General features: G+C 39.9%; 1 protein-coding gene across 1 annotated transcript; it reads right to left on the reverse strand.

Moving 5' to 3' along the window:
- Positions 1-14,055: 14,055 nt before the first annotated feature.
- On the reverse strand, positions 14,056-60,735 carry SLAMF7 (SLAM family member 7). Its single transcript, XM_037067130.1, has 13 exons — positions 60,395-60,735; positions 59,941-60,060; positions 59,311-59,343; positions 57,968-58,065; positions 56,971-57,027; positions 55,292-55,319; positions 28,094-28,156; positions 19,828-20,160; positions 18,258-18,530; positions 17,925-18,041; positions 17,362-17,468; positions 15,849-15,911; positions 14,056-15,015 (listed from the first exon to the last, which is right to left on the reverse strand). The coding sequence occupies exons 1-13, from the start codon at positions 60,663-60,665 to the stop codon at positions 14,947-14,949; spliced, it is 1,632 nt and encodes a 543-aa protein (XP_036923025.1). The 5' UTR covers positions 60,666-60,735; the 3' UTR covers positions 14,056-14,946.
- Between the last annotated feature and the right edge of the window lie 7,649 nt (positions 60,736-68,384).

Here is a 68,384-nt window from a genome sequence, read left to right on the forward strand (position 1 = left end):
ACTATTCTGTACGGTTACGTTAGGTCACTAAGCTTGTTAGGCCTGCCATGTAACCGCTGAGCTTGTCCAGTCTACCATGTAGCCCTTTTTTGTTCACACAAGGGAAATAGTACACTCCCCCAAAGGCCTACGCCACCACTGTGTATATTATTTTCAGCTAAAGACAAAAGAAGGATGTTGAGGAAGAGCCGATTATGGGAGGTTATCAGGAAAGGCACAGTAAAGGGTAAGATTGTTACCCAGATTTAAGAGAATTTTTCTTCTGTTTATAAAGTTCTCTTTAGTCATTTAGTGTTTTAGTCATGATTCTCATCCTGGTACCTCAAAACACCCTATAAGTGGAGATTTCCTTTATAAATGTAAATGTCTCTTGAAAAAGGATAACTTCTATTGGATTTTCAGAGTTTCTCTTGTATAAATATAAATAATTTGGGGGTGGCACATTCAACTAGCTTTCAATATTATAATATTTTCTAGTTTTATAATTTATGATTTCTAACGTATGTGTCCACTTAGTTTTCAGATTTTCATTACCACAAATAGCAAAATAATGTGTGTTTTTGTATGAAAATCTCACAGTGCCTTTTTGAAACAAGATAATTATAAATCTCATTATTGCATTATTTTAAAATTCTTTGAACACTTGGGAGGTGATAAATGTCCATTTCCTTTGATTTCTGATGTTTGTTAACCTAAAAATAAAATATTTAAGTGAGAGTCAACAAGTGTTTACCTGATATCCAAAAACTAGCTATTTGGGGAGCACAAATTTAGGCAAAAGCCCAAATAGCATTCCCATTAGGGGATGAAGGCAAAGATTTTTTATTATGTGAAAGGAAAGGGAAATAATTAAATGAATTAAAAGAAAAAATTTTATTGGTGTTAATAAGACAATGAAAAACTTTCTATATGTGAAAGTAAGGTAAGGTATTCTTTAGCACTACATGGTGGTGGGATTCTAAAGAACTTCTTCATTTTACAGTTGAATAGTGAGAATGTCTGCTTTCCTGTTCTATTAACAATTTGTTGTTTGGGATACAATATTGCTTTAGGCCCAAACCAAAGGTTATTCTAACATTCCAGTTTTAACATTCCAAAGCTTTGAGGAGTAACATATGCAAGACAGTTCCTCTAGGATGGTGACTTAGTCTCCATTTTGAAGCAGCTCTGTTTATATTATTTTTTACACACTATCCCAAGATAAAGCCACTTCTGCCTGAAATGCCATGTCAGCAAATGGAAATTTATATAACTTTTGCGTTTCTATAAAGGCTCTACATGACCAGAAACAGTTGATCCAATCAGTCTTCAAATACACACAAAACTGTGGGTCTTCCCACACCAAACAAGTTGGATTATGTGAACCCAGCCAATGAGATATTTTCTGTTTCTTTGTGTGGGTGTGGGTGTTTCCTACAAAACAGATTTTTCTTTTTAAAATTATTTTATTTAAATATCTCCAAAATATATAAAGAACTCACATGACTCTACACTAGGAAGACAAACAACCCAATTAAAGAATGGGCAAAGGACTTGAACAGACACTTCTCAAAGGAGGACATACAGAGGGTTCAGAGACACATGAAAATATGCTCAGTGTTGCTAGCTTTCATAGAGATGCAAATTAAAACCAAAATGAGATACCACTTTACACCAGTCAGAATGGCAATCATAAACAAAGCAACAAACAACAATTGTTGGAGAGGTTGTGGAGAAAAGGGGACACTAATACACTGTTGATGGGAATGCAGACTGGTATAGCCACTGTGGAAAACAATATGGAATTTTCTAAGAAAACTAAAAATGGATCTCCTTTTGACCCAGTAATTCCACTGCTAGGATTATATCCTAAGAACCCTGAAACACTAATCCAAAAGAACCTATGCACCCCAATGTTCATAGCAGCACAATTTACAATAGCCAAGTGTTGGAAGCAACCTAAGTGCACACCAGCAAATGATTGGGTCAAAAAACTATGGTACATTTACACAACGGAATTCTATGCAGCAGAAAGAAAGATGGAGCTCCTACCCTTTGAGGCAGCATAGATGGAACTGGAAAGCATTATGCTCAGCGAAATAAGCTAGTGATGAAAAACATATATCATATGGTCTCACCTTTAACAGGAACCTAATCAACAAAACAAAGAAGCAAGCAAAATATAACCAGAGACACTGAAATTGAGAACAGGCTGACAGTGACCAGAGTGGAGAGGGGAGGGAATTTCAGGAGAAAAGGGGAAGGGTTTGCAGGAACAAGTATAGAGGACACATGAACAATAACAATGGTGGGGGTGGAAATTGGAGGGAGGGGGAGAGCTGAGGGGTGAACTGGGATAGGGGTAAAAGGCAGAAAACTGTACTTGAACAAAAATTTAAATAAAAAAACCAAATAAATAATTTTATTGTTCAAGTACAGCTGTCTGCCTTTACCCTCCACCACTCCCCCCCAACCCCAGCCATATTCATCTCCCTACCCTTATTCCACCCCTCCTTTGTTTTGTAGATGTGTCCTCTATAGTTGTTCTTGAAAATCCTTCCCTGCTTTCCCATCATTTTTGGGTTTTGTTCTTTATTCTTTATACTATAAAAGGTCCATGCCTTCTGAATGTAAACTCTTTGCTCTATTAAGTGTTAAATAAAGTCTGTTGGTATCATCTAAATTGTTTTCTTTAATCATTTATTTATACCAAACAAATTTTAAGGGCCAATTCTCGATTTTAATTCTTCTGTACCTTATCCTAAGTTGAATTTTGGGAAATGTGAGGGAGGGAAAATTTCTTTCTCTTCCTCTTTGTTCTTATGATTGACGTTATTGAAGTTCAGTCATTAAGTTTTCCTGCCTGCATTCTTTGCCCAAAATATCCCTGAGCAGGGATTGTAGTAAAGACAGAAATTATTTCATTAGAATTGGTCAACCCAGAGACAGATGAGCTAGTGTTCCCAAAGACCTGATTCACTGATAGTATGCAGATTATCCATTATATTGGACAAAATCAAACACAATGTATTAGGTGTTCAGAGCCATGTTAGGAGCTGATTGGTAAGAGGTAAGATGAGGTAATAAATTATTTCTTCAGGTTTTTGAAAATATTTTTATTTTTTAATTGTTGTTCAAGTACAGTTGTTGCCATTTCCCCCCACTACTCTCTCCCACCAACCTACTCCTATATTCTACCCTCAATCCCACCTCCTTTTGGCTTTGTCTGTGAGTCCTTTATATATGTTTCTTAACTACCATTCCCCTTCTTTCCCCCAATTAACCCCTTCCACCTTCCCCTCTGGTTACTGCTAGTTTGTACTTTATTTCAGTGTCTCTGGTTATATTTTTACTTGCTTGTTTGTTTTGTTAATTAGGTTTCACTTACAGGTGAGATCATATGGTATTTGCCTTTCACCACCTGGCTTATTTCACTTAGCATAGTGTTCTCCAGTTCCATCCATGCTGTTTCAAATGGTAGGAGTTCATTCTTTCTGCTGCACAGTATTCCATTGTGTAAATATAGCACAGTTTTTTGATGCACTGACTTACTTAGGGCACTTAAGCTGCTTCCAGAGCTGGTCTATTGTAAATTGTGCTGCTATGAACGTTCGGGTGCATAGGTTCTTTTCAATTGGTGTTTTAGGATTCTTAGGGTATAATCCCAGCAGTGGAATTTCCAAGTCAAAAGGCAGTTTCCTTTTTAGTTTTTTGAGGAAATTCCATACTGTTGTTCACTATGACTGCACCACTCTACATCCCTACCAACAGTGCACTAGGGTTCCCTTTTCTCCACAACCTCAGCTGCACTTGTTTGCTGATTTGTTTATAATGGCCATTCTGACCAGTGTAAAGTGGTACCTCATTGTGTTTTTAATTTGCATTTCTGTGATGGCTAGTGATGCTGAGCATCCTTTTCATTTGTCTCTGGACCCTCTGTATGTCCCCCTTGGAGAAAGGTCTGTTCAGGTTCTTTGCCCCACCCCCACTTTTGTTTTTGGATTGTTTGTCTTCCTAGTGCAGAGTCATGTGAGTTCTTTATATATTTTGGAGATCAAACCCTTGTCTGAGGCTTTATTGGCAAATATATATTCCCATAAAGTAGATTTCCTTTTTATTTTGCTTATGTTTTCTTTAGCTATGCAAAAGATTTTTAATTTGAGGAGGTCTCATTTGTTTATTCTTTCCTTATTATTCTATGTTCTAGGGGACATATGGGTGAAAATATTGTCTCATGGAATATCTGAGATTTTGCTGCCTACGTTCTCTTTTAGGGCTTTCATGGTTTCGTGACTTATATTTAAGTATTTTGTCCATCTTGAGTTTATTTTTTGTATGGTGTAAGTTGCTGGTCAAGTTGCATTTTTTTTTTTTTGCATGCAGCTATCTAGATGTTCTAACACTATTTGTTGAAGAGGCTATTTTTGCTCCATTTTATGCTGCTGCTCCCTCTCTTGAATATTAATTGACCATAGACACATGAGTTTATTCCTAGGCTCTGTATTCTGTTCCCCTGATCTATGTATCTGTTCTTATGCCAGTACCAGACTGTTTTTTTACAGTGGCCTTGCAATATAGTTTGATATCAGGTATTGTGATCCATCCTACTTTGTTCTTCTTCTCAAAATTGCTGAGGGTCTACAGGGTCATTTATAGTTTCATATAAATGTTTGAAATGTTTGCTCTATATCTGTGAAATATGTCATTGGTATTTTAATAGGGATTCCATTGAATCTATAAATTTCTTTGGGTAGAACAGACATTTTGATGATTTCAAGTCTTCCAATCCATGATATGGTATATGCTGTCATTTGTTTGTGTCTTCCTTAATTTCTTTCTTCAGTGTTTTGTAGTTTTCTGAGTACACATCTTTTACCTTTTTGGCTAGGTTTATTACTAGCTACTTTATTTTTCCTGTGCTATAGCAAATGAGATTTCCCCCCAATTTCTATATCTGATATTTTTTGTGGGTGTACAAAAATTCCTTCAATTTCTTAACATTAACTTTGCATCCTGCTATTTGCCAAATTCACTTCTTAGGTTGAATAGGTTTTGGGTAGAAACTGTAGAGTTTTCTATGTATGCTATCATGTCATCTGCAAACAGAGACAACTTTACTTCTTCCTTTCCAATTTGGATGGCATTTATTTTTTTCTTTTTTTCAAAAAGTATTTTACTGTTGTTCTCACCAAGGTGGAGTCAAGGGTAGAGACCCTTCGCAAAATCATACTGCATGGGACTCCAAAAACAAATGAATTAAAGAAATTATCAACCTAAACAATCAGACCAGGAGGCAGTGGACCGAGTGGACCAACTAAGAAAAACTGCTGCAATGCAGCAGACCTTGGGGGAGGGGCTGGCTGGGCTGCATTAGAGGGGCTGATTTAAGAGGACCCAAAGGTGGCTGTGCAGTATGCAGTTGTGGCAGTAGGAGAAGCTCCTACTCCTCCAGCCTCACATGAGAGTCCACTGAAAAGTATGCTGGAGATGAGCAGGTGAGCCACACTGTTCCTTCTCTGGCCCCTTCCCCACAGGCAGCACTGCAGCAGGGAAGAGGGTTGCCCTGCCAGAATGAATGAATACCTAAGGCCCCACCTGGTTACAACCTATCAGCTGCACCAAGTCAAAGAAATATGGCCCAAGTGAAAGAACAAAGTGAAGCCTCAGAAAGAGAGCTAAGCAAGGAGAAGATCACCAACCTATCTGATGGAGAATTTAAAACCCTGGTAATCAAAATGCTCACAGATCTGATTGATCTTGGTCAAAAAATGAAAAAAAAAACCCCAACAAAACAAATGAAAGATACCCAAAGTGAAATAAAGCAGAATGTTCAGTGCACCAACAGTGACAGGAAGAAAAGCAGGACTCAAAGCAATGGTTTGGAACAAATGGAAAAATAAACATTCATCCAGAGCAAAATAAAAAAAATAGAATTTGAAAAAGTGAAGAGAGTCTTACAAACCTCTGGAACAACCTGAAACGTTCCAACATCCAAATTATAGGGGTGTCAGGAGAAAAGGAAGACCAAGAAATAAAAAAATTTGTTTGGAGAAATAATGAAGAGAGAGCACTGGGGGTGGGGGGGCCAGGATGGGAGTAAAAGACAGAAAACAGTATGTCAACAATAATTAAATAAAACAAAGAAAGAAATAATGAAGGAAAACTTCCCCTTTCTTCTGGTGAAGAAAATAGACTTCCAGGAAGTCTAGGAAGCCCATAGGGTCCCAAAGAAGTGGAATCGAAAGAGGAACACACCAAGCCACATCAAAATTAAGTTACCCAAGATTAAATATAAAGAAATAATCCTAAAAGAAGCAAGAGGAAAGAAGAGAATTACCTACAAAGGAGTGCCTATTAAACTGTCATCTGATTTCTCAAAAGAAACCTTGCAGGCAAGAAGGGACTGAAAAGAAGTATTTGAAGTCATGAAAGGCAAGGACCTATATCCAAGATTACTCTATTCACCAAAGCTATCATTTAAAATGGAAGGGCAGATAAAGTGCTTCCCAGATAAGGTCAAGTTAAAGGAGTTCACCATCACCAAGCCACTATTATATAGCAATTTAAAGGGACTTCTAAGGAAAAGAAGATAAAAGATATGGATAGTAAAATGACAACAAACTCACAACTATCAACAAATGAACCTAAAAGAAAAGAAAAACAATGAAAACAAAAACGAAGCAAACAACCAGAACAGGAACAGAATCAGAAAAATAAACATCACACAGAAGGATTTCAATAGGAAGGGGGAAGGGAGGAACAGTGGGGGGAAGGTACAGAGAAGAAGAAACATACTTAGTAGGCACAAGGTAGATGGGGAGAGATAAAAATGGTATGGGAAACAGAGGACTCAAAGAACTTATATGTACAACCCATGGACATGACCTAAGAAAGAGGGGAATACTGGAGGGTTTGGGGGGCAGGGTAGAGTGGGGATACAGGGGGAAAATTGGGGAAACTGTAATAACATAATCAATAAAAATATATTCAAAATTATTTTATTGTTGTTTAATTACAGTTGCCTATACATAGCCTCACTACTGCCCTCACACCAGCCTTCCTCATCACCCTCCCTTGCTTCAATCCCCCCCTTGGTTTTGTCCATGTCTCCTTTATAGTTGTTCCTGAAAACCCTTCCCCCCTTCCCACCATAATCCCTTCCCTCCTCACCTCTGGGTATTGTCAGTTGGTTCTTAATTTTAATGTCTCTGGTTATATTTTGCTTGCTTGTTTCTTTGTAAAGTAGGTTCCAGTTAAAGGTGAGATCATATGGTATTTGTTTTCCACCACCTGATTATTTCACTTAGCATAATGCTCTCCAGTTCCATTCATGCTGTCACAAAGGGTAGAAGCTCCTTCTTTTTTTCTGCTGTGTAGTATTTCATTGTCAAAATGTACCATAGTAGAATAACAAGAAACAAAAACATGCAAGTTCTGAAAGATAGCAAAATGAAATTTGCCTCAGCTGTTGGTATTTCCCTTCTGACTTCTTTCTGGATGCATTTCCAGTCTTCTCACAGCTCCAGGTCATATTGTCGTAGTCTTGCCAAAAAAAGGAAAAGAAAAGAAAAGAAAAAGAAAAAGAGAACAAAAATAGCCTCCTTCTGATTTTAAACCTGCAAAACTGTTTTTGCAGGAATTCCCCAGATCCTGCAGGTAGAGGGGGGTTGGCCTTGGTTTTTTTCCCCTTTTTTGTGGTCTGGGCTATAATAATCACAGGCTCCCAGTTTTCAGCACACACCCTCAGAACACTGTGCAGCCTGCACTGTCTACTCTTTGTATTTGCTCCAGGCCAGTGTTGATAATCCACCTCATTTTGCAACCCTTTGATCAGTCTGTGAGGTACACTGAATGGGAGCAAATCACAGGCCTGCCTTTGTTGGCCTGGCTGCAGCTCGTACTGATCCCTGCACTTAGCCTTACTTCCCCTATTAAAAGAAGCCTCTCTGGGCATCCTGCTGCCCTGCTTTGATGAGTCTGTGAAATGCCAGTGAATGGGAACTAATTTTCCCCCCACTCCTCCCTCTTGGCTGCTGCTCATGTGAGGTCCCTGCACAATGCAAGGTCCCTGCAAGGCAGCTATTTCTGATAGGGGACTCAAGAGTTGGCATTTTAGTTTAAGGTAAATAGTTAATAAGCCTAGTAGGTAATGCATAGGTTAAATATATTATTTCAAAAACTGCATATAAGGCCCATCCTGGCTCCCGGAGAGACAGCCAACCTCCTGGGGCACTGCTAAAGATTACTGTCTGGGCAACAGGTGGAGGCATCCTGGCCATTGTGTTCCAGGGAGAGACAAATGACCAGCTGCCCCTGGGAATAGCTAACTGCCCAGGGTGAGAATACTGCAGGCTTTTATTCAATCTGATTTTCCCTGAGTTTTAAAACCCCTCACTGCACTTAGTTTTCTGTTATAAAAAGGCTGGCTTGGAAGAAAATGTAAGATGGTCTGTTAGGGTATGAACCTGCTGTCTTCTCAGATCTCCAGCCATCTGAATAAAGTGCCCATAAAGTTCAATCCCTGTCTCTGCTTACTGGGTTTGGTGTGACAGGCAACATGAATGTTGGTCTTTTCTGGTTTCAGGTCCACTTTTAAGAAAAGTCCCCTTGGGTGTCACCTGTCACTCTTAATGAGCTTCCGGCTTTCCACACAGTCCAACTCCCTGACCAGTCCAGAGTCTAGCTGGGTCATGGCCAGTCACACCCATCTCTTCTCCCAGTTCCAGGTGTCACCCAGCTCCCCAATTTCTCTGGTCCTGTTGTTACAGACAAATGAAGCAACCAGACACCAAGGGTTCAGGAGCATGATCTTTATTTACATACACGGGCCCAGAGGAGGGTGATCTCCAAATTCTGAACCCCAAACAAAGGGCTCCTGGGGTTTTTATAACCTGTAGGACCTTCCTGTCTACATAGCGGAAGCAGATTACAGAAGCGGAATGTGGAAGTTAGGTCTACTTCCTTATTTGGGGATATCTGAGGTGCTGTGGCTCTCATTGGCTGCGCAGCAGAAGCAGGTTACAGAAGCGGAATGTGGAAATTAGACTCTCCTATGGGGTGTTCTTAGGCTAGCGGAAAAGGGGTTTTCTCTATCACTGTCCCAGCTGGTAACCGCCACCCCAGCCTTGGTGTACTGCCAGGTGCATGTCACTGTCTTTTTATCCCCCCAGCGACTTTATGTGTTCAGGTCTCTGCTGGTGTAGGTCTGAGAATTCCCAGCTCAGAGAGGGGAGGGAGCCATTAGGTTTCTATCACTGACCCAGATCTCCTTGGATGCTGCTGTGGCTGCCACAACTTCTAGCACAAGACCTGGGGACTTTCTTGTTGACTTACAAAATCTCCTTACTGCCCCCTTTTAAGTGTCCTCTGCACACTCTGGCTTCCAAAGTTCATTATCACCTGGGATTCAGTCAGCTGTTCACTCTGTTCTTCAGAATCAGCTAGGTGTGCTGATTCTGAGCATAAGTGGGCTCAGCTCCCACTTATGTGGCCACCATCTTTACCCTCTACATTTTTCTATAACCAATTTCTTCAGGTTTTGAGGACAACTATGAGGTTAGCTCCAGAGGAGAGATAGCCAAGGGGGTCATTCCACCTTCAGGCTCAAATGCTAAAACACAATTTAGATTAAAATGTTATCTTTAAGATATTAAAGATGGTAGCAGAATAGGTGAAAGTTACACTCACCTCCTTCTAGGAAAAAAATTGGAATTACAACTAAATTATAGAAGAAATCATCTTGGATAACCAACTAAACACTAGCTGAATGGAAGTCTTATAACCAAGAGTATACTTGTACAAAAGAACCCACATAGAGACTGATAGGAAGGGTGGAGATACAAAAATGGCTGGCCCTGCACCCACATGTAGCAGTTGAGAATCCAGAGGGACATCTCAGCTGCAAAGTATCCTGTGAGGAGCTAGCAGTTTCCACCCCATGCTGTGTTCCCCGGCCCCAGAGCACCAATGCCAGGAAAAAGAGACCACATAATAGCTGGCTGTGAATGCCAGCATCGATTCCAACTGTCAGGGTGAGGTGAGAGACTGCGAGAAACCCTCTAAAAGGGCTGGTACAATAATATCTTATTTTCAGGATTATGTGTGGAATCTAATGGAACAAACTGAACTAATAAGCAAAATAGAGACAGACTCAGGTATAGAGTCAACTGACAGCTCAGGGGGGTGGGGTTCGTGGGGGCTTGGAGGGATCAAGTAAAGAAGAAAAAGAAAAGAAAGAATTCATGGACACAGACAACAGTGTGGTGATCATGAGGTGAGAGGGGTGGGTAGAAGTGAAAGAGGGTATAAGGGGGATAAATGGTAATGGAAAAATACAATTAAAAAATAACAAAGTCTGGATCTGTTGACCACAGAGATGGAGTTTTAGTCAAAAACTGAATGACATCATGCAGTTGTGACAAAATGGCTGACATCACAACTAGCTGCAATGACTAGAGATCATGACCCTAAAAGAACATGTGTAAAACTGATGAATATTCTATTGAGATCCTCTGTTGGGAACTGTCCTGCCTAGTTTCAGAAGCTGTAACCCTGCCAACAGGTGAAAAGGCCCCATGGCTAGGGGACCTTGGGACCATAAGCCACAAAAAAGACAAAACTTATCCTCCCAGCAGGAGTGCAGCCTCTGCTCCTTTTACTTCACCCTGCTTGGCCCCTGAAGGATGGCTGGATAGTCAAAGATGGGTAAGATTCCTCAAGGAAGAAACAACCCAAGACAGGCACAGTCGTGAAGGGGCCATCAGGGAAGGACTTAGAGAATTGTGGAGGAGAGACAAAAGACCCTTGCCCCTCAGCTTTATCATAGCCAGAGTCTCCATTCTATCTGTAAAAGGTCTCCTAATCTCTTGGCTGCCTTTCTTTCCTTGTCTGATTCAGGCCTGAATCAGATGCTGAAGCAGAGTGCAGCCCTATGTTGGAATTGGCAGTTCTCAGCAAGGGATGATCAGGCCTAAGAAAGAATGCATAAAGTCCTGTGAAATCTGCTTTGCTAAGAATGTCCTCAATTTAAATGTTAAGGGTCCAAGCACAAAATAAGTTTGTTTCCCAAGGTTTTGCAGCCGATTGGCATCACCCTGTCTACCAGACCCTGACTCCAAAGGACCCCTGTGGTCCCAGAAATGTTATCTGTAAACCATACCTCCTTTCTTTGATATGCATCCCTATGCAAGATAAACTCAATAGAAGCCCACTGAGAGGGGCTTGATACCTTTCTCCTCTGAGAGACTGGTCAGCCTTTCCTCCCCAAGCAGATCATGTCCTGGTAGACTTATTCTCATCTGTGGTGGCTGGGTAAGCTATGTGACCAGAGCCCTTAAGATAAGGACCTGGGGTGTGCTTGCACATTCTCTCTCTCTGTCTCTTTCACATGCCCATGCCTTTTCCCAGCCCTTTTTTTCCTCAGGCATATTCTCTCTCTTTCTCTCTCTTTCATGCCCATACTTTTCCCTGCTTTCTTCCCATAAGGTGTGTACCTTTGCTTTCTTTCTCCTCAGCTCCAAGGGCCTTTCCTTTGCCTCTGTAGCTTGTTTCCTGAGTCCACACAGCCCAGTTGGCTCACTTCTGTTTCTGAAGACTTTCTAAATAAACTTTTGCTTATATTTAAATTCTGAATTCTTTTCTAGGCAAACTCAAGGATCAGAGTTTAACAATGGAGCCATTTCATCATTAATAGTATCAATGTGGGACACATACTCAGTGTCAAACAAGTTTAGAGCCCTGGCTTCCACTGCTGGCTTCATTACAAATTATTCTCCAAGTGCTATTACAGGCATGTCCCAACCCCTGCTACCTTTGTGAGAATTAGAAAAAAAGCACACCTCTTTAAAGACATCTGACTTTATCTTTTAAAAAGACTCTTGATTTCCCCCCTAAATAATAAATGCAGGCAGTTATATATTTATTATGTGAACAGCACTTCCTCAGATGCAGTACCTCAGGCAGAGCACATATGTGATGAGGCACAGAATGTGTCACCCCAAAATATGCCACTTTGGCATAAGAATTATTTGAACTGATTATTTTTTTAAAAATAGACAAAGAAAATCTCTGAAAGTAGGCAGAAGTTACCCTTTTGTAGGAGACATTAACATTTGTGTGTAAGATCTTCATTCATAAGAGGGGGCTCCTTCTCTGGACCAGTAAGAGCAGGATGAATAAATCCTTATAAACTTCCTATCAGTGGAGAAGGAGATGACTTAAATCTGCATAACAACATTACCCTCAGTTACTGTGCTTTGCTGTTAACCTCCCATAACTTCCCACCAACCCAAGCATCTTATTTTGTCTTTAGCTGTAGATGATATTTAAACTGATGGCCATTTTGAGGAATTACTCAGTTTTCCTGGTTATCTTCCATGTACACATTATTAAACATGTTTTTTTACTCTTGTTAATGTATCTTTTTATTACAGGGGTGTCTCAGCAAAGAACCTGATGGTTAGAGGGAAAATTATTTTTCTTTCCTACACCTGCACAGCTTTATGTGGGGACCAGACAAGCCCTCCTCCAGGTTTCTTAGAATTAATGAACTACCTCTTCTTACATTCATTTCCTCTCAAATCAGCAGCCTCAGACTGTTTTTTTTTTTGTCCCTTTCTTCTTAGTTTTTTCTTGAAGGTCTATTATTACTTATATTATAAGTAATTATAATATAATTGTAATGTATTGGACTGTATTATATATGAACATTTTTTTAATCAAATACTTTCTCTTTTCAAAAGTTTTAACACACATTTCTGCACCTTAGTTCAGATAAGTTAACTGGCATTCGAGACCCACAAAATGGAGGTTGCTCCAGTGATCCAACCCAAATCTAAACTTAATCTAAACCTAAGTCAGCCTGAATATAACAGGAAATGCCTGTCAAGGAAATTGAATGTACACCAATCACAATCCTTTAACTAAGCTCTAGCCACATCACTTTGCCCTAGAACACTGGACCTGCTGGCCTCATGAGGAATTGTCAACTTCCTAGCCAGCCTACCTTGTTTTCTCATCCCTTCTTCTAATGCTCTATAAAACTCTTTCTTGTCCAAAATTCCTGGAGAAGAGTGCTCCACTATTTGTGAGGCACAGTACTGCCCCAATCCATGGATAGTTTTCCCTTGTATGAATGACATCAAATCTAATTTTTTTTGTTATTATTTGACATTTCACACCCCCAGACCTGGGACATCACATTTCTTCCCAACATTTTCATTTAAGATATGTATCCAGAAACACATCAAAACCAACACTCCTCTACCCCAGGCTTTTCATTTCATTCAAAAGAAAGTAAACTCTTCTTTTGATGTCTACCTTTCTTTGCCAGACTGACTCAGAGGATCTCAATTGTGGGGGTGACTTTCCTCGAAAGTCCCCCCAGGTGCCATGGATGAGAGTAAACATGACTGAGACACGATCTGCTTGGGGAGGAGAGGTGGCCAGTTTCCCAGAAGAAAAAGGCCTTGAGCAGTGGCCAGTTTCTCAGGGGAAAAAGGCATTGAGTTCCTTCCTCCAAGGGTTTTTATTGGGTTGTAATACATAGAAATACAGGGCAGCGAGGATCAAACAGTAGATAACATTTCAAAGAAATCTGAGGGCTTAGTCTGAGTCAGAGTCTGTCAGGAAGAGAGTTTTCGAGTTTCCTGCTTGAACCCTTAACATATGAATGAAAGCACTCTTAGCAGAGCAGATTTCACAGGTTTATCAGGAAGTCTTTGTGATGCCAGATTTTTCCCTGGGACACACTCTAGCAAGGAGCTGCACCCCTCCCCATCAGGTATTCAGGCTTAAGGGGATTAGAGCCAGAAAGCACTTCTCCCAGGGGACATGGGGACTTTGTCAAAGCTGGGAGGGTGAGAGTCCATTGCTCTTTGTTGAAGCCCCCCAAGTCCTTCCATGCTGGCCTCCCAAGTGATTGTGTCTGGCCTAGGTTGCCCCTCCTCTGAGGGGTCTTACCTGTCAAGGACTTCCAACCATGCTTTGGGGGCAAGGAGGAAACTGAAGCAGCATTTGCTACCAGAGAGAAGCTTAGTCTCCTAAGTGGCTCGCATTCCAGAGGTCGTCGATCCCTCATCCTCAGCAACAGGGGGTAGAGTTACAATTCCTGAAACCAGGCAGAGCAGTCCACAACACTCAATAGATATTGGTTAAATTAATTTACCAACTTTAAAGGTTTCCAAGTGACCACACCGTGACTCTAAGTCTACCATAATGAATTTGTAATGTGTCTCCAGGCTCAGTTTCTCCAATGAAATAGGTTCCTATACAGGCCTAAGGCCTGGGCTTCTCACTTGCAGCATAGAATATAAATGAAACTGGAACAGTGGTCCGAGTCCTTGGGTCAGGCACACTTCTGCATTTCCAAATCTAGTCTTCAACCTGGCTTCTCTGCTCTTCGAGCCCTAAGTCCTGTGGATTCACACCTGACTCCCTGAGTGCTGGGAATCTGTGGTCAGGCTTGCTGTGACTGCCTGAATAGTCGATGAGGGACAAATTTCACCAAAGCAGAGAGCATGACTGACTAAAATCTGTCTGAGCTCAGCACAGTGTCAGGCACATACTTAATGAATTGATGAATAAATCTATTTCTGGCTATTCTGTCTGCTGACAACATCTGCTTGTTTTGACATTTTTGCCCTCTTAACAATCAGACCCTTGGAATATTCCTGACTTCCAAGCCCTGGGATGAAGCCATCATTCATTTGTTTGATACTGCATTGACATTTCAAAAGAGACACTTCTAAGTTCCTTGCCTGAGGTTGGCTGATAAATTAACAATCACATATCTAGGAAGACATAGTTACATATTCTGAGTTTGAGGAGAGTTCACAGCAGTGTAGCAGAAACAACAGTTATCCTGGAAGGAAGTCAATGTTCTTCAATCTTCCTCAATGTTTCTTGTCATATCAGTGAATTCTTTTAACTATTTTCTTTGGGGTGAGATAAGAGGGAGTACACTACTGTTTAGATGACATTCTTATAGATAAATTGCCTTGGTGTTTCTGGTGCAGGCAATGAGTGGATTTTCTCCATCTGTTAAGAAGACACAAGAATGCAGAGTGGTGAAAGGGGGCAGGGCTCTGGATCCCCAACAAGTGACTCTTCCATTCCAGATACTCTTCACTGCCATGATTACTCAACCCAAGCCTCCCACTGTGCTTGCTCCTGCTGTTTAATCACTTTGACTTTAGAGAAACTATTCCATAAGGTTAACCCATATTTATCTTGTTGATTACTTACTGAACTGAACCTTGCTTCTAATAATCTATCAGAACCAACCTTTCCTGTTAGCAAACTGCTTTACCCATTCTCATCTTTTCTGATCTGGCTGGGAGGGGAGACAGGAGGTATCACTACTTCTGCCAAGTGTGATCTATGAAGAAATAAGAAATAAGTGTGATCTATGAAGAAATAAAATAAGGCTTATTACCTTAGTAGTTAGACTCCAGGGAGTATGCAAACCAGGTATAACATAGAATGTGGAAAAGCAAAGGAAATTTCTTCTGCTTCCAGTTTACTGGTGTGGCTTAGAAGCAAGCTAGAATCTCCTTTACAACTGTCCTTCCTTCACAGTCACAGCCTAACCATGGCCCTTTACCCCATTCATGCCCTCAGGATCCTGCTGATGTTCCTATTATTCCTACCTAGAAACTGTCTCCTATTTGTTCCACATTACCCCCATTTGACCCCTAAAACAAAATTCTCTTCTATTCTCTCCAAGCAAAATGAGTGGGGAGATCCTGGGGATCTATTATTTCCAAGCCAGGGTATATGAGGTCCCTGGGGCCCAAGACATTTTAAGCTAAGATTGAACTACAAAAAGTGATGGAACAACTAAGATAAAACTAAGTTCTAACGTGTCTTACCTTTTGGGGTAATTGTATCACAGAATAAACCGTATTTACAGAATTTTCTTTTGGAATTCTTTTCTATTAAAAACAAAAAGAAAACAAAAAAAGAGAAATCATCATCTACCCCTGCATCACATAAACAAGGCCAAATAGATGTCTAGAATCCAGAGAAAGGAAAGCAGAGATAGAGAAAGAAGGCAAGAGGGATAGAGGATTCTGGAAGAGAAATGAGTAGTGGGAAGTGCTCTTGTAGATGATTGTTATAATTATGAATAACTTGTTTAAAGAAATAATTACAGTATTTTAAAAGTGTTTTGTGTTTAAATGAATTTAAAAATATATAAGTCACATGAGCTATGAGCCTCTAAGGTAACTAAAGGATAATTTGAAGTAGTATTGCTAATGTTGCAAATAAACTTTTCCATCAGTCAAAAGAGCCTTTGGAACAAATCACCAAGGATGACTGATAGTACTAAACAAAACAATATAACAATAATAGCAATAATAAAAGCTCCTTTCGGGACAGAGAAAAATATCCTGAGAAAATGAACTATATTCCTGAACATCCAGTATATCCAGTTGTGTGTTCTCCTGGGAATGTGTCTTGAATGAAGTGGGGGTGGGGCATGAACCTAAAGTGATCAGCTTGGACAGAGGCCAGGCTGAGTGGAGCACAGAGCATTCTCCCTACAGGAAAAAAAAAAGCACTCTTGTACACTAACTTTGAAGAAAAAATGTAGTGTCTGCTTTTGGAAAAGTTGCAGGTAACAGTAGGAAGGTGCAACCCGATTGAGAGACCCAATTGAGAAATCCCTCTGATTGATGGAACCCAAGGGCAGGAGTAAAACTAGGATTTTGAGGCTCCAAAATGTTCTTTTCTTCTTTTTAAATTAAGTGGGCCTATGCATAAAAGTGCTCTCATTATGACCTCTAAGAAGCTATTCCAGCCTGGACTACAATGATTGTTCCTGGGGAGACTTTTGAAGTTGTCTACATAGTTCATGCCTCCAGATTGCCTCTGTCTATTTGGCTATTTTTAAACTTTATTTTTATTCTTTTCAGAGTTTCCTTTGGATTAACCTTGTGTTTATTTACTTCAGCTTGATAACAGACACTTGGGAAACTCTGAGTGTAGGCCCAGAGCCACTGTGGGCCATTTGAGTCCTTCCCTGATGGCTTTTTGAGTTGCCTCATAGAAAAAGGCATCCATAAATCCAATCTACTGACCCCATATGCTAAAGGGATCAGGCCTGCTGAGTAGCTGTTATGAACTGTGGAGGAAAAAGGTGATTCCATAGGCCACAGTGTGAGCATTATTGGTTGGGTCAGAACCAGGTGACCCACAGGTCACCGGCTTCTGCATGAGAGAGAATCCATAAAGACCCAGGGGAAACACAAATGTATTGGGTTTCAAAGGCTATACATCCTCATCTCTCATGTTGTCCAAATACATGGAAAAATCTCAAGTAAAACAAGAAGGGCTTCAGATAGAATGATAAGACTCCAGGAAAGGTGGGAATGGACTCACATTAAGGTTAGAGATTGTATCATACTCTGAGGTCTCTCCAGATGGGGGATAGTAGTTAAGAATTTCCTGATGAGTGTCCATTTTCTTCTCTTCAATAGACTCTGTAACTAAGTTGGTAGAGAATCAGAGCTGGCCCTTCATTCCACTCACTATCCCCATTGGCCCTCTACCCCATCTGACAACCTACTTAGGGCGATCAATTACCCTGGTGTCTCTGTAATAAAAGGATTTTCCAGGGCATGAGACTTTTAGTACTAACCCCAGGAAAATCCCAGGATAAACTAGTTACCCTCATTACTTTACTTTCCAATCTCTGAAAGGGGTGGGGACTAGAGATGGAACTAGAAGGATCTTGGCCTTAGTTAAGGACTCAAACACCCTCTCTGCTCCAGGACTGAGAATTCAGGCTGAGGTTGTTCTCCTTGAGGCAGAGACTATGGCCCCTTCATTTCTGAATCCTTATGCCTAGTACTAAGTCTGGCACACAGTTAGCATATGTTTGCTGAATAAATGAGGTGGAAAAGGCATGAATGAGGATAAGACAAAAATGGTACATGCTCTACCTTTTCTGTTTTGTCTCCATGTAATGAAAATAATTGTCACCAGTACAAGGACACTGAGAAGTAAGAAAATCCACAGGAATTTCAGGGCCATGGTGGAATATAGGTCACCAGCAACACCTTTAAAGAGAAAATGAGTGGAGGCACAGGGAAAGAAAAACAGCCAGCTAGGAGAAATGACCCAACTTTTGGAGCAACTTCCACTTTTCTCCCAGTCTGTTGACTTCCCAGGGGTCTCCTGTTTTTACACAGGACCCATTCCCATGGGAACCAGTAGCTAAAGAGGTTATAGGTCCTGAGACTACAGGCTTTTGGAGAAAGAGGAGAGATGGTCACCTTCACAGAGCTCCTTGGCAAAGATGGGGTTTGAAGAGTTGCTGCTAATAGGGTTCCTGGCCATGCAGATGAAGGTAACATCATTTTCCCCTAGCCTCCAGGATATGGGGAGGATGGAACCATGGTGGGACTCATTGGTTGTCTGCCCCAAAGACTTCCAGATATAAGTTACATCCTCTCCTCCTTGTTCCATGGAACATGTCAGATTGGTCACACAGGTGCCATTCGTATTGTTCTGCAGATCCATGGTGATTTTGGGTTTTGATAGGTGCTCTGTAAAGGAGAACGGATAACCAAGGGTGGAAACTATGCCTATAGCTGTCCTTTTTCTGAATTATTCTTTTGACCCTGGACCTGAATCTCTCTGAGGTGCTACAAAGTAGAGAGGAAGCTACAATTCAGAGCAGAATTCTCATTCTCACCTGGGAAACAGAACTACCTAGGTCTGCTTTCCTACAGCTGTATAGCAACAACAACAACAATAGAAATAATAGCAACCTAACATGAATGCAGCTGCCATTTACTAAGCACAGCCATATGGCAAGCACTGTGTTAAATGTATTCTAGATGTTAGCTAATGTTATCTTTTTTACAGGCTCCCTATTTCCCTGCCCTTAGGCTACCTAGAGGAGACTCACTTTACTCTTCTGGTGGAATAACACTTTTGGTCCCCTCCCTCCTTGGTGTTCATTTTTCTCCCTCCAAAAATGAACAATTGGTTCATTGCTGAGATGATAAGAGGTTGACATCTATCATCTACATTTCTCTATTTGTGGGTTTGAACTGATAATATTGCTACTAACTGTGGTTTGCCTCCCCCTCAGCTCCCAGCTAGTTGGTTTTTCTGCAGGATGCATGTCTTCTGTTCCCTTCAACAGAAAGGAACACACACACACACACACACACACACACCACCTGGATCAATGTGAATGGCCTACTTCTTATATGCAAACTTGGAGGTCTATCTCTTGGTATCTGTGGTATTACATCTCAGTGAATGAGGCAGCTATTCTTGTAGCTGGTTGAATAATTGTTTTATAAATTCATCTTCCATGAACGGGCTCCAAGCTCTAGACTTAGGGTAAAATATTTCTCCTAGCTTGCTTTAAGAGAAAAAAAAAACAAAGCTATTTTTATCTTTCTTGCAATCTTGTGTCTATTTCTCAATAGACTGGAAACTGTAGGGGAAGAAGTGTGATCGATGTTTATACCTGATAATTTTTCTAAGATAGATATCACTTTCTTCTCTTTTATGGACGTGGGAAATGAGTTTCAAAGATACTAAGTAACTTGGCTAAGACCATGCAACTAGTAAATAGAGAAGCCAACATTAGACCTGTGTGATTTCCACTTCTCATTCCACCCATCTGTTGTACCACACTACCTCTTATAGAATCTTGGAGTAGGAGGGGATCTCAGGGGTCAGCAACATCTACTTCATTCATGTAGGAGTTCTTTCTTTCACATTCTTGCCAAGTGTTTATCCTGCTTTTGCTTAAACATCTTCAATATCAGGGAATTTACTATTTTATCAAGGCAGTCATTCACTTTTGGAACTGGTTCCACTCACCATAGACATGCAGCTCATACTCCTGGGTGAAGGGATGCTGGAGGGATGAACTGTATATCTGTACATGATAGGCACCTGAGTCATTCTTATTCAGTTTGCTGAGCTTCAGGGAGTAGTTTCCATGTGGGAACTCCACCCTTTTCTTGTTATGATTTTGAGTCACTATGACAGTGTCTTGATTGTTTGCTGTTTTTGGCTGTATGGTGATGAGAGTAGTTGTGTTAAAGGTCCAGACAATGCTGTCAATCGAATTTACTGAGTGTGTCAGAGGGAAAGTCACAGACCCACCAAGGGCACCAACCAGCTCCTTTGGGGCTCTAGAGGCTGCTGACCCTGCAGACACATAATCATAAAATAAAGGTGAGTTCCTACCCTTTCCACCAATTATTCACTCACTTTGGGTTCTAGGAAGGTTCCAAGAAACCCTCAGAGTCCAACCCAAACAGTCCCTGGGAATCCCTTTGGAACCCCATTCCCTTGAAAGCATTGAGGTCAGAACCTTTTTCTGAAAGGGGTGACACCCCCATGAATCCACCCTCCTCCCAGAGACCTCTGGCTGAAGCTCTGAGGTAGACCACAAGAACCAGCTCTATCCTTGACAAATTCCTGCAGGAGGACAACTGTGAGTTACTGTCCAAGCTCCACTTAAGGCACCATCCTCCTATCCCCATTGTTCCTGGGAGAGCTAATTCAGATGCAGGTAAAGAAGGAATAGCCTGCCTAATATGGGGTAGTGGTTTCCAAGCACAGCACAGAACATTGGTAGGTAGGTTATAAGTTCTTAATGATAGTGATAGCTTAGAAATTTGGGGATAATTTATTTTTCTATTTTATGGCAGAGAGGACCTGAGAATCCCAATTTCCCTTTTATGTCCTTTAGTGACCTTCCTGCAAGAATAAGCTGCTCTCCCAGTATTTCAGAGTAAGAGAATCTGATGCTTCCAAATGTTCACCTAGTCCCTTGATTACAGGTTCTTGATCTTGGCCAACTTAATTTTTAAATTTATTTTCAAAAGTACTGTCCTCGAAGCTGATTCTTTTGATCAAATATCACGCTCATAATTTATCAGTCAGTGAATATATTTTTTGAGTCCCTCAGGCCCTTATCAAGTCATTCTGTTAAGGAATATGATTTTTTTTTAAAAAAACTGTTCTCCCTGCTTCCTCAATACTCAGGCAGAATGGTTTTTCCGTTGCTTTTTGATAATCTCAAGGGGTATCAAAGTAGTCCCAGTAAATGTCACAAATGAAATCAATTAAATTTTTTTTTGATGGATCAGTTAATGCATGTATTCTTTCACTTTAACAACAGAGATGGAAGAAGTTAATACAGGGAATACAAGTTAATACATGGAAGAAGTTAATAAGTTAATAGCACAAATAATGCTCCCCTTTTTATTACAAAATCATATGCATGTGATTCTGTAACATAATAATATCCCACTCCAGCACACCATATGACATTTTAGGTAAAATTTTCAAATTGCTGTCCATTTCATGAGAGATATTCGTGTACCCTACCAACCACACTCAAGCAGGTGTTACTTTTGCTGGACCCTGTAGTTTGCAGTCAAACAAAGATTAGATATCACTTGCCTTCAAGTAGGTGTAATCCTTGGATTTAGGGCAACTGAGTAATTTTGTCTACACATAAGGTTTTGGGGAGATACACCTACTTGGAGGTGTCAAGGAGGTGACAAAATTTTAAGGATGTGGCTTTAGTGCTTTACCATGTGTACACACATTTAAGCTCTGAACCGTTATTTTTTCACTTCACACATGTGGTGCTACATCCTCAGGGTAAAAGTAAAAAAAAAAATGTGAACTGTGTGGTGACATAAAGACATATCTTCAAATTTATAGGCTTTTGTTAGAGTCAAACTGAAGAATGATAATGCAAATTGCCAGGGCGGGAAGAGGGGTCATGAAAGAAGAAAGTAGCTCCATGCCAGCTCCTAAATGTGAGTTCAGAGGATAGGGGCAAGGTTAGTGAGTTCCAACAAGTTTTGTTTTTTCTTTCCAGTTGACTGTGAAAAGGGATGCAGAAACAAGAAACTTCTCTTCTCAGCTGCCCAAGACTGAACTGCATTTTCCCTTTTTGTGCTGGCTTCTTGCCTAAAGCTGTGACTTTCTGGAGTTCTAACATGTCTGAGTAGGTCATGTTTTTTTCATTCAGTCCTTTCTTCCTTTCACAAAAATGTATTTGGTTCCATATTTGTTCCAGGCACTGTTTAGGAGCCGAGTGTATAACTGGGGACAAGCTAGTCATGATCCTTGCATTCATGGGGTTGGAAGATTGTCATCAAATAAGTAACTACATGTGTGATAAAAGGGGGAGTAACAGGTACTTGGGGAAAGTACAATGGCTGTACTTAACATGACCTGTGGGATGAGCTGACTCTGGAGAATGAGTGACTACTAATGCCTACCTACAAAACCAGGGAGGATTTGGTCCTGTGAGACTCATCTACCCTCCCACCTAGATCAATGCAGTGAGTGGTGTAACTTGCCTCCTTGGCATCCATTTACATCCTTCCTCATTTTGTTATTTCCAGTTGATTTGGGTACAAACGATGGGCACCCAGCAGAGGTAGTGGTAGCCTTCCTCTGGAGTGGTAATTAATTCAGAGGTATCATATGACCTGGGTTGACTGTATATGAGAGAATCCCAGTACTTTTGCTCTAAGGCCAGAATGATGGTATGAGGCTGTGGAAAGATAGGAAGCCCAGGACAGCCACCCACTTCCTGCCATCAGGCAAGCAGCCACTCCTCCCTCCTCACCTGGTCTCATTTACTATCTACCTCACAAACTTTTGTTTTGTGCTTTACATTCTCCCTGCTTATCTAACTTTATTCAAGACCCATAAAGCCTGGTTCAAAGCCCTTCCCTGAGGAAGTCTCCAACTGTTTCTCACATGCACCTTGTGACAATCCACCAACAATTTATTTTTTACTTTAAATTCTTCAGAAGGAGATAGTCCCCTAAGTAGTGATTGGACATACAATTTTGCTATGAGTTAGCCAATGTCTACAGGCATTTTCCTCCAGATCACCTGGTGATGGGTCTCACACAAGGAGGGGTAAAGATGGCTTCTCCTCCAAGATGTATGGAGTGGTGTAAAAGATTCAGAGCTCTGGCCTAACTGGTATTCAGAAAAGCTGGGTTTCATTCTGGCTCATTCATAATAATAACTACAACAACAAACACTTGATGTCACATTGTAGTTCATAAACTAGTTTAATGGGCATTATTTTCCTTGATTCTCAAAGCAATTCTGTGAGATAAGGGTGAAGCTCCACTTTTTAGATGAGGACACTGGGGCTCCAAGATACTAAGTGAATTTCCCAATTTCCCAAACTGGAAAATAACAGAGAAAATTATTAGTTCCTCTGTCTCAAAGGCCTACGTTCCTTCCACTATTGCCTCACCTCTTAACACTTTGAGTTTCAGTGTTCTCAACTTTCATAGGGAAAAATAACCTTTGTTTGCCAGGACTTAGGGGAAAATGAGGTGAATATGGATCTGAAAGCATTTTGAGAAGTATACAGGGCAGTCTGTGACATGGTAGGAGGCAGGAGGGAGGGCAGAGAGTAGTGCTATGAGGAGCAGACCTTGAGAAAGCTTCCCATTATTTGTTTCATTTTCACGAGGATGGCTAAAAAATGAGAAGCAGAGATTTCCCAAAACTTCTTTGGGTGGCTTCTTGGCAAGGTGAGCTTCTCAAAAAGTGGTTCGGAACCTAATGCCTTTAGACCAGTCACTCACACCACACAGGGAATATTCAGCAAATATTCTCTGCCAACCTGCCTTTGGAGATTAAGGGAGCTGGGCAGGAGATAATTTGCCTTCTTCTTTAGCCAAAATGCAGTTATTTTTGGTGTCAGGGAAGTCAGCTTTAAAATGTCCTCCATAACAGAAAGGGACAATAGCTCCTCCTCTTTGCTACTTCCCTTTACTTTGAGTTATTACCTCTGCCCTTTAACCTGTTTTCTCTAAGGCTCAAAAGCTGAGTGGAGGGAGGGAGCCAAATTAGGAGGAAGGGACATCATCAGTACAGCTAGAATCAAGGGATGGTGACTTAGGAGAAAGACTTCAGGCTAGGGGAGTGTATAAAGCCCACCCCCCACTTCCTAGCCCGGTCCCTGAGCACCTCTCCCAGTACTCTGTGCCTCCATCAGAATGCACCACCATGTCATGGCACCTTCCGTATGGAAACCAAGGATTAGAGCATTATGGAGCTGGGAGGACTCTTAGGGACTACTTGGTTCAGTCTCACTTTATAAGTGAGGAGACAGATGCTCTGAGGATTTTATAGTGGCATATTTCAAGCTAGTGGAAGACCAAGATTAAGAATCAGGGCTCCTAAGGCAGAATTTCCCAAGCAGTGCCTCCTGCCACCCTTGAGTTCTGTGGCAGTCCCTCAGTGTTCTGCTGAGGAGCTTAGAGGAAGGTGTAGGAGTTGGGGAATGGAGATAGGGATAATTGGCCCTTACCCTCCATCAGAGAGATTTCAGCTCCCTTCACTAGAGTCATTTACTTGTTTGTTTCTCTGCAAGATTTCATTTCAGAAAAAGGAAACCACTGCTTAAAAAAGAAAAAGATTTTGGAAACTACTTCTTTTTACCCAACTTCTCCTTTACAAATGTACCCTGTAAAGAGCATTTTAAATCAGTGCCATGTACAGATGACCCTTGACTTATAATGGGGTTAGCCTGATAAAACTATCATAAGTTGAAAAATCATGAAGTCAAAAATGCACTTAATACACTAATTTACCTAACACTGGATCTTAGCCTTGCATACATTAAGTGTGCACAGAACACTAACATTAGCCTACAGTTGGGCAATTATCTTGAGTTTCATTTTCACATATTTCATCTCAAGAGTAATTGTCTTCTTCCTTTTCTCACCAGAAGCAAGAGACACCGATAAGCATTTTGTAGACATGATGGGGTGCAAAAATGCAAAACTCAAAATCCAATAAACACTGGCAACACAGTACACTGTAGAGTATAGGCTGTAGACCTTTAAAGTCCCGTGGCTGACGGGGAGCTGTGGGTGGCTGTCACTGCCCAGCTTAATGAGAGAGCATTTTATTGCATATTGCTATCCTGGGAAAGCATCAAAATGATAAAATTGAAGTTCAATTTCTACTGATACACACCATCATAAAGTTGAAAAATAGCATGTTGAGACACAAAAATCAGGAATTATCTGTACATGAAAAAGAGGCTTACAAACCTCCCAGTTTGTCCTACAAGTTTACCACTCCTCCCATCCTAGCACATAATGTTCACATTCACACTCTCTACTACTGCTCTGATCCTTGCTCATCTCCTGTCTTCTCTTTCTCATCTCTTCCGGTCCTTTCCAACACTTTCCTGATTCCCCCTTACCCACTTTTTTTTTACTTGTCTTATCAGCACTCCTGTATCATTTAATCATCACAACGTTTTTGTGAGGGGACAAGTTATTGTGCCCATTTTCCAGATGAGAATACTGAGGCAACAGAGCTGCTCTTTAGCTCCTCTTAACTTGGCCAGTGTGGGCCCCTGTTGGTGCATTCATATTTTGGAAACAAGAGTTACTTGCTCTTCATGGGCATTTCTAGTCCCTACTTTGGACTCACATACCTGGGAGGAGGGTGGAGAAGGAATCACAACAAGCTCTTCTGGAAAGAGTCGGGTTGAATATGCATTTATGGAGCACCTCCCTGGTGTTAGCTAATGTTAGGCAGGTTGGTGTGATAAAAAGAACACCAGCTTTGGAAACTCAGTCTCTGATCTCCCTCTTATTAGCTGTGTAATTTTTTCCAAGATACTTTGACCTCTCTAAGCCTAAGTTTTCTCACCTATAAATCAGGGATAATAATATCTACCTTATAGACTTGTGAGAAGATTGTATAGAAAATGCCTTAGAAATAGGAGGAACTTAATAAATAATGATTATTATTATCATTGTTTTGTCTTTGATATTTTATTTAAAATACTACAATACTTCAAGTTCAGCTTTATTTTCCATTATATACTTGTAAAGACCAAGGTTCAGAGGCTGAGTTCGGAATGGGAACAGAATATAGCTACCAAGTCAAACCCAGGAGTCCTTGTCTAGGGCCAGCCCTGTTCCCACTGTCCTGCCCACTGGAGGCTCTATGACAATCCTGTATGCCTTTTCACAATGGGAAGTGTACCACACAGGCTGCCCATAGCCTCCTGAAGCACTTGTGCCTTGATGCCCACAGTTCAGGTTTTGGGCGTGTACCTGCTGTCTTCCCCCACCTCAGCTTCCCAAGTTGCACTTCAATCACCACTTCCGTTCAGGGAAATGGCTTTCGAAATGAGAGCCTATTTTAGGACCAACTGCTTAGAATCATGTGCTTTCTAAAAATACAGACTTCTAATGAACTCAAGGAGAGTGAGAATCTGTTGATGCTAAACATGATGCGGTAATAAAAACTGGGAGTGCTGACTGACTGTGTGGTCTTGAACAGATCACTATAAGCAGGCCTGGGGCACACATAAACAAATTAGCTATGCCAGGTCCTCAAACAGAGACCTCATGGAAGTACCCCATGAGTTTGATTACTGGAAATGTATTCCTAATTTATGGAGCTCCTGGTCTGTTCTGAGATTCCTCAGGTTAGTAAAACGTCCAAAGACTAGATAGAGTTCCTGTGACAGGTGGAAGAAGTCTCCAGTTCTTCAGAACACTAAACATAAAGTACCTACAATACGAGTTGGCTTTCTACATAGAGGCTGATCAAATTGCTTAGGTTAAGAGATAAAATGCAAATGTTTCCTTTCACTGATATCATTGTTTTGCATAATCATTTAAAATATATTTCTAAGTATAAAATACTTAGATATTTTATAAATGTATTTAAAGAAGTTATTTTAAGTATGTATTTGTAAAAAAATAAAGATACACCTGTATGATATCATTTTGCTTTTAAAGGTGTCCTCAAAGGGAGGGATGGCTAAGGTCCAGGGAAAATTACATTCTTTATCTAATCTGTGGCAGAACTTGTAATTAGGACATAGGTTTTTCTGATACACCACTTTTTCAGCCCTTTCTTCCCTAGAATGGGCAGAAAGAGAGTTGGTCCCGGAGTCATTCCTTCTCTTCTTTCTTCAATCTCCTTCTGCTCTCAGTGATTCAGAGATCATAGTGTGACAGATTAGTAAAAAGCTAGGGAAATTCCTGAGTAACTGTAATAGGGAAACTGAGACAAAGAAATAAAATAAGGCCAAACAGTTTGCCCAATTTACAGCCAGCTTGTGAATTGCAAGATCTTATCTCCTCTAACCAAGGACACTTGAGAGCAATGGTTTATACCTCTCCTCCCTAAGCAGAGAATATGCAGCCTAAAACTCCCTGGTCTGGAAGCTAGACAATAGAAATCCAATTAATGTCATTTGTGTCAGCCAAACCCAAGGACGGATAAAGTAAAGGGAACAAATAACAAAAACCCCATTACAAGTCAGACAGACCCAAGAAAGTAAAACAGTAAAGCAGACCAAAGAATAGCCACCCATATGATCATTTTTGATGCATCACCATCTTAAAAACACACCTATAAAGCTGATAAATGTACTGCTGTAATCCTTCCTTAAGATTCTCACCTGCAGAAGAGGGATAAAAACCCTCAAGACGAAGACTGGGTATGGGCTCACTCTAGAGCATGCCTATCTCCATCGCCCAGACATGAACTTTTTACTTCCTCTGAAATTCTAAGGGGAGGGAGCAATGAGAAGACAGCTTGCCCTGAACTTACCCTCTGGTCCTGTCTCCAAGGCCCCCTTTTTCGGACTTCCCAGTGAGCTAAAAGCAGATCTGCTTTGTCTCACTTCTGTCACTGGGACCTTCACTTCTTAGTGACCTTAGAGAAGCCCCACCTTGGCTCACTCCTTTTATATAATATTTCTAGGGAGCCAAAGCAGAACATTACCTAAGCTCTCTCCTGTTACTTCTTCTACCATAAGTTCTTCCTTCGTTTCACTGTCCCCAGTACTACCAAAGTCACCTGTACTCAGGCTGTGAAATCTTTCTTACACAGTCAAGAACCCACACACATACTGTAGGTACAGGCTGACCTGAGGCAGACATGCTCCAGCCTATTCCCTGTACAGTAACAATGTGATGTAAAAAGAAGCATTGGATAGAGAAGCAGAGCCTGCTGAGTTGAGCCAGAGCCCCAGAGTGGATCCAGGATCCTCAAAATAAAGAAGGTAGTCAAGAGAGCAGGAGGATCTGGCTGGACTCACCTGTGAGCTGGTAGAGTAGAAAGATGAAGCTGAAATGAACTGGGGAAATAGGCATATCGTTCTCTGGAGGTCAGTCGTTAAAATGAAACCACTTCTCTCACATAGCACTCAGGTTCCTTTCCAAACTGAGATTTTAAGTAGGAGGGGCCATGAGATTAGCAAGTAAGAATGAATCATATCTAATCTTCTTCTTTCTTTTTATAAATATTTATTTATTTATTATTGTAATTTTTCCATTGCCATTTATCTGCCCTATATCCTTTTCTATCCCCATCTCCCTCCCACACCCCCTTCCTGCAATCACTGTTGTCTGTGTCCATGAGTTCTTTCTCTGTTTTTTTCCTCAATCCCTCCATTTCCCAACCTCCTCCCAGAGCAGTCAGCCTGCCTCTATGAGTCTGTCTCTATTTTGCTTGTCAGTTCAGTTTGTTCACTAGATTCCATATAGGAGTGAAATAATTTGATATTTGTCTTTCTCTGACTGGCTTATATAATTTAGTATAATGTTCTCCAGGTCCATCCATACCGTCGCAAAGAATAACATTTTCTTCTTTTTACGACTGAGTAGTGTAAACATACCATAGCTGTTTAGTCCACTCCTCTACTGATGGGCATTTGGACTGCTTCCAAATCTTGGCAATTGTAAATAATGCTACAATGAACATAAGGCTGCATATATTCTTTCAAATTAGTGTTTCTGATTTCTTCGGACAGAAATCCAGATGGGGCTCCTGGCCCTACTAAGGCAATGCTTTTAACTGAGCCAAATGGGACCCTAGGGAGAATGACCTTCCTCTCTTAGAGCATTATAAGAGGTGCATATTTGAGGGACTGAAGAAAGGAGTCCCTAAAAAGTCTGGATATAGTACAGAAAGTACAAAAAAGGCTCACAGAGGACTCCTCTGAGTTTCTTGAAAAATTTTACTGTGCCTATAAAAAATACACTGAATTGGATCCACCAGCCCCTGAAAGTATTGGAGTGGTGAATATGACCTTTATCTCTCAAAGTGCACCTGACACCAGACAGAAACTTGAGAAATTAAGGGAGGAATAGAAATGAATCTTTCCCAACTAGTAGGCATTGCCATCAAAGTTTATAATGACAGGGAACAGAAAAAGGCCCAAGAAGCCATTAGTTTCTTGGAACAGGTTTCAGGGTAATTCTGTCAGTGGGCAAGGGGCACCAACCCCTATCTAAAACACTTGCCACTGATCAATGCATGCGTTACAAAGGAAAGGGGCACTGGAAAAATGAGTGTCCTACGTGAGGGAAAAGGAGGTCAGGCTGAGAATTTGAGTTATGCTGGAAAAAGCATTAGTTCTGAAGATGAGTGATGGGGCCCAGAGGTTCAATTATTATAACAACCCATTAAAGTCACTCCCCCTCCAGGAATCTCAGATAAAACTAACAGTGGGGGGGGGGCACAAATTGTAGATTTTTCAATTGATACCAAAGTGACATATTCCATGGTCAATAGACCTCTGAGTCCTTGTAGTGGGCTGTAACTCTAACCGAAATTTCTGGAAGTCCTGAAAGCCAGTGTTACTTAAAACCACTGGAATGTGCCGTGGGAGATAAGGTTTTTACTTATAAACTTTTATAAGTTCCTAAGTATCCAATTTCTTTTTTGGGAAGAAACTTGCTGTCAAACTTCATGCTCAGATCGTTTCTCTCCAGAAGAACAATAGCTCCACCTACAGGTCCCTTCAAAATATGCTTGCCAGCTCCTTAATGAAAATATGGGAGGAAGAAGAAAAATAAGCCCCTCCAGAAGAACTTGAGAATGGGGTAAACCCTATTGTGTGGGCTACTGGAAAGTCAGGGAGAGCTAATGAGCCTTCCCTGTTAAAGTGGATCTCAAACCAGGGGCTGGGACTCCCCAAAAGAGGCAGTATCCCTGTGGAAAGAGGGCCCAGAAGGAATATGACCAATAATTCAGAAGTTTCAGGAATATGGACTTATTCAGCCCCGATACTCCCCATTAAATACACCCATATTGCCTGTTAAGAAACCCCACTCAAATGAGTATCAAGCTGTACAAGATTTAAGAGCCATAAATAACATTCACAGGACATTCACCCCACTGTCTTGAATCTTCATATTTTGGCGAACATTATACTAGAGGGGATAGCCTCTGTTATTCATTACTGAACTTAAAAGATGTTCATATTTTTGTTTTTGTTTTTGTTTTGCATTTCAGTTGTACAAGATTTTTAACCATTGTTTGATTTTTGAATGGCAGGACCTGGAATCTCAGGTCAAAATTCAGTACTACTGGAATGTCTTACCACCAGGGACCAAGAATTCTCCCATAGTTTTTGGGGAGACACTGATCCAAGGCTTAAAGGATCTAAGACTAGAAGGAGATACCCTGTTACAATATGTAGATGACCTCTTAATTACTGGGACATCATTTTAGTAATGTTTAGCTAATATTATAGCTATCTTGAGTCACCTGGCAACTTGTGACCATAAAGTGTCAGCACAGAAGTCCCAGACAACAAGCAGTAAAGTGTTGTGGGTTCCTGCATGAACATGGTAAAAGGAGTCTTATTTGGAAACAGAAATGAAACCATAATTTGGGTGAGAGTTCCCAATACCAAGAAACAGTTAAGAGGATTCCTGGTTATGGCAAGCTATTGCCACTTTTGGATTCCAAACTTTGGGCTCATTCCTAAACCACTTTATATGAAGTTCTGAAAGGGCCACAATATAGCCCTTTAGAGTGGATGAAGGAGTGCACTCAGGCCTTTGGGTCCCTGATGGAGCACCTGCCTTCTGTACTGGCCTTGGGGCTTCCAAACCTACTAAAGCCCTTTCAATTATAGGTTTGTGATAGGCAGGTCATTGCCCTAGGAGTCCTCACCCAAGTGCTTAGTGACATTCTGCAACCCATCACATACTTGTCAAGGAAACTAAATTACACTGTCCAGGGATGAGCTTTTACAGGAAGCTGTAAACTTTTCCTTGCCTATCACTATTCATGCACCTCACCAAGTGTCAAACCTAATGGAGCAAAAAGGAAATTTATGGCTCACTGTTGGAAGAAGGGGCAGGTACCAACCAATTCTTCTGGACAATCCCAGCACCTCTCTCAAAATTGCAAGTAAGTTAAATTCTGCCTCTATTCTTCTGGAGGCGGACTCAGCTGTGCTATTGCGTGATTACTGAAATAATTGATGAAGTTTATTCTAGCAGAATTGATTTACAGGACTATCCTCTAGAAGAGGCAGATTGGACTCTGTATGCCTATGGAAGCAGTTATATGAACAAGGAAACAAAAGGCTGAATATGCATTTGCAAATCTTAAAGGAATAATAGAGGAGATCAAGGCCTTACTGCTGGGAACCTCTGCTCAGAAAACTGAACTGATTGTGTTGATAAGGGCACTGGATTGTCATACAAAGAGGGGGTGAATGTGTATACCAACTTGACATATGCTCACCTAATTTTGCAGGCACATGGTTCAATCTGGAAGGAAAGAGGACTATTAACCTACAATAAAAAGGAAATTAAGCGTGCAGCAGAAATTTTAAAATTATTACAAGCTGTCTGGTTACCTTTATAGGTGGAAGTTATGCACTGCCCTGGGGCATCAGAAAGAGGACACTGAAATGACTAAAGGAAATAACCTGGCTGATGGAGCAGTGAAAGAGGCTGCTAAAGGAACATTTGTAATGCCTTTGGGATCTGTTTTAGACTTGTCACAATTTGAATTGATGTTTTGATGAAGTAGGTCCTAACAGCAGATGGAGAAAGAATAAAAAAAAGAGTTATACTGCTTCCTGAACATTTAGTAGAACCAGTCATGAAGCATTTGCATGAGGCCCTTCACTATGGAAGGTACTCATTAACCATATATATTAAACTATGGTTTATAGGTCCCGGAATTTCTAAAGCCATACAAAATTTATTGCTTGATGTGTTGTGTGCCAGAGAAACAACCCCAAGTTAGATCCCCATCAAAAGAAAGAAGGGAAACAATACCAAGGACGGCATCCATTTGAGGGCTGGCAAGATGCCAAGGGTCCAAGGGTGTGAATAGTTGCTAGTTTTGTTGATACCCTTTCAGGCTCGATAGAAGCCTATCCTACTGAACTGGGAAATCCTCAGAGGTAGTAAAAGCCTTATTGATGGAAGTAATTCTTTGCTTTGTACTACCCAGAAGCATCAGAGCAATAATGGACCTGCTTTTGTTTCAGAAATTACACAGAAGTTTAGCAAATTTTTAGGAATCAAGTGGAGACTCCACATGGCATGGAGAACTCAGGCTTCTGAGAAGGTAGAGAAGATGACTTACACCTTGAAGAAAAATATACCCAAATTGTGTCAAGAAACTCTTCTCCATTGGGATTTTTACCTCTTGCTCTGCTTAGGATAAGGATGGCTCCTTGAAATAGGATTCAATTGGTTCCTTAAGAAATTGTGTACAAGTGACCATTTCAGGCTATGATTGGGGTGGGAGGTAAGTACGTAAATCAAGAAGTGAAGGTTGGGACTTCCAGCCAAGATGGAGGCATCTAGATAGACTTTGCTTCTTTGCACAACCAAAAGGACAACCAATTAAAAAAAAACAACCAGAACTGTCAGAAAATCAAATTGTATGGATGTCAGAAAACCAAGGAATTAAAGAAGAAACTTGTCTAGCCTGGTAGGATGAGTAGAGCCAGGTAGGATGGGTGGAGCCGGGGAGCCAGGGTGGAGGCAGTTGGTGGAACAGGCAGGTGAGGTGGCAACTAGCAGACTGGGAAGTTCCACATTTGCGTGTGGATAAACTAGGAGGAACAACTGGGGAGGGAGACAAACCATGCAACCCAGGGTTCTAGCATGGGGAAACAAAGCCTCAAAACCTCTGGTGGTAAAAATCTGTGGTGATTGTGGTAGTGGGAGAAATTTCCAGTCTCACAGGAGAGTCTGTTGGAGGGATCTAAGTGGTCCTAGAAATACGCAAACCTACCCACTGAAGGATCGGCACCAGAAGGGCCCAACTGTGGGTAGTGGAGCAAGTGACTGGAAGTAGGGTGAAAGCCGAGCAAGTGATTATGTTCCCTCTCTGACCCCTCCCTCCAAAACAGTACCACAACACAGTGAAGTGGTTTTCCCCATGGTAGTGAATACCTGTTACCCTTACAGTGTAATAGGTGCACTGAGACAAAGAAATATAACCCAAATGAAAGAGCAGATCAAAACTCCAGAAAATCAACTAAGTGATGAGGAGATAGTCGACTTACCAGATGCAGCGTTCAAAACAGTGGTAATCAGAATGATCGCAGAAATGATTGGTGACAGATGCGAAATAAAGAAAGAAGTGAAGGCTATGAAAAGCAAAATAAAGGAAATATACAGGGAACCAGCAGTGAAAGGAAGGAAACCAGGACTCATATCAATGATTTGGAGCAGAAGGAAGAAATAAACATTCAACCAGGACAGAATGAAGAAATAAGAGTTGAATTCAAAAAAACGAGGTGAAGCTTAGGAACTTCTGGGGCAAGTTTACACATTCGAACATGTGAATCATAGGGGTGCCAGAAGGAGAAGAGGAAGAGCAACAAATTTAAAACTTATTTAAAAAAATAATGAAGGAAAATTTCCCCAATCTGGCAAAGGAAATAGACGTGCAAGTCCAAGAAGCTCAGAGAGTCCCAAAGAAGTTAGACCCAAGGAGAAACAGATGAAGGCACAACATAATTACATTACCCAAGATAAGGGTAGAATCTTAAAAGAAGCAGGAGAAAAGGTGAGTTATCTACAAAGGAATTCTCATAAGGCTATCAGCCGACTTCTCACAAGAAACCTTGCAGGCCAGAAGGACATGAAAAAGTATTCAGAGTCATGAAAGCAAGGACCTACTACCAAGATTGCTCTATTGAGCAAAGCTATAATTTAGAATGGAGGGGCAGATAAACTACTTTGCAGATAAGGTAAAATTAAAGGAGGTCATCATCACCAAGCCATTATTGTATAAAATGTTAAAGAAACTTATCCAAGAAAAGGAAGATCAAAACTATGAACAGTAAAGTGACAACAAACTCATAACTATCAATAACTGAACCTAGAAAAGAAAAACAAATGAAGCAAAGAACTAGAAGAGGAACAGAATCACAGAAATGGAGATCACATGGAGGGTTATCAGTGGGGAGGTGTAGGGGGAGAATAGGGGAAAAAGTACAGGGAATAAGAAGCATAATTGGCAGGCACAAAATAGACAGGGGGAGGTTAAGAATAGTATAAAAATGGGGAAGCCAAAGAACTTATATGTATGACCCATGGACATAAACTAAGGTGGAGGGGAATACTAGAAGGAGGGGGGGAAGGGGAGAAAAAATGAGACAACTGTAATAGCATAATCAATAGAATATACTTACAAAAGATTTTTTAAAAAATAAATGAAGGTAAAGAACTATGTACGATGTTTAAGTCAGGCTTTAGTTGTGATTAATGACCTTGGCTATATTACAGATCTCTCCCCCAGAGGTTTGTTACATTCCTTTGAGCCTACAGATAAGGAAAACCTTTGAAATTATATTTTGTTTCAGTATATCAATAAAGACCATAACATATTCTGATATGTATAACTGGGTGTCTGTGGTAAATATGAAGGACAAGGGAATGTTTTCTTCAAAACTCACTAGTGTAGCCTAAGCTGGAGGCTGTACAACTTTTGTCAAATGTACTAAAAATTGTTTTGTGTTTGCAACAGATGTGTGGAGATGAACTGCACATCACAACTAATGTATCTTATGCCTTTGCTCATATGAAATTGCCTGAAGGATGGTTTCTAATATGTGGAAGGACAGTTTAGTCCTATGTTCTAGTGGAAGGACTATTTATTTCCATGTTCAGAAACCCCAGGCTCAAGGGGAACTCTCCCTTGCACATGACTGTAATGGTGATTTGCAGATTTTTAGAGCTCTGCTTAACATATATACCTTTGACTATAATGTCAGTACAAGTTATGATAACCTCTTCAAATATAGAAATTAGTACATTAGCCTATACTATGGTAAAAGCTTTGAATGCTACCTCTCAAGTCTTTAGTGCCATCAGCCAAGAACTAGGACAAGTTAGAGAAGTGGTATTAGAAAGTCAGTCAACTGTAGACCACCTTCTTTTAAGTCAGTCAGGGATGTGAAGAATTTAAAGAAATCTATTTCAATCGGATTGATAATTCACCACTCATAGAGCATAATGCAAAGCAAGTAAATGAAATAGTGTCCAAGATAAAACAAATAGAGGGATTCTTTGGTACTGATTTGTCTAAACTAACCTTCTAGCTGCCTAGTGTTATTGGTCTTACAGAAGCATTTGTTGCTTTTATTTTTTTAAATCTTCTCTTGGTATCATAGCTTGTTATTGCATAAAATGTGCCATCTCATGTGTATCTGCAATTAAGTGTTTTCCTAAACCCTATATAAGACTTTCTAATACTAAGATATCTGTTCAACAGCAAAATGATTATTTCCCTATGAAACTAGTCTTAGGTATGATAGTTTAGACTAACAGTGGAATACGATGGGGGAACTCAAGAGTTGAAAAATGTTTTAGCTTTAAGTTATAGTTAACAAATTTAGTAATTAATGCATGTAGAAAGCATGCATTTACAGAAAATAGCATAGATGGTAGGTAGAAAATAGGGGGGAGGAGGAGAAGAGTGGGGGAAAAATAGAATCTAAAGAACTTGAGACACGTGGTTATAAACTAAGGGGAGGAGAATGGTGGGGGAGGGAGTGTGAGGGTGGAGGGGAATGAAGGGGGGGGAATAGAACAACTGTAATGGTATAATCAATAAAATATATTTTAAAAAAGAAAGCATGCATTAATTCCTGTCTAGGAACTGGAATTTATGACCAGACCTACCCTGACTTCAGGAGACCCACAGGCAATTCGAACTTTGTGCCCCAGAAAAACTGCAAGCTATCAAGATGGTATCTGAGCCATTGTGCTCCAGGAAGAGAGCGCCCACCACCCAGATGCAGATAAAGAATCACTGGTCAGCAGATGAAGGAATGTTAGGAAAATTGCTGGAGTGCAGTGTTTATCTGATTAGCCTTTCCCCTGCATTAAGAACCCCTTACCTTCACTTTTCTTCTTACAATAAAGGTCAGATTGAGAAGAGGTATAAGATGGCCTTTTATGGTACAGAATCCACAGTATTCTCAGATCTCCACCACCTGAATAAAGCACCCATAAATATTCCTTCTTATTGGTTCTAGTAGTGACAGGCAGCACAGACTCCAACATTTCCACTTTCAATAAGGCAGCTGTATTTGTGATTTTTTTGTAACTCATTATACTGCATTTCTAATGGGAACTCTCTGTTGCACCTAATTGTAACAATGGCTGTACCACTCTGCATTCCCACCAATAGTGCACAGGGGTTCTCCTTTCTCCACATCCTTGACAATACTCACTGTTTTTCGATTTATTGATGGTAGCCATTCTGACAGGTGTGAGGTGATATCCCTTTGTGGTTTTAATTTGCATTTCCCTGATGATTAGTGATGTTGAGCATCATTACAAATGTCTATTGGCCATCCATATGTCCTCCTTGAAAAGTGTCTATTCAGGTCCTTTGCCAAAATTTAATTGGATTGGGGGAATCCTGGGTTAAGATGGTGACAGAGTAGCACTAAGGGAACCCAGCTCTCGTGTATCTGGTGGAAAATCTGGGCGGATCTACCGAAGCATAATCAACCAACAGCTCCCCAACATTTATGAAAATAGGAGACCAGAGAGTGTGACAGAGGAACCTAACAGCGGCAGGTCGGCAAGTATGCCAGAAGGTGAGTGAGGACAAAAGCTGCAGTGCGCCCACCGCCTCTCAGGCTGCAGGCTGCACCACAGTGCGCCCAGGGCAGGCGAACTCTGGCGGAGCGTGAGTACCTACCACAAGAATTGGCGTGCAATGGGGGCTGGCACCATCAGGGGGAAACAGGAGCCCCGTCTGAATTCAGGGCCGGGGCACTGGTGACCGACGGAGTGAACGCTGGAGAACCGGCATCCGGTGAGCCGGCAACAGACTCCGTGGGAGAGAACTGACTCCCCCCCTCCCCATCTAGGCAGGCAGGTTAATACTGGGCAGAGACCTGTGGGCTTAAGTTAACGTAAAGGGTGGCAACTGTGGACGCTGCGGTCGCCAGCCCGCCAGCTCCAGGGATTTAAGAAGGACACTGTCATTGCTGGTCTTTTGGGATTGGGCTGGGCTGAGAGACAGGCTTTGTGGAGAAGTCTCTATTGGGAACGCCTGGGTCCTGCACTGGACGGAGAAGGACAGTGCCAGATACCTCGGGACACAGGCAGCCTCAAGGGGCTGTGCGCGACCACAGACCAATCAGCAGCCTACTTGCAAGCGCCTGCAAACCTGCCCTCAGAGACATGGCAACCAGAAAAACCGGTTTGGACAGTTTGAAACTAACAAAGGAAGGGTGCTTCCTTTTTTATTTTTTCTCCCTCCTCTAGTGTGTGTGTGTGTGGGTGGGTGGGTGTTTTCCCTCCCCCCCCTTTTTCTTCTCTTTCTTTTTTTTTCCTTTTTTTCTCTCAACTTCTTTTGTAATTAATCTTGTATCTTGTAAACTATATTGTTGCTCTATTTTTCAATACTCTGTCCTTCATTCCTTTTCCTTTTTGTTCGGTTTTAGTCCTTCTGTTCTTCCCAAATTTTCCGCTTATTCCCCTTTTCTCCTGACTTTTGCGCGTGCGCGCGCGTGTGTGTGTGTGTGTTGGATTGCTTTTTTGTGCGTTGCTTAGTTTTCTTTTGAGGTGTATTATTATTTTTTTTGCATTATTCTTACTCCTTTTTTCATTTCTTTTTTTTTTCCTTTTTCATTTCAAGAATATCTTTGTATCCCACCTCTTTCTGTACAGGTTTTTTAGTCCTGGCTGGGTATACTATACTACCTGACAGGTTCCCACTGCTCTTTCCTCCACAGTGTATTGCTAATTTTCTATACTTCACGTGCTTTCCTTTGCTATACTACCCAAGTTCTATAACCCCCATTTAGACAGATGGCATAGAATCTATCACGTGAGTGTTGCTCTAATATTAGTGTAAATAAGAGCTGTTCTGAACAAGAGTAATACTTCATAACACATCTCTCAGACCTTAGACCACCTTACAGGTGCCTGAATTCTATTACTCTATTTACTCACATGCTATACGCAGTTACTAACCTGTACTCTCACCTTACCTCAAATCTGACCACCTGCAACCACACTGCTTTCTAGATACAACTCACAAGCCCCCCCTTTCCAACAAGAGACTTAACTTATGCCCACCCTTTCCTAAAAGTGGCAAGCTCGGTCGAAGAACACGGTTAACTCTATACATAGCCTAAAGATTATCTATTTCTTCTCTGCCAACTGTGTCTGTAAGTAACATAAAATAATCTTCTGCTATCATAAACCATTTTGCCTCCCCCTCCAACTGACCACACATGCACAATAAAGAAAGGAGTAGGTGGAAGCGGAGAACTCCAAGATACTTGCAGGAGACTGCACCACTGAATTTAACAGGTATCCTACCACAGAAGTTCACACAATAAACCCAGGGAACCAGAACAGATCAATTTAAGAAGCGGAGAACAACAAGAAGAGTATCACAAACAATGGAAAGACAAATAAACAATCCCCAAATGAAAGAAAAGGAGGAAGTCTCAGAAAGAATGTTCGATGAAATAGAGGCAAGTCAACTATCAGATGTGGAAATCAAAGCACTGGTTATTAGGAAATTCAAAGAGCTTACAACGAGCGACCAGAAACCACAGTGGAGCTACAATGAACTCTCTGGAAACTATACCAACATGAAAAAGGAAATAGAAAGCATCAGTAAAGGCCAAGAGGAAATGAAGAATACAATTTCTGAACTGAAGAACACAGTAGAAGGTATGAAGAATAGAATTGATATGGTGGAAGATCGCATAAGTGAGATTGAAGACAGGATAGAAAAATCTCCCAGACAGACCAAGTAAGGGAAAAGAGAATCAGAAAAAATGAGGAGAATTTAAGAGAAATGCAAAACAACATGAAACGTAATAATATCCGAATAATAGGTATACCAGAAGGAGAGGAAGACGAACAAGGGATAGAAAACCTACTTGAAAGAGTAATAAAGGAAAATTTTCCTAAGTTGAGGAGGGATAAAGTCTCACACGGATCCAGGAATCACAGAGAGTCCCCAGCAGGTGGAACCCAAAGAGGCCTACTGCAAGACACATCATCATTAAAATGGCAAACCTCCAAGACAAAGAGAAAATCCTAAAGGCAGCAAGGGAGAAAAAAGAAGTGACGTACAAGGGGGTCCCAATAAGGCTGGCTACTGACTTCTCAATGGAAACATTCCAAGCAAGACGAGGATGGCAAGAAATATTCCAAGTAATGAGAAACAGAGGCCTACAACCATGGCTACTGTACCCAGCAAGGCTCTCAATCAAGATAGAAGGCCAAATAAAGAGTTTCCAAGACAAAAGAAGTCTAAAAGAATACGCTTCCACCAAACCAGCTCTACAAGAATTACTAAAAGGGCTGCTTTAAGGAAAGGAAGGAAATGAGAGAGATGGAGAGGAACACAGGTACATAAATGGCAATGAATAAGTACCTTTCAATAATAATCTTAAATATAAATGGATTAAATGCACCAATTAGAAGACACAGAATAGCTGAATGGATAAGAAAGCATGACCCACACATATGCTGCCTGCAAGAGACCCACCTCAGGTCAAAAGACCACCACAGACTAAAAGTGAAAGGATGGAAACAAATTTTCCAAGCAAATGGACAAGAAAAAAAGCCAGGGTAGCAATTCTCATGTCAGACAAAATAGAGTTCAAAAACAGGGCCATAAAGAGAGACCCAGAAGGTCACTTCATATTGCTCAAGGGAAGAATTCACCAAGAAGACATAAACATAGTAAATACATATGCACCCAACTCAGGAGCACCCAAATATACAAAGAAAATCCTAGAGGACCTCCAGAAAGATATTGAAAGCAACACAATTATAGTAGGGGATTTTAGCACCCCACTGTCAAAAATGGACAGATCTTCCAAACAAAATATCAACAAACATATTGCAGCATTAAATGACACTCTAGATGAAATGGACCTAATTGATATATATAGAGCCCTTCACCCTAAAGAAGCTAAATACACATTCTTTTCAAATGCACACGGAACATTTTCCAAGATAGACCACATGATAGGACACAAAACGAGACTCAACAAATTTAGGAAAACAGAAATCATACCAAGCATTTTCTCTGATCACAAGGGACTGAAATTGGAAACTAACCCCACAAGAAAAAAACAAAAACACCCAAAATCATGGAGGCCAAATGGTATGCTATTAAACAATGAATGGGTCAAGACTGAAATTAGGGAAGAAATCAAAAAGTTCCTGGAAACAAATGAAAATGAACTCACAACAACCCAAAACTTATGGGACACGATGAAGGCAGTCCTGAGAGGGAAGTTCATAGCAATACAGGCTTACCTAAAGAAATCAGAAACATTTTAAACAAATAACCTCACCCAACGCCTCCAAGAACTTGAGGAACAACAACAGAGACAGCCCAGAGCAAGTAGAAGGAAGGAAATAACCAAGATCAGACCAGAATTAAATGACATAGAGACTAAAAGCACAATTCTAAGGATCAATGAATCAAGGAGTTGGTTTTTTGAAAAGATAAACAAAATAGATAAACCTTTCAGTAGGCTCATCAAGAAAAAAAGAGAGAGGACTCAAATAAAAATAATCAGAAATGAAAGAGTAGAGATTACAACTGATACCACAGAAATAGAAGGGATTGTAAGGAATTATTATGCAGAGCTGTATGCCAAGATATTTGAAAACCTAGGTGAAATGGACAAATTTATAGAAAAATATAATCTTCCAAAGCTCAATGAAAAAGAAGCAGCAAACCTGAATAGGCCAATAACAGNGGGATACAAAGTCAATATCCAGAAATCAAAGGCATTTTTGTATACCAACAATGAAACAGCAGAAGCAGAAATCAAGAAAAAAATCCCATTCGATATAGCAAAAAGAAAAATAAAATATCTGGGAATAAACCTAACCAAGCAGGTTAAAGACCTGTATGCAGAAAACTACACAACACTGAAGACAGAAATCAAGGAAGACACAAAGAAATGGAAACATATACCATGTTCATGGATTGGAAGAATTAATATCATCAAAATGTCCATACTACCCAAAGCAATTTACAGATTCAATGCAATACCTATTAAAGTTCCAATGGCATATTTCACAGACATACAACAAACACTTCAAAAATTTATATGGAACCATAAAAGACCCCGAATAGCAGCTGCAATTTTGAGAAAGAAGAACAAAGTAGGAGGGATCACAATACCTGATATCAAACTGTATTACAAGGCCACTGTAATCAAAACAGCCTGGTACTGGCATAAAAACAGGCACATAGACCAATGGAATAGAACAGAGAGCCCAGAAATAAATCCAAATCTCTACAGTTGATTAATATTCGACAAAGGGGGCAGTAACATAAAATGGAGTAAAGATAACCTCTTCAACAAATGGTGTTGGGAGAACTGGACAGCTACATGCAAAAAAATGACACTCGAGCACCAACTTACACCATACACCAAAATAAATTCAAGGTGGATAAAAGACTTAAATATAAGCCAGGAAACCATTAAAGTCCTAGAGGAGAGCATTGACAGGAAAATCTCAGATATTCCACGCAGCAATATTTTTACTGATACGTCCCCTAGAGCAAGGGACATAAAGGAAAGAATAAACAAATGGGATCTCATGAAAATTAAAAGCTTCTGCATGGCCAAGGAAAACAGTATCAAGATAAAAAGAGAAGCAACAGTTTGGGAAAACATATTTGCCAATGACACCTCAGACAAAGGTTTAATCTCCAAAATATACAAAGAACTCACATGACTCCACTCAAAGAAGATGAGCAACCCAATTAACAAATGGGCAAAGGACTTGAACAGACATTTCTCCAAGGACGACATACAGAGGATCCAGAGACACATGAAAAAATGCTCGATATTACTAGCTATCAGAGAGATGCAAATTAAAACCACAATGAGATACCACTTAACACCAGTCAGAATGGCTACCGTAAACAAAGAAACAAACAACACGTGCTGGAGAGGTTGTGGGGAAAAGGGGACTCTAGCTCACTGCTGGTGGGATTGCAGACTGGTACAACCACTATGGAAAGCAGTATGGAATTTTCCAAGAAAACTAAAAATGGATGTGCCTTTTGACCCAGCAATTCTACTGTTAGGAGTATATCCTAAGACCCCTGAAACACCAATCCAAAAGAACCTATGCACCCTGATGTTCATAGCAGCACAATTTACGATAGCCAAGAGGTGGAAGCAACCTAGATGCCCATCAGTCAATGACTAGATCAAAAAACTATGGTACATTTACACAATGGAATTCTATGCTGTAGAAAGGAAGAAGGAGCTCCTACCTTTGCAACATCATGGATGGAACTGGAAAGCATTATGCTGAGCGAAACAAGCCAGGCGGTGAAAGACAAATACCATATGATATCACCTTTAACAGGAATCTAAACAACAAAGCAAACAAGCAAGCAAAATGTAACCAAAGACACTGAAATACAGAATGTGCTGTCAGGGTTTAGAGGAGAGAGGGGAGAGAATCACAGAGGAAAAGGGGAAGGACTCACATGAACAAGTATAAAGGACATATGGACAATAACTAAGGTGGGGGGCGGAGATGGGAGGGAGGTGGGGAGCAGTGGGGGGGGCTGGGCTGGGAATACAAGAAAGAAAACTGTGCTTGAACAAGAGTTAAATAAAAAAAATAAGTGAATTTAAAATTTCTAACAATACCAATTTTTAAAAAGAAAGGAAAGGAGAAATGGTGAGACCAAAAAGAGAGTGAGCAAGTGGAAAATATAATAAATATTAAGCTTAAGTCCAACTACAGTCATGCACTGCTTAACAATAGGTTTATGTTTTAAGAAATATGTCATTAGGTAATTTTGTCATCATTCAAACATCATGTAATACATGTGCACAAGCCTAAATAGTATAGGTTACCACACACCAAGGCTGTATGTTATAGCTTGTTGTTCTTAGGCTATAAGCGTATGCATTATATTACTGTACTGAATATTACAGGCAATTGTCACACAGTGGCAAGTATTTGTACATCTAATACCTCAACATAGAAAAGCTAGAGTAAAAATGTGGTATAAAAGACAAAAAAAAAGGTACATCTGTATAGAGCACTTACCATGAATGAAGTTTGCGGGACTAGAACTTGCTGTAGGTGAGTCAGTGAGAGGTGAGTGAATGCAAAGGACTAGAACATTAATGTACACTTTAGACTTTATAAATACTTTACACTTTAGACCTTATAAATACTAAATTTATCAAATAAACATGAGATTAAATAAAGCACAAGAGAAAATGATGCAATCAAGACACATGGTAAAAATGATGTATGAGGCTGATGCTGGATTAACATGACACTGTTTTATGGCAAACTTTTTTTTTGCAAAAGTATAAAGGGTATACTCTACAATAACAAAGTATAATAAGGACTATAAAAACAATTAAATTTAATGAATTCATAAACTAATAATACTTATTTATTATTAAGTATTACATATAGTTGTACATATTATACTTTTATAGAAGTAAAATTTCAGTATGTTTGTTTACACCAGCATTACCACAAACCCATAAGTAATGCATTGCACTATGATTTTACAATGGCTATGATGCCACTAGGAGATAAAAATTTTCAGCTGTAGAATATACATTCCATTGTTGACTGGAACATGTTTAAAAGGTGCATGACTCTATCTCAGTAATCACACTAAGTATAACTAGACTAAACACTCTAATTTAAAGGCAAAGTTCATTTATTTGTTTTTAAAATTATTTTATTGTTGTTTAATTACAGTTGTCTGCCTTTCCTCCCACCACTCCCCCTCACCCCAGCCAAACCCATTTCCCTCCCTTGCTTTCATCTCCCCTCTGGCTTTTGTCCAGGTGTCCTTTCCCCCATTATCCTCCTCCCACCTCCCCTCTGGTTACTGTCAGATTGTTCTTAATTTCAATGTCTCTGGTTATTTAAATAGATTTAAAAAACAAAACTATATACTCTCTACAAGAGGTGCACTTTAAAGATATAACTTGGCTGAAAGTAAATGGGTGGGCAAAGATATGTCATTCAGCCACTAGTTGTAAGAAGGATGGATTCACTCTATTATGAGGAACAGTGGACTTTAAGACAAAGTGATAATGAGGGGCATTTCATAATGATAAAGGAATTTATTAGGAAGACATAACAATAATAAATGTATATGACTAGTAATAACAGATCTTCAAAATACAAAAGTCAAAAAATATTTTTGAAATAAATACCAAGGACTATTTTTGCTGGGTCATATAGTAAATATATGTTTAGCTCTTTAAGAAACTGACAAACTTTTTCTGGACTGGCTGTAGCATTTTACATTCTTATTAGTAATTTATGAGAGATCCAATTCATCTCTACCTTCATCACCATTTGATAGCTTCATTATTTTTTATTTTAGCTATTCTAATAGATGTGTAGTGATATCTTATTGTGGTTTTAATTTGCATTTCTCTAAAAACAAAGGATGTTGAACACATTTTCATGTACTTATTTGCCATCCATCTAACCTCATGAAATGCCTATTTGTCTTTTATCCATTCTTTTGTCTAATCAGATTCTTTGATTTGTTACTGCTGAGGTTTTCAAGTTCTTTATATATTTTGTAGCTTGTCTTTTATCTTATTAATAGAATCTTCTGCAGAGCAAAACATTTAAATTTGATGAAGTCCAATTTATTAATATTTTTCTTTTATGAATCATGATTTTGGTGTCATGTCTAAACACTTTCACCTAGTCCTGTGTCCCAAAAGTTTTCTTTCTAAAAGTTTTATGGTTTTATGTTTTACATTTAAATCTCTGACCCATTTTGAGTTAATTTTAATATAAAGTGTGAACTTTAGGTTAAGGCTTATTTTTTATTTTTATAGTACTTTAATATTAGCATATCTATAAATTTCAAGTTAAGAGAGAACTTGTTCTCTTTCTAAAGAATTATTGGACCCATGACCAGTGTGGCTCAGTGGGTTGAGGGTTATCCCATGAAGTGAAAGATTGCTGGTTTGAGGCACACTATTATTACTTCATAAGTAAAACAAAAATTTAAATGAGCTTGGAAAAGTAGGAAACAAGATGAAAAAGGTTTGAAATAGAACACTCTGTACCTTGTTACCATCAAAGACATAATGACTACATACATGTGACACAGGAAGGCATCTTAACATCATATGTGAGTTAACAACTGTGCTTTTAATATCTTTCTAATCATTAACATAATTTACATTTTTAGGTTGATTTTGTTCCTTTTTGGGGCTGAATCATACTATATGACCTCAGTAGACTAATGATTTTTTAGGGGTCAATATATTATAATATAGAGAAAGAACTTCATTTAGTTTGTACAAGAAACAATTTTTAAACATTTTTAAAATTTTGAGAAATATAGTATGCCACAAAAGGGACTTCCGCCAAGATGGAGGCATAGGTGGAAACACTGTGCCTTCTCCCACAACCAAGTTTGAATACAACAAAGGTTTGGAGAACAAAGACACAGCCAAAGAACAGAAAATTGAATTATGCGGAAGTCCGACTACATCTAACCGTGCAACTGGGACAGTAAGAGGGGCGGAGCCAGCAGTGGAGCAGGGTCAGGCAGAAAAGATCCCCAGACCTAGGCGCACAGGTAGCCCAGACCCAGTCAGGGTGTGGGGCAGACTGACAGCGGTCGCACATTTGTGCACAGTAAGACGGACCACGCAGGCCCCAGGGGGCGAAACCAGTGGAGGGCTAACGGCAGTGGTGCACTCGAGTGCCGTGGGACGAAACACACGGGCCCAGGTGAAGGTGGCAGCTGCGGCACCGGCCACCTGTGGGGGCTGAGGCGGGAGGTGGCAGACGGGAGGCCATTGTTCCTCTTTGACCCCGCCCCCACATACAGCATCACAACCCAGCAACTGAGTTGCACTGCTCTGGTGAACACCTAGGGCTCTGATCCTGATATGTAACAGGCACGAAGAGCCCAAAAGATGGCGCAAGAAGAACTCAAAGTCCCAGAGCCGATTGCCACCGAGAGAGATTGCCAGAGAGATTGCCAGCGACCGAGAGATTGCCAGCCTCTCAGAAGTACAGTTCAAGACACTGTTTATCAGGATGCTCACAGAGCTGGTTGATTATAGTCACAAATTAGAGGATCATATGAAGGCTAAACTAATTGAAATGAAGGGAGATGTCCAGGAAACAAATAGTGATGGAAAGAAAACTGGGACTCGAATCAATGGAATGGACCAGAAGGAAGAAAGAAACATCCAACCAGAAAGGAATGAAGAAATGAGAATTCAAAAAAATGAGGAGAGGCTTAGGAACCTCCAGGACATCTTTAAACGTTCCAACATCCGGATTATAGGGGTACCAGAAGGGGGAAAGAAACAGCCACGAGTGGAAAACTTATTTGAACAAATAATAAAGGAGAACTTCCCCAGTCTGGCAAAGGAAATAGACTTCCAGGAAATCCAGGAAGCTCAGAGAGTGCCAAAGAAGTTGGACCCAAGAAGGAACACACCAAGGCACATCATAATTACATTAGCCAAGACCAAAATGAAGGAGAGAATCCTAGAAGCAGCAAGGGATAAGGGGACAGTCACCTACAAAGGAGTACCCATCAGACTGTCAGCGGATTTCTCAAAAGAGACCTTACAGGCAAGAAGGGGCTGGAAAGAAGTATTCCAAGTCATGAAATCCAAAGACCTACAGCCAAGATTGCTTTATCCAGCAAAACTTTCATTTAGAATGGAAGGACAGATAAAGTGCTTCTCAGATAAGGTCAAGTTCAAGGAGTTCATCATCACCAAGCCCTTATTATATGAAATGCTAAAGGGACTTATATAAAAAAAAGAAGATGAAAAATTTGAACAGTGAAAGGACAGCAAACTCACAGTTATTAACAACCACACCTACAACAAAAGCAAACCAAGAGGACAGCTAGATCAGGAGTGGAACCATAGAAATGAAGAACACATGGAAGGTTAGCAACAGGGCAGTGGGAGGAGGAGAAGGGGGGAGAAGGTACAGAAAATAGCATAGACAGTAGGTAGAAAATAGATAGGGGGAGGGCAGGAATAGTGGGGGAAATATAGAATCTAAAGAACTTGAGACACGTGGTCATAAACTAAAGGGGGGGAATGGTGGGGGAGGGGTGTGCAGGGTGGAGGAGAATGAAGGGGGGAATAGAACAACTGTAATGGTATAATCAATAAAATATATTTTTTTAAAAAAGAAATATAGTATGCCACAAAAGGCATTTTATGTTATGGGTATTCATTATAGATATGTCAACATGTACATACCAATATTTAAGATGACCTCTTTAGCTGGGTTTGAAAGTATTATCTTTTTTCCCCAAAATGTGCTGAAATCAAGGCATAAATTGTTTTCTTTTTTCTATCCCATTTAACACCAATGTGCAGGACATGTTGGTAGGTGCTTCAAACCAATGACAACACCATGATTAAATGATCCAAGTTCTTTCCATGGGCTTTTTTAGACAATATAGAAGATACAGTGATTTTCTCTTCTCCTGGTTTGTGATTAATTCTGAGCCATCTTCCAGCTGTATATAAAAAGGGACAGGCTGCAAGTCCACTGCTTTCATTATGCTGATAGAAATTAGATTTCAGGATTTTTATAAGAAGATATGACTCAGCCATAGCCAGTGGAAGAGATGCCAAGATTTGAGGAGAGGGTGCAAAGTTTTTATGTTATCTATAGGTTGGTCACTTTTTTCCATTCTCCATCAACATGGAACTCCAAGGTTTATTTTTTGACTATGGATGTCCAACTGTTTAGCACCATTTATTGAAAAAGACTATTCTCCATATATGGAGTTGCTTTTGCACCTTTATCAAAAATCAGTTGGTCATACTTGTGTGGGTATATTCTGAGGTTATCTAATGCCTTTTATTTATATAACAGAATAATTGATATATTAAAGCTTAAGTCTGGTGTTGGTTCTTTTTGTTTCTCTGTTTTATTTCCCTGGCCATTCTGTAGGTTACTTGAATATTTTATATAATTCCATTTTGATTTATCTATAGCGTATCTTTTTAAAATATTTTATTTATTTATTTTTAGAGGGGAAGGGAAGGAGAGAGGGAGAGAAATATCAATGTATGGTTGCCTCTCGTGTGTCTCCTACTGGGAACTGGCCTGCCACCCAGGCATGTGCCCTGACTGGGAGTCAAACTGCAGTCCTTTGGTTTGCAAGCCCACACTCAATCCACTGAGCTACACCAGCCAGGGCTATAGCATATCTTAAATGTATCTCTTTGAATAGATTTTCTCAAAATGAAAATAATGGTACCTATAAATGAGAAATGGTGCAGAAATCCACAATACAATAAAGAGAAGAGAGTGCATATACATCTAAAAGGAACCTTGATACCCAAATCATACAAAAACAGAAAAATAAAATTATAAATCAGTGTTATGTATAAATATAGTTGCAAAGATCCTAAATGAAACATTAACAGATCAAATCCATCCATGTGTTTAAAGTATATCATGACTAAATATCAATTATCTCAGGTTTGTGAGCATGGGTCCACACTATAAAAATTTATCACTGGAATGCATGACACTGACTAAAGGCAAAATAACACATGATCATATTAGAAAATGGAATAAAATTTTTGATAAAATTTAATATTTATAATTTTAAAAATTTGTAGGAAACTACAGTAAACTTCATACTTAAATGCTGAATCTTTGGAAACAATGCTATTAAAGTCAGGAAGACTTTGATAAGACAAGAGTTTCTCCAGTCACTCCTACTATTCATTAATTAACTGGTGTCTTGGCCAAAGGAATGAGACTAAATATATAAAATGCATGCAGATTAGAAAGGGAGAGACAAATTATTGTTATTTTCAGATAATATCAGTGTTTATATAGGGAATTTTAAAAATTTGCAAATTATAAGAACCAATTAAAAAGTCAACAAGGACTCTAGCAAACAACCATAATTATACACAGATATTTTTCTAACTTGTATCATATGTTCACACTTGTTATTAATTTTGACCTAGTTCAGTTAAGAGCCAGAGAAGTATTTTCTCCAAGGTTACACAGCATTTTAATAGCACAGCCAGTATAGGAACCCAAATATTGTGACTCCAAATCCAGTGATTTTTCTATTATGAGGTATTGTCCATTTGTAAATCATACTAGCACAAACGTTTGTAAATCATTCCAGTACAAATGTGGCAATGGTAGAAACAGCAGTTTTGAAATGTTGTGACTGATTCCTAATATTCTTGGCAAATTGAAGATTTAAATTGGAGAGGAGGTAGTTTGTAAAAACTAACCCATTGATGGTTTTGGAGCACATACTTTATTCATATTCAAACAATTTCAGTTTTGTGCTTCATGTATGGCTTTCCTTGTCTTGGAAAAGATTATGACAAGGTTTCTGGGAATATATGAAGAGAAGCTGTCTTGAGACAGTAAGGGGCCTGAATGGGGTGAAATGAGATCAGTAAAAAGTTCTGAGGGCACCCCACCAAGACATCTGGAGAAAGGAACTAAAAAAAAGAAACAGCCTGTGCTGAAACAGAATTACCTTTGAAAAACAAAAACTTAAAAGGAACTGAAAGAAAAAAGTCTAAAGAATTGCCTTTGAAAAATAAAACTTATTGGCATCACTTGTTAGTTGATTATTTCTTCTTTCTTGAGACATTTTGGCCCACAGGACTCCATTATCTCTTGGTTCTCTCCTACCCAAAGATTCTTATTATCCTTTGCTCAATGTTGGAAATTTCTCTCATCTATAAACATTGAAAAGTCTCTGGGTTCAGTCCTTAAACTTTTATACTCATTTTTGTATCATTTTTAGCCAATCTTATTCATTATTCAATCTCTTGGTTTGAGATACTCAATTTTATTTCCAACTCTGACCTCTTTTTAAAATTTCAGTCTTGTATATCTAACCATCTTCTCAACAACTCCATTTAAATAACTAACAAGCATCTAAAACTTCATGTATGCTAAATCAAGCTCTTGCTTTCCTACCTTCTGCTTTCTCCTCTACCTGTCTTCTTTACTGCAGTAAATTATATCTTCAGGCATTAAGTTTTTCATGCCAGAATGTTATAATTATCTTTGACCCCACTTGCTTATGTACCATATCCATTCATTAGCAAATTCTATTGGCTCTTCCTTGGAAAAGCCCAGAACTCAATCACTGTCTATCACCATTACCAACCTTCACCACCACTGCTGCTTGTCTGCACTGTTACAATGGCTACCTAACCAGTCTCCTTGCTTCCACCTTGGTCCCCTATAATCTATTCTTCACAGGCCACTAGAGTGATACTTTTAACACATAAATCACATCATGTTATTTCTTTGCTTGCCAGGTATTTTCTATATCACTCAGGACAAAATGCAAAGTCCTTTCCATGGCCTCTAAGACCCTACATGATGGACCTTGGATACCTTACTGATTCATCTCCTAATTATTTACTCCTAGCTTGTTCCACATCTGTCTCATTAACCGCCTCATTTCCCTTGAATATATCAAGCACATTCCCACCTGAAGGCTTTTGCACTAGAAAAAAATAATAAAGGAGAACTTCTCCAATCTGGCAAAGGCAATAGACTTCCAGGAAATCCAGGAAGCTCCAAGAGTTCCAAAGAAGTTGGACCCAAGGAGGAACACACCAAGGCACATTATAATTACATTAGCCAAGATTACAATGAAGGAGAGAATTCTAGAAGCAGCAAGAGATAAGAGGACAGTCACCTACAAAGGAGTTCCCATCAGACTGTCAGCTGATTTCTCAGAAGAGACCTTACAGGCAAGAAGGGGCTGGAAAGAAGTATTCCAAGTCATAAAAGGAAAGGACCTATAGCCAAGATTGCTCTATCCAACAAAGCTTTCATTTAGAATGGAAGGGCAGATAACGTGCTTCTCAGATAAGTTCAAGTTCGAGTAGTTCATCATCACCAAGCCCTTATTATATGAAATGTTAAAGGGACTTATTTAAGAAAAAGAAGATAAAAAACATGAATAGTAAAAAGACAGCAAACTCACAATTATTAGCAACCACACTTAAAACAAAAGAAAACTAATCAAACAACTAGAACAGAAACAGAACCACATGGAGGGTTAGCAACAGGGGAGTGGGAGAAGGAGAGAGGGGGAAAAGGTACAGAGAATAAGTAGCATAGATGGTAGGTAAAAAATAGATGGGGGGAGGGGCAAGAATAGCATGGCTAATGTAGAAGCTAAAGAACTTATGACACATGGACATGAACTAAAGGGGGGGGAATGTGGGTGGGAGGGGGTGTGCAAGGTAGAGGGGAATGAAGGGGAAAATGGGACAACTGTAATAGCATAACCAATAAAATATATTAAAAATAAATTGGCAGAACGTTTCAGAAAAAAATCACATTTTGAATCATCTTCACTTTCTTTTTTCTGAGAAGTATGAACTGCAATGTTTCTCATTTTCTAAGTCCCCTGGTGAAGTCCATGCTTTTACTCTCCTGGCTTACAAATGCTTTCCAGTAGAGGACCCTGTCTCTGACATTTCAAGTACATTTTACAAAACTGGCACATCTTTGTTCTGATACAAGATCTTGTTCCATTGAAAGAATAGTTTGATTTTATAGACCTGTTGGTCAGAATCTAGTTTGTCTGGAAAGCTGTAAAGGGGGGAATAAGATCAAATTCATTTTACTTATTCATTTATTTTAATTTTATTAAACTCATTGGTTAATAAAATTATATAGGTTTCAAGTGTATAACTCTATAATATATCATCTGTCTATTGCATTGTGTTTACTACCCAAGGTCAAGTCAAGTCTCTGTCACCATATATCTGCACACTCATTTTACAAAGGGAGAATCTAAGAACTGAGCCCTGAGGAGTAGAGTGAGTAGCTTACATCTTATAAATCAGAAGAAGCATAGGAAAGAAAGAGTAAGAGACAAGACCATGGCAATGCTGAGTCCCAAAGGCCACTTTCAGAATTCCTGTGCACTGATTCCACCTCAGGTTGTTTTCCTGGAAGACCTTGCCTTTGATTCTTTTCTCTTTCTTTCTCCCTCCCTCTCTCCCTCCCCCCCCCTCTCCCTTTCTCCATCACTTTTCCTCTCTCCCTCCCCCCTCATTTCCTTCCTTCCTTTCTTCCCTCCTTTTTCCCTCTCTTTGTCTCTCCCCCCACTTTTCCCTGGGGCATGAGGACAGTAGGAATTTGAATGAGTGAGCACACTAAGGAGAAGCAGGGGCAGTTTATAGAATTAAGAAATTCAAGAGAAAATCTCAATTCCTATGAAAATGAGAGGTTCTTTTATTTTAGGAGAAACAGCCTGTTTAGTTCAAAGGGGACTTTTTCCCAGTCATCACCAAATCTCCTTATTTCATCCACGTCACTACCTAGTGTGACTACCTTTCACCTCATCACACCTGGTTCATTGCTTCAGTTGACCTTTTTTGGCTAATTCTGAAAGTCTTCTCCCTCCAAAATGCCCTTACACTGGGCATTTTGCCATCTGAATCCTGAAATTTAATGTTTGCCATAATTTGATTCTACTGTACTTATTGGCTTTTCTCTATCAACACTTCCAATATGTACCTTCTCTTCAACAGTATGTATTGCTCACAAGCAACATAGAAAGCACTATGTTGCTTGGCAGTAAATGTAGAGGTAAATAAAATTATCACATTTTATTTTCACCTCTTGATGATCATGAATTCATGGACCTTGCCCTTAAGTAATGCAAATTATAGAGGGAAACAAGTAATCGTATATACTGTAAGGCAGAATGGAATGAGTTGTAGTGACCAAAGGACCAAAGGTAAGGTGAAGGAGTGCAAAAAGAGCCATAGTTAATGTGACTAATGAAACCAGGAAAAACTTTAGAGAGGATGTGGCATTTGAGCTGGTCATTAAAAGATGTGTACATAGATAATGAGTGGGGCACACATTCTAGCCAAGGCTATGCCACACATAGGGAATGTGAACATGCATGGTGTATCTGGGGAGGTGCCCCAAAATTCACCATGCTGATCCAGGGCTCCATTTTTCTTTTTAGTTGTTTATGCTTTCTTCATGTGGATGCCCTCTGTCTTCTTCATCCTCTGCTGAGTCCCATCCATCCTGCAAAGATCAATTTCAGCCCACCTGCCCCACATGGTCTTTTCTGTCTGTGCTAGCTTGTTCCACTCTTGGTAGTATGTGGTTCAGGATTTAACTTCAGTGTCTGTGCTGAATTGGTTTCTCAGTAAGCCCAGGGCAGACATCTCATAATTTGAGGGCCTTGCAGACTCCAACACAGTGCTAAAGATAGTCAGGGCTAGATGGTTCTACAGGCCCATTCACAAAGGCTAAAACCTTCATTCTTCCCAACTGTAGTTTATTTCTTCTGCCTAGTCTGGGGTTGTTTGTAGGCATTTAGGATTTAGCTGGTTATGTCTGTTAACACATAAGGGAAGAAAAATTTTAACTGCTCTCTTGAATGTTCCTCTAAATCATGGCAGGGAAGGGGGAGGAACACTTCACCTCATCTTGAACTTCATGACTCTCTGGGCAGAGCCTCAGTAACTGGGATGAACCCAGTTTTGTAACCTGCAACAGTTTTTTTTAATATCTCTCAAGTTCCCTCTGGAGAATGACTTTGCTTCTGTCAAGGTCTCTTGATGGCTGAGTTATACTCAGTTCTCATAAAGTGCCAGAAATATAGCTTGTCAATTCTTTTCAAGGAATACAATATTAAGTATGGCTTTTTTTGTTCCTGTGGCTGCTTGGATTGTGTATTAGTTTGGTTCCGCAGAGAAACAGAACTAATGGGAAATAGATATAGTAGGAAATTGCCTCATGTAGTTATGGAGATTGAAAAGTCCCAAGATTTGTAGTCATCAAGCTGGAGAGGTGATGGTATGCAGTTCCAGTCAGCGTCCAATGGCCTGGGAACCAGGGGAGTTGATGGTGTAAGTTCTAGTCCAAGTCCAAGTCTGAAGGCAGGAGAAGACTGATGTCCCAGCTCAAAGACAGTCCCTCAGAGGGAGGGAGGGAGAGAGAGATAGAGATAGAGGAGAGAGAGAGAGAAGGATGAATTCTCCCTTACTTGATTTTTTTGTTCTGTTCAAGCTTTTGGTGGTTTTTCAGTGATGCCCACTCAGGAGGAAGAGGATTAATCTACTTATTTTACAAATTCAAATGTTAATCTCATCCAGAAACACCCTTACAGACACACTTTAATAATGCTTAACCAAATATCTGTGCACTCCATGACGCCATCAAATTGACACTGAAGTAGAGGCTGAAGAAAAATGCTCTAGCAGTCTAATCCCTACAAAAAGAGCATTTTCCAACACACCACTTGGGGAGTGTGTCTGAACTGCTGAGAGTCACAACTCTGATGGCTTCCCATGCCACATAGTCATGCATGATTGCACTGGTCCAGCCAGTTGTATGATGAACAAAGATTCCTGGGCAAAAGGGTCTAGTGGAGGGTGAATTGCAGCCAACATTCTGTTCACCAAGCCATGCACTTGGGTGAGGGTCTGTGTCTGCCCCAGGGAAGGAGGCCTTTTTCTAATTTGCCCAAGGTGCTGTATGAACTGGTAGAAGCCATGTTCCAGAGTGTACTGAGTAAGCAAGGCATCCTCGGTGGTGTGCCATGGCATGTTGCAAGTATGCAAAATACTCTGTGTATGGAGTTTCTGGAAAAGGTCATCAACTGTAGTCACCAGAAGCCTCTAGTCATAGGCAGCCTCTGGACATGAGCATTCTTGATTGTTTACTCCATTGTGCCATAAAAATATTTTCTATATGTGCTGTGATATAAAGAAGATTGGGAATTACTGTACCAGGGGACTTGTCTTACCATTCATTCAGAAGGCAGCCATTTTAGAAAGGGCACATGTCCATCTGTCTATTTGGGCACAAGCTATTCCCAGCAGCAGAAGGTTTTCTGTTTGGCTTACATGTTGGGATGTGGTGACTTGCAATTGTCATGTGAAATATGGGTAGAGAAAGTCTGAATCCACTGTGTCTGCCATTATCTATGGTTGTAGTTTAGTTTCCATGGAGATAATGTTGTCTAGTGACCTAGATCACAAATTCATAGCTTGAAGCCCTAGGAGGTTTGCTGTCTTGAGTGCTGGTTTTTCCCCATCTGTGCTCAAGAGGGAGGTGGAGGACATGTTAACTGAAAGCTGCTGCTGGGGATTTCCAGGTTTCCAGTGCTGGAAAAATCTGGGATAGTAGGTCCTTGCCCTTTCCTGTCTTTCACCTCTGCTTCAGTTGTCCCATTGGGAAGCCCTTGAGCCATCAAGTTCTTCTCCCAGAAAAAAGCAGGAGGAAATGAGGGTATTGCATTGATTTCAGTTATTGGCTTTAGGTAACATCCAGGCTCAAGCTGCATACCTTTCTTATTCTTAGTTGAGCCTTAGTTCCTTCTGTACCCCAATAACTGTACCTTTATCTATATACTGTGGTGAGTTACCTCTCCTAATACCTCATATGCTCTGGTTTAGAACACTGTGGACAACTTTCCCACTGGCTTGAGGAGTCTGTGGTTTTAAATTACATACTGACCAATGAATAATTGTCATTCAATTTGTCTAGAGGATTTACTTTGAGATGTCTCAATTCAGGACTCCTTCTCTGTTTCCTCCCACTCTCTTTCAGATCTGGCTTAAACATTTGAGCATCCTACCCTTCACTTTTTGATTCTCCACCTTCCTTCCTCTTTCCTTTTCCTTCTCTTCATTCCTCTCTCTTACCCTTCTTTTCCTTTTCCCTCTTTCTCTTTGCAATCACTGAGGGGAAAAAGTTCCTTCTGTCTCTTTCTCAAGGACACTTGACTTACCTTTACAATTTAACTGTCCTATGCATTAAGTTCCTTTACGACCTTCCTACTTGTCTAGCTCATAGATGCCTTATGGAATCAGCTCTTAATTCATATTTATGGATTTATTTATATTCCAAGTCCCCAATATATCCTTCTACTATTCATTTAGCATCATTACTTTCCAATTTCTCTAGACTCCTAGGTTCAAATTTATCTTTCATAATTAGCTTCCTGCATATTAGCTCAGCTATTAAACAGGAATATTTACAAAACACTTAATACACCAAAAGACCCCAAAACTTTCTGATTGTAATGGAAATGAGGACCTTCAGGCAGTGACAACCCCTCAACAGGTCCCCCAAACTGAAAGTACTGTTAAAGGGCAAGGTTTACTGTTCCTCAGGGATTGTGAGTATCAGTAGATCACAACAAATGGTTGTGCAGGTTGCATCCTGTGAAGGTCAGCTGAGGGAGCAAATGGGAACTGAAATTCAACCTGTGTTGTACTTATCAGTCTCTGTACCTGTGTGGTCCCATAGAGAGGCACTTTTTTTCTTATTTTCACACTGTGAGCTAACAGTGACCCTGGGTATTGTAGAAGCTGAATTGTAGAATCTACTTCTTAGATGACGTTTTCTACACTATGTTCAGGGGCTTTGGGGATCCTGCACCTAAAGTGTGGGATCAGCACGCCATGCAGGCCAGCTTGTGGATAGCCATTGACTTTGGGATTAGTGCTCTGTGCATGTGTGGGAGTACCTTAGATGAAAGCTCTCAGCCACTAGTCCTGAGAAGTCTAGAGACAAGTCCCAAGGAAACCAGTTGGCCACTAGTTGGATGAACAGTGTATAGCAGATTGGTTGGAATAGACAGGACAACAGTGATAAAAATTCAGAAATAATTTACCTTATCAGAGTCTGCACTATGGATTGTGTTTACTGGCATCTCCTTCGTGGGGAGCACCTGTAAAACACCCACCATCCCCTTAGTAAGAAAACCCAAGCACAATGTTATGAGTACCCCTTCCTACTTCTACTCCTGCCCACCAGCCTCCCCTGGTCACATTTTCACTAGGTCAACTTCTTTCAAGTTCTCAGCTCTGCTTCCATCCAGCTTTGGAGAGGATCATGGTCAGGTAGGCATGCAGGAGGAAAGTAGAATTTGGGCAAAAACCTCAAGAGGAGGGGTCTGCATGACTGAGAATGAGTTTTACTTAGTCAGGGCTTTAGCTTTATGGATCCAGCTGCCCTATCAGTCCAAGAGCAGTGCTAGATTCACCAGAGAGACCTCAGTTTCCACCCTCACTCTTTGTAGACTTCAGGGGAGCAGGGTGGTGAAGGCACAGAAGAAGGTGATATCATGTAGAATCCTGATTCAGAGTGGAGGTGAGGAAGGGGCAGGCAGGTAAAAGGCAGGTGGGGGGAGAGAGTGTGGGACAGGGTGACTCTGAGCCTGAGGAAAGTAAGCTTATGCCGCAGCCATACCAGGTAGTCTAGTTTAAGGTCACCTCTCTCAATTCTGTGCCCTTGGGGCTTCATTAGCAATCCACTCACATGCCATTGGCTACATAACAGCCCTCACTTCACACCAGAGGCTCTCTTGTGGTTTGTCTCCTGTAGAGGACACTTCATTCCTAATCATGACTGTCATCTAACCTTGCACCATGCTCCTTTATGGAAGCTTAGGCCTTTAACCCTAAGAGGCTGCCATGGGGTGACAATTGACCACATTTCTGTCTGCATAGAGAGAATCATGGCATCATTTACCTAATATGGTAGTTACTGGTTGGACCTCCAGATTCTTGGTTATGGCTTCTGTCTGGGCAGAAGTCAGCAGAAGCCTGCTGCCTATGACTCCCTGCCCTGGGGGTACTGGTGAGGATCCCTGAGTTGTGTCAGCTCACCTTGGATGGGGAGATTTCATCATATATTCTGGATTCTGCTGACTGGGCATCTCTTGAAACCATGACATACGTGTATATTGTGTTCTTTGAGACAGCATCTGTACCACAAATAAAGATAGAAACACAGTATGCAAAAAGTGGATGACTTCTTAGAGATGGTATATTCTAATGTTTTCTTTTTAAGATGGAGAAATAAAACCCTAAGAGGTTAAGTAGCTCCCATCCTCTTGAGATGGATGTTTGGTGGTTTGGACTGTCTCTCCCTCTTCTAGGGATTGTATGTGGTATGAGAGGCACCCAGCTGAAGCCTCACCCAAAGCTCAACAGGAATTCTTTCATATTCTAGAGTCCACATTAGGCTTAAGATATTGTTGTCAATATCTGTGTGGGCAATCAAAGTAGCCCTTCTATCCAGGGTCTTCTTAGTGTTTCTGGCACTGGGCATTGACTGCCTTGCATGGCTAGTTGTTTTTTAATGAGAGAGTCTTGGTTTTTCAACTGGATTAAATATCTCTAGTTATACACTGTGTTGAATTCTTCTGGTGCATACATTACGCTCACCACCTCAATGTTAAGCATATAGCAGGTGCTCTGAGAACATTTGTGGCTTGTTTAGTTGACTCACACAGTCAAACACTTAGTAAGCTCCCTTTATGTGCCAGGCTTTGTGTAAGTCAACAGAGAAATAGAGACAAGAGAAATATGTTCCTACTTTTCATAATTTATGGACTGGTAGAAGCATTCCTCACAGTGTACTGCTTTTCTTTGCTCCTAACATGGAGTATTTTAGGGTCAAGTTGAAGACACAGTTAGAATTTAGGGTCTTCATGTTCCAAGGCACTACATATCCACACACAATAGGTTTGAGCTGAACAATATCAGATGGATCCAACATTTCAGAGCTTAGTCCTGTCCAGCCCCTGCCTCAGACTTGGTGAGTGAGCTGGATTGAGTGCTCTCTCTTGTATCACTTGTAAATGGAAAAAGTAGCCCTTCTTCCTCCCAAGAGGTCATAAGGAGTTGAAGACAGATGTCTCTTTGAGGAAATCTAAAGGTCACCTGTGACTGAGTATTTACTATGTACCAGGTACCAGGCCAAGTATTTTGTATGTGTGATTCCATTTAACCTATTTAATTAATATACACAGCAACTCTTTATTATGCATATTTTATAATTGAGAAAACTAAGTGTTACAATGATAAAATAACTGATAACTGGTAAGTGGTCAAGCTGAGACCTTCACCTCAGACTGTCTGCAAAGCATAAACTCAGTCTTAACCCCTCTGCTGTGAATTCATCTTTCCCAATAGTCATCCAAAGTAATTTGTGACTGAGAACTTACCAGCTTTCTTATTGAAGATCTTCAAGTAGGGACCTGAGGAGTTAGAACAAAGGAGAATCAAGAACATGGAAGCAGAGGGAGAGCCTCTCTACATCCAGACTTGTTATTATAATCTGTGGAAAGGGAATATTTTGGGTGGACATGGGGTTAGGAGGAATAGGAGTGTTGTAATGATTTCTTAGGATGCTAAGATCAGGTTTTCTGAATTGAGAATGGCACAAATACAGAAGGACCCAAGGGATCTAGAAGGAACCATTAGAAAATTAGTACATGTTCCTTAATGTCCCTTAAGGTAATAATCAAAATATTATGGAATAGAAAGTGACCCTAGAAACCCTCTAATCCAAACCTTATTTCACATGTGAGAACACTGAGCCAGAGAGGTAAAGACCCATGTTTAATTAAGCACAGGTTGCTAATGGCAATGCTAACTTTGAACCCAAGCTCTGGTGTTCCTATGAGCAGATTCTAAAGATCATTCAGAGTGATATCACATAGTCAGTTTGGGAGATAGTGAGGTGGGGGTGGTAAGGTAGGGATTGTAGAAATGTTGATTCCATGGAGCAAAGAACCTCTCCACACCACTTTGGATAAGAACAAAGGTGCATTTCCACATTGGGAAAATCTTACCTTGTCTCCTCTTGCACAAAACGAACAAAAGCACTGAAGGTAGAATGAGTATAAACAGAGAGAGGACAGCCAACCCACTCAGCAACCCAGCATGGTGAGTTTGGAGGCCCACTGTGATATCTGGAAATGGAAGATGCAGTAAGACAACTCTCAGGAAATAGGCTGAAGATGCTTATCAAGCAGGCTTGTCCACATTCAAAGGGCACTATCAAAATTGGGTGCCCACCAAGGCAGTACCAAACCTTTGAGGGAAACTGTGCCTTCTGCTAAATTGGGGTTGGAAACTGAATCAGGGAACATCTTTCAGAAGGCTTGACTTGTTTCTAAGGCTTCCTGGGGGGATATGCCCCTGGCGACCAGGCCCAGCATAAGGAAGGCATATTACTCCAGAGAATGAGGCCCATCTTCAGAGTGATTTCTGAGACCCCCAAGAGAAATGAACAAAGTTGGTTACCTGCACAGAGCTGCTGGGCAGAGATAGAGTCAGAATTGTTGCTGACAGGGTTCCATGCTGTACATGTGTAAATCAGCTCTTGGTTGTTAGGAGTCTGGAAGATTTGAAGGACACTGCCCTTTTCCCCCAGGGGACCCCAACTGTATATCACATTTTTTTCTTCTTTCTCCACAGAGCATGTCAGTGTGACATTACAGGTATTGTTTATAGATGTCATTAAACTCCGAGAAATTTTTGGCTTCCCAAGCCTACCTATGTGGAGAAAACACATTAGCCAGTGGTAAACTGGAGCTGGCTTATATCAGTTTATGAGAGCCAACTAATATACTTTTTAAAAAATCTTAAAGGTTTATTAAATACACTCCCAAAGAAAAAGCAATATATAAACACTTTTATAATAAAATAAATCATATTTAAAACAAATCTAATAAATACTCGAAACCCATCACTTTCTAATTTTTTGACAATTTACCATTATCAGAAGTTATTTATATCTATGTATGTGTCTTTTGTAGTGATATACAAAGTCTTTCCAACTCTGCATGTCTTAAAATCATCTATGACAACATGGATGTATCTTGATGGTATAATGCTAATTCAAATAAAAAGTACAATGCTAACAAGTCAGATGGAAAAGGACAAAAACCATATGACTTTACTCATGTAGAATATAAAATGAAAAGTAAGAAATAAGGTATCAAAACAAAACAAAAATAAATTCAAGACACAAGAATCTGAATGGAGATTACCAAAGGGGAAGGGCAGTATGGGGAGAGTAAAGAAGGGTCAAATATATTATAGATATATTGTGAGCACACAATACTGTATACAGATGTACATGTAAACATGTACACCTGGAATTTATATAATGTTATTAACCAATATCACCTCAATAAATTTAATTTGAAAAACCAGCCATGGTAGGAGTATTTATACTGTAGGAATTGGCAAATGCTATAAACTGGGGCTTGATATACTGCCTTGTTGATTGTTGCTCTAAATTTAAGAAAGCAGTGGAAGAAAGGTTATCAAAGCAGATTAAACTTAAAATTGTATACTGTCTGTAGACATCACACTATGAATAACAATAAAACAAAACACAAATAAATAGTAAAAACGGAGTAAGAAATAATCTTCCAGTATTTGAAAGCCACTATTCAATTCAACAAAGAAGTTGCTTATGTCATTGACAAACAAGTGAAGTTCCAATATATATGTCTTTATTGAATCACTATTTTTTATTAGTTAACTTAAATGAAAATATCAACCAATATTCATGTTGGTTCATTCATTGACTGCAACCATAGGTTGAATAGGAATATAAATGTTTAGCAAAAATCAGTGAAAGCATTCTGTGAGAACAAATGGCTATATGAAATTTACAATAAAGACTATTATATATTTTATTATCATTTATGAAATTGTGTGCCACATATCCCTTTTGTGAATCTGATTTATTATATATATTATATATACAAATATACACATACTACTGAGAACTAGTTGAGATTTCTGGCCAAGATGGAGGTGTAGGTAGATACACTGTACCTCCTTCCTCAACCAAAAGTAGGATAACAACAAATTTAAAAATAAAAAACAACCAGAACTGCTAGAAAATTGAACTGTATGGAAGTCTATCAACTGAGGTGTTAAAGAAAAAACGTTTGTCCCAACTAGTAGGAGGGGCAGAGATGGGTAGCTGGGGCAGAGATAATTCGCAGCAAGGCAGTGGCTGGAGGACCGGGACAGGCAAGGTGGCAGTTGACAGACCAAGTGAGGGGGCGGCTGGTGGAGCAAGAGGTCCCACACTTGTGTGTGGATAAACTGGGAGGAACAACTGGGGGTGAGACAGACTGCATGGGGAAACAAAGCCTCAACCTCTGATTGAAAAATCCAGTGGGGTTGCAGTGGTGGGAGAGACTCCAAGTCTCACAGGAGAGTTTGTTGGAGAGATCCACAGGGTCATAGAACATACACAACCCACCCCTGAGGAATCAGCACTAGAGGGGGTCCAATTTTGTGGATAGTGGAGGAGGTGACTGAAAGCTGGCAGAGAGCTGAGCAAGCAGCATTGTTCCCTTTTAGACCCCTCCTCCACATATGGTGCCATGAGGCAGAAACATGGATTGTCTCGCCCTGGCAAATACCTAAGACTTCACCCTTATTATGGAACAGGTGCGCCAAGACCAAAAAAAAAAGGACCAAATGACCCAAATGAAAGAACAAATCAAAGGACCAGAAAAAATACAACAAAGTGACAAAGAGATAGCCAATCTATCAGATGTACAGTTCAAAACACTGGTAGTCAAGGGTGCTCATAGAAATGGTTGAGTATGGTTGCAAAATAGAGGGAAAAGTGAAGGCTATGAAAAGTGAAATAAAGAAAAATGTACAGGGAGCCAACTGTGATGGGAAAGAAACCGGCACTCAAATCAATGGTCTGGAGCAGAAGGAAGAAATACAGTCAACCAGAACACAATAAAGAAATAAGAATTCAAAAAAAATTGAGAGTCTTAGGAACCTATGGGACAACATTGAATATTCCAACATCTGAATCATAAGGGTGCCAGAAGGAGGAAAGGAAGAGCAAGACATTGAAAACTTATTTGAAAAAATAATGAAGGAGAATTTCCCCAATCTGGCAAAAGAAATAGACTTTCAGGAAGTCCAGGAAGCTCAGAGAGTTCCAAAGAAGTTGGACCCAAGGAAGCACACACTAATGCACATCATAATTATATTACCCAAGATTAAGGTAAGGAGGGAATCTTAAAAGCAGCAAGAGAAAAGGAAACAATTACCTACAAAGGAGTTTCCATAAGACTATCAGCTGATTTCTCAAAAGAAACCTTGCAGGCAAGAAGGGGCTGGAAAGAAGTATTCAGATCAGATGTGACAAGAAAAAGAAATATGGCCCAAATGAAAGAAAAGAGCAAAACCTCAGAAAGAGAACTAAGTGAGAAGGAAATCACCAAACTATCTGATGGAGAATTTAAAGCAGTGGTAATCAAAATGCTCACAGATCTAATTGAGCTTGGTTGAAAGTGAAAAAATAAATGAAGGATACCCAAAGTGAAATAAAGTAAAATATTCAGGGAACCAACAGTGACAAGAAGGAAACCATAATTCAAAGCATTGATTTGGAACAAAAGGAAGAAATAAACATCCAACTGGATCAGAACAAAGAAACAAGAATCCAGAAAAATGAACAGAGGCTGAAGGTTCCCTGTGACAATGAAATACTCCAATATCCGAATTATAGGGGTTCCAGAAGGAGAAGAACAACAGCAAATTATTGAAAACTTATTTGAACAACAATGAAGAAAAACTTCCCCAATATGGTGAAGGAAATAGACTTCCAGTAAGTCCAGGAAGCCCAGAGAGTCCCAAAGAAGTAGGGCCCGAAGAGGAACACACCAATGAACATCATAATTACATTAGCCAAGATTAAAGACAAAGAGAGAATCCTAAAATTAGCAAGAGAAAAGGAGACAGTTACCTACAAAGGAGTTCCCATAAGGCTATCGGCTGATTTCTCAAGAGAAACCTTACAGGCAAGAAGGGTCTGGAAAGAAGTAGTTGAAATCGTGAAAGGCAAGGACCTACATCTAAGATTAGTCTATCCAGCAAAGCTATCATTTAGAATGGAAGGGCAGATAAAGTTCTTCCCAGATAAGATCAGATTAAAGGAGTTCATCATCACTAAGCCCTTATTATAGAAAACATTAAAGGGACTTACCTAAGAAAAATATGAACAATAATGTTCATAAAATGTTTTAATGTTCATAAAAATCTGAACAATAATGTGATAACAAACACAACTATTAACAAGTGAACCTAAAAGAAAATAAAAACAACAAAAGCAAAAACTAAGAAAACAACCAGAACAGGAACAGAAACAGAGAAACAGACATCATATGGAGGGAGTTCAGTGGGGAGGGGAAAGGGAGGAAGAGGGGAGAAGAAGCATAATTAGTAGCATAAAATTGACAGAGAGAGATAAAAAATGGTATAGCAAACAGAGGACTCAAGGAATTTATATGTACAAACCAGGGATAACCCACGATCTTATTTTTCTTAGATAAAGAAAAGGAAGATCAATAATATGAACGGTAAAATGACAACAAACTCCCAACCATCAACAAGTGAATCTAAAAACAAAAACAAACTAAGCAAACAACTAGAACAGGAATAGAATCACAGAAATGGAGATCACATGGAGGGTGATGGGTGGGGTTGGGGGTAAGGGTATAGGGAATAAATAGCATAAATGGTAACCAAAAAATAGACAGGGTAGGTTAAGAATACTATAGGAAATGTAGAAGCCAAAGAACTTATATGTACTAACAATGAACATGAAGTAAGGGGGAGTGAATACGGGTGGGAGAGGGTGTGCAGGGAAGAGGGACTAATGGAGGAAAATGGGACAACTGTTAGTATAATCAATAAAATACATTAAGGAAAGAGAACCAGTTGAACATTTTCAGTATACCACTGTGTGAAACAATCTTGAAAATGTTTTTGGCTTTGTTTTCTCGTGTATGTGTGTTTTCTTTAAGTTTGTTATTTTGCTGTGTTTTAAAGTGCTTAGGGTGAAAAGTAAAAACTTGTTTAAAGGTTTATTTACAAGAATGTTTTCACTAAAGTAACCAAAAGGTAAATTGTAAAAGCTGTAAACTAGTAAAGGGTTCCCAAAGAACAATGGTATTTAGATTGAGGTAATAGCTAGATATGAAGGTGGCAGAAGGAAGGGAAAGATCTTTTATCAAAAGACAAAAAATCTGGTACAACCACTATGAAAAACAGTATGAAATTTTCTAAGAAAACTAAAAATGGATCTGCCTTTTGACCCAGCAATTCCACTGCTAGGATTATATCTTAAGAATGCTGAAACACCAATCCAAAAGAATCTATGCACCCCAATGTTCATAGCAGCACAATTTACAATAGCCAAGAGTTGGAAGCAACCTAGGTGCCCAGCAGTAAATGAGTGGATCAAAAAACTGTGGTACATTTACACAATGGAATTCTATGCAGCAGAAAGAAAGAATGAGCTCCTACCCTTTGCAACAGCATGGATGAAACTGGAAAGCATTACGCTGAGTGAAATAAGCCAGGTGGTGAAAGACAAATACCATATAATTTCACCTTTAACAGGAAGCTAAGCAACAAAACAAACAAGCAAGCAAAATATAACCAAAGACACTGAAATAGAGAACAGACTGACAGTGACCAGAGGGGAAAGGGGAGGGAATTCCAGGGGGAAAGGGGAAGGATTTACAGGAACTAGTATAAAGAACACATGGACAACAATTAGGGGGTGGAAATAAGAGGGAGGTGGGGAGCACTGAGGGGGTGGGTTGGGATGGGAGTAAAAGACAGAAAACTGTACTTGAGCAACAATTAAACAAATTTTAAAAATATGACCTTATTTAGAGTTAATAAGTTTAGTTCATTCTTGTCAAAGCTCCTTTGTTGGGATTTTTTTCCTTCCATTATAGCTGTGTGAGAAAGTAAATAGAAAAGTCAGAAGGAACCAGCATGTAACTTTCTAATTAATGTGAAGTTTGTAAGGGCAATACGTTGAACAGGGTAAATATGGGTAAGAACCATTTGTCTGTACTTGTGAAGAAGAAGAACATGAGAAATAAGAATCCATAAATATTTTTTATTTCATCAAAACCAAAATTTCTGGTCCTAAGAGTTTCTCAGAGGGATCTATTCCAAATTAGAATTAGTGATGACTTGGCAAGAAAAAATTCTAATCAATTTAAAGACGTTGATTAGCTATAACAGCTATAGATACAGATATGTATAGTTCAAAATAAACCAAATTGTGTGTGTGTTTCTTTAGAAACTTGATTTACAAAACTGTTTAAGTCTATGCTTGGTATTTCCTTATTTATTGATTTTTTATTGCTGTCCAAGTACAGTTGTCTTCATTTTCTCCCCACCACTTCCCTCCCCCAAGCCATCCCCACCTCCCACCCCTGATCCTACCCACCAACCTTGGTTTTGTTCATGTGTCCCTTATAGATGTTCCTGAAAATCCTTTCCCCTTTTCCCACTATTACCACCTCCCATCTAGTTATTGTTAGTTTGTTCTTACTTTTAATGTCTCTGGTTATTTTTACAAAGACTTTTATTTTTATTTATTTTTATTTATTTTTATTTATTTAACTTTTGTTCAAGAAAGAAAACTGTACTTGAACAAAGACTTTTTTTTGTGGGTGTCAAAGTGAGAAATAGAAGAATGGGATTCCACCTCATTTTTTTTTTAAATATTTTATTTATTTATATATCTTTAGAGGGGAAGGAGAGAGGGAGAGAAACATCAATGTATGGTTGCCTTTTGTGCATCCCCTGCTGGGAGTTAGCCTGCAAGGAACCTGCCTGCAACCCAGGCATGTGCCCTGACTGGGAATCGAACCGTGATCCTCTGGTTTGCAGGCCCGCGCTCAATCCACTGAGCTACACCAGCCAGGCTCATTTTTTTTTCTTAGCAGCAATAGAGATCTTACATGTACAGAGGTGTTGGGCAGAAAAGATCAGAGTTGTGGCAGGCAGGACTTCATTCTCTGAAGCCAAAGAGTATCAAAGTCAATGGAGACCTGATTCAGAATCCAGGCTGCACTACACTCTAATTGTAGAATGGTGGAGAAGGTATACAGTTTCACTGAGATTTAGTTCCCTCAATTATAACATGAGGGTAACAAAGTTCTCCTGCTAGGCTTGTGAAGATTAAATGAGCTATTATATATAAAAACCACTCTAATATCTATTTATCATCTAAATATCTATCTATCTATCTTCTATCATCTATTGTCTATGGCAGACACAAAATCAACTGGCAAAAGTGACTGCCTCTGAGAAGGGAGAGTTGGATTTCACTGTAATATCTTTTGCTCTGTTTGTGCATATATTGCTTAAATATGTATAATATTTATATATTTTTAAAAGTTAGGTGGTAGAATGCCAGACACATAGTGTTCAATAAATGTCAGTTTTCTTCTCTTTATCTACTCAGCTAACTAACCACAAGGTATGTATTTTGTTGTATGGGCAATACAGCTTTCTCTAAGACTTTATAGTGGTCTTCCCTAATTACAAATCATTACAACACCTCCTAAAGATTTAGTGGGTAAAACTAGATGTATAAAGTTATGAAAACAAACATCTTAAAATTGAATGTCCTCTTTATTTTCTCCACAAATGTTCTTGAATGAATCAAATATTTTCTAAGGTATACACATTTGGGTATGGTTCTTTGATTATGTCACTCATGCCCAGTTTAGAGACTTCTTCATCTAGGAAGTTCTTTATAAATACAATTTAAGAGGGAGCTAAGGATTGAAAAATTAATAGTGACTACTAGTTATTGAGCATCTACTTTAAGAGCATGCACTGTACTGGGAGCTTAACTAACACTATCTCCTTTAACCCTACCTATTATAATCTACATTAAATAAATGCAGAAATTTAGGCCCACAGAGTGTAAACAACTTGCTCAAGGTCACACAGCTGGCAAAAGGTCTAATTTCAACATTAATGTTCTTTCTACTATAGGCCTTCCATTTAGGTACAGCCCACTATATTAATAAAGCACTTAAACAATTATCAGGTACTGTTTAAAACTTGGGACAATTATGATTCATTCATTCTTTCATTCAGCAAATACTCCTGGAATACCTACTATGTGCCTGACAGTGTTTGTGTTGGGGATAAAGTGATCAACTTCACATAATGGGCCCTGCCTTTATGGAACTTGAATTTTAATGGATTAACTATGTACCTGAATTGTATCTATTGCCATGTGGTTTTCTGAAGTTCGCCTGCTGAGGCAGATGATTGGTAAAATCCTTGAGACATGCCTCAGATATATCTCTATACTAAAAATTGGTGCTGCCCAATAGAAATAAAATGCCAGTCACTTATATAATTTATTTTTTTCTCTTTTTATCATTTAAATTTTTTCTTATAGCCACATTAAAAT

The sequence above is a fragment of the Sturnira hondurensis genome, unplaced genomic scaffold (genome assembly GCF_014824575.4).
Source record: "Sturnira hondurensis isolate 20B ecotype Veracruz unplaced genomic scaffold, ASM1482457v3 Scaffold0017082, whole genome shotgun sequence".
NCBI classification, from domain to species: domain Eukaryota; kingdom Metazoa; phylum Chordata; class Mammalia; order Chiroptera; family Phyllostomidae; genus Sturnira; species Sturnira hondurensis.

What these genes read in the sequence shown, in the direction of transcription:
- SLAMF7 (XM_037067130.1), bottom strand. Translation starts at nt 60,665, where the DNA reads ATGTGTTTTCTCCACATAGGTAGGCTTGGGAAGCCAAAAATTTCTCGG. An exon ending in GATCTTCAATAAGAAAGCTG is followed by an intron (nt 58,066 to 59,310) that starts GTAAGTTCTCAG and finishes TTTGTGGTACAG; the next exon opens with ATGCTGTCTCAAAGAACACA. An exon ending in TGCCAAGGAGCTCTGTGAAG is followed by an intron (nt 18,042 to 18,257) that starts GTGACCATCTCT and finishes TTCTCTTTAAAG; the next exon opens with GTGTTGCTGGTGACCTATAT.